Source organism: Pinus tabuliformis, chromosome 5_2, assembly GCF_031772625.1.
Source record: "Pinus tabuliformis cultivar Carrire ecotype Pingquan chromosome 5_2, CPIR1, whole genome shotgun sequence".
Classification (NCBI taxonomy): Eukaryota; Viridiplantae; Streptophyta; class Pinopsida; order Pinales; family Pinaceae; genus Pinus; species Pinus tabuliformis.
Window position 1 is genome coordinate 775,237,733 of NC_142306.1, and position 72,089 is coordinate 775,309,821.

A 72,089-nucleotide genomic window follows, 5' to 3' on the forward strand; every position below is an offset into this window, starting at 1 on the left:
CTTCATATTGAGCGACCCCCTGTCGAGACTATACCACGAATACCAAAAGGTTCTGCTAAACGTGCGACTATTAATCCTAATGCTAGGGCCGCCCAAAACTACTCCATTGTTGAGGATCTGGCTTAGAGTCTGTGCACCATGTTTGCTTTAGAGGTTCTCCAGTCGTGTCTAGCTCAACGAAGTGCTTTACTTTCCGCGATTAGGGCAGTTGATCTAACTAACTCTTTAGTGCTCACTTTCAACATGTTAAATGTCAAAAAGTGACTCCCTCATCATATGGATTTCCAAATAAAGTCTACATACTGGAAAATTAACATTTTTTGTACCATTATTGATGAAGGAGCTTCCACGTGCGTCATTTCGATGTCATGCTGGAAGGCTATTGGATCGCCTTCGGTTGTTCTCACCTACCATCCTGACTGCATTTGATGGTCATTCTCATAAGCCGCATGGGATTATCCCGGCCTTTCCTATATGTGTTGGGGGGAATGTCGTCAATATTGAAGTACAAGTCATTGATGCTAACCTAGACTACAATCTCCTCTTAGGAAGGAACTGGGTATACGAAATGGACGCCGTTGTTTCGACTCTGTTTCATGTCATTTGCTTTTCTCATGAAGGGAAAATCGTTAAGGTTGATCAATTGGATTATTGTCCAGTTGATACTCAAGAAAATTCTGACTCTATTGTTCCTTTAGTGGATAACCCTCACCTGCCTACTGAGAATCTAAGAGTTGGGATGTATTCCTCATTGATGGGTACCTTTGATTTTCCCTCTCCTATCGCTAGAATCAATGTCATTTCATCATCTAGGGAGTCTCCTCGAGAAGAGTTCTTCCAAACTCATTATTTTTCAGACCCTTGGACCTTGCCTTCATCTATGACCACATTAGCTGAAGGACAAGTAAATGGAACGGCATTCCCTATGTCTGCAGCTGATCTTAGATATCAATCTATCGTTAACTCTGCAGACAACCACTCTACTCCTTTTTCCGAAGGGGAGTTAGATGGTGCTGTGGCCCTGGCCTGGAGCCTTGATTCTACCTCTGCCTTAGGCTGCTTAGATTCGGTTTTACCTTCTGAAGAAGCAATCCTAGAAGCGATGACGGGTATAGATCAACCTTGGGAAGACTTACACCATCGTTCATACTTTCTTCCTCCATTGCAGGACGTAGAATCTAGATTCTCCGAGCTCTTTACTAGTGATGTTTGTATGGTATCAAATCCTTTGGCTCCAGCACACTTTCGTGCCGAGGTAATATGTCGGTGATTTCAAAAACGATATCTATAAACATATCTAGGTACCCTAACGTGATCGAGAATCTCTTCATTGGAATCGAATGTTCCCCTGAAGAAATTCAAATTTACACTGACCTTTTCAAGGAATTTTGAGATGTATTTGCTTGGTATTATGAAGAAATGCCTGGCATTGATCCTTCTATAGTTCAACATGAGATCAAGACGTATGAAAATGCCAAACTGGTCTGTCAAAGGCTTCGACCGGTTAATCCTAGGAAAGTAGTAGCAATTAAAGCTGAAGTTGAGAAGCTGCTCAAGGCGGGTTTTATATACCCTGTTCCTCTTACTAATTGGGTTTCTAATCCAGTTTCTGTGGATAAAAAGCAAGGAACAATCCGAGTATGCATCGATTTTAGGGACCTAAACAAGGCTTGTCCAAAATATAATTACCCCAGGCCATTCATTGATCAGATTATCGACGAGTGTATGGGTAATGAGATTTTTTCCTTCATGGACGGTTTTTCTGGTTATAATCAAATTTCTATCCATCTTGAAGATCAACATAAGACAACTTTTATATGTCCCTGGGGTACTTTTGCATACAGAAAGATGCCTTTTGGTCTTAAAAATGTTGGAGCCACTTTCCAGTGGGCCATGTCATATGCTTTCCACGACATTAAACATATCATCGAAGCATACTTGGACAATCTCGCTACTCGTTCTCGAAAGAGAACTGATCACCCTAGTCATCTTCGAATGGGTTTTGAGCAATGTCGTTTTTATAAAATCCGGTTGAATCCCAACAAGTGCATTTGCGTGGTTACGTCCGGTCGGTTGTTAGGGTTCATTGTGTCAAATGACGGGATTTGGGTTGATCCCTTCAAGGTTGAGGCAATAGTTCAGTTGCCTCCCCCATCCTCAGTTCAACAACTTCAAAGTCTTCAAGGGAAGGCTAATTTCCTAAGACGGTTTATAGAAAATTATGCCGAGACCACTAAAGGGTTTATGCGTTTTCTATGCAAAGGAGTTCCATTCGTGTGGGACAACTTTGCGCAGTGGTCGTTTGATGCTTTGGAAAAGGCATTAGTCTCTGCCTTGCTTTTGAGTCCACCGAATTATGGTAGGGACTTCCTTTTATATCTCGCTACAGCGGAATCAACCATTGGTATGGTTCTCATTCAGGAAGATGATGCTCTCACAGAGCATGTGATTTATTATTTGAGCTGAGGCTTGATAGGTCCTGAACTTCGCTATTCTCCGGTTGAGAAGTTGGCTTTGGCAACTATTCATGCTGTCCAACGGCTCCGTCATTATATTCTGCTACGCAAAACTTTTATCTTAGCGGCGGTCAATCCATTTCAATTTTCCCTCAGTAGGTGAGTAATAGGGGGCAAATATAATCGATGGATAGTCATTTTGCAAGAATTTGATCTTGAGTTCTTGTCTGCCATGTCTAAGAAATCCGTGGTTTTCGCCGAGCTAATTTCAGAGTTTCCTTGTGGAGAGGATACTATATATGAGGAAAGTTTTCCCGACGAACATTTATTCCTCATCTCTTCGCTCGACCCTTGGTATGGAGATATCATTGTCTATCTCCAGACTTTGAAGTTTCCCACTACTTTATCTAATGATGAACGTAAGAAATTACGTCACCTAGCCAAAAATTATGTTATCATTGGTGATACATTATATCGTCGAGGGGTTGATTCAATCCTTCAGCACTGTTTAACCTTAGAGGAAGCAGAGTCAGTGCTAAATGACTGCCACAGTGGAGCTTGTGGTGGTCATCTATCAGGGCTTGCTACAGCCCAGCGCATCTTGTGTGTCGGCTACTTTTGGCCTTAACTCTTTAAAGACTGTGTTGAAGCGGTCAAATGCTGTCACCCCTGTCAAATCTATACTCGAAATATGCGCGCACATCCAGCTCCTCTTTTTCCCATTGTCACTATCGGTCCCTTTACTAAGTGGGGTATCAATTTTACAACTTGTAATCCGTCTTCAGCGGTGAATCACAGGTACATTATCGTGGCTGTAGACTACTTTACGAAGTGGGCCGAGGCCATGCCCACTTATAAAAACGATAGTGACATGTCAGCATTGTTCCTTTTTAATTAGATTATCTCAAGATTTGATATCCCGAGAAAGATTGTCACTGATCATGGTAGTCATTTCCAGAATCAACTAATGTCTGAATTGGCTCTCAAATTGGGTTTCCGGTAGGAGCATTCGTCTCCTTATTATCCTCAGGCCAATGGACAGGTCGAGGCAGTTAACAAAACTCTTAAGATGATCCTACAATGGACAATCGACAAAAATCGGTCCAATTGGCATCTTATGTTATATTTGGCTCTTTGGGCATACGGGACCTCCGTGAAGACTGCTACTAGTTTTACACCTTTTCAGTTAGTTTATGGGATGGAATCTATCTTCCCTATTGAATGTGAAATTCCATCTCTTAAGTTAGCTGTTGAGTTCGTTTGAGAGACTTCGAGTCTCGAAGAGCGCCTCCTTCATTTGGAACATCTCGATGAGCAGCATCGGGATGCCGCCACGATGAATGAGGCTCATAAGAAAAGGGTTAAAATGCAGTATGATAAAGCTGTCCGTCCTTGAGTCTTTGCTGAAGGTGACCTTGTCTTGGTCTATGACCAAGATAAGGACACCTTGGGGGCAGGCAAGTTTAAGCCTATGTGGTACAGTCCCTTCATTATTAAACGAGTTTTAGAAAAAGGGTCGTATGAGTTAATCGATTTTGAGGGAAACAAGTTGGCGGAGCCCCGAAACAAGCTCTACCTAAAGAAGTACTTTGCTTAAGTAGGAGTTAGGCAATGGCTTCTTTGTACATTATGTATATTTGTACATATCTCATCGAGAGTTTTTGATATCAACACTTTTTGGTCTGCTATGGCAGGTGTTGATGGATGACTTGGTCTATTTTGGGTTCACCGATGGTGCTTGTCGGCACACTCGGAATCTCGCTTCCGCAGCTTGGGTACTCTACTATCCAACTGGTCAATTGATGGTATCAAGTGGCATATGCATTGGCCTCGCTTCAAACAACATGGTTGAGAATACTACCGTCATTAATTTACTATCCGAGGAAATTTCTTATGGAATCGACTCGTTGGTAGTTTATCTTGATTCACAATTGATAATGTCACAATTGAACAACATTTATCGAGTAAGGGATCCATGTTTACATCACCAGTATATAAGGGTGAGGTTGTTGCAAAGATCATTTACTTATATTAATTATTTTCACATTCCAAGATCTCATAATTGGTTAGCAGATTCTATCGCTAATCAAGCATTAGACTGACATATCAATCATTCATCACAATAAAATCAAGCATCAAAAAGTTGAACTGCATATATATATATATATATATATATATATATATATATATATATATATAAAGCATCTCGAGTGTACATAAGTCTATCCAAAAATATACAAAATTGGGACTCAAATGCCCATAATCATGTCCGGTATATCTAATGTCCCAGCTCAGGATGAGCGGCTAAGTAGGCAACTACTGCATTGGCCACAAGCTGAAAAGTGCGAACCCAGTCACGTGGCATGCCAACCACATGACGTTGCATATCCTCAGGAATGTCCTCTATGGCAGCCATCGGTACTTGGTGAGTTAGTCTCACCAAGTGTTGTTGAACAGTATGTAGAAGTCGTTCTGTATCAGCAGTCACCTCTTCGGCTCCTCAGCCGCGCCGTCCATGCCACGGGAACCCATCTGGTCGTATCGGCCCAATATCTGGAACATGATCATCATATTAGTCATTTGAATCCCATCAAAAAATATTTTTCAAAACTCATTATTATATTTGAAAAATCCAAATAAAATCATAAAATCAAAAAATACTTACCAATGTCACCCCATGCTGTGGTTGGTGGTAATGCTAGATCGGGATCTCCTCGGAAATCCAACCTAGCATAAGGGTACTCAACTATCGGGATGATCTGTTGATCCCACCATGTAAAGAAGTCATCGTCAAATGCAGTCACTGGGACATCCCCACCCCTAGACGTTTCATCACGTCGGCCCACCTGCCCATGCGTGGATCTCGTGGGGTGCCGATGGAAACTGCTACCCTAGGGCAGAGTGCTAGGACCCTCTCAAAAAAGAAAGAACACAGAATAGTCCCATATCCAAATTTTTTGGTCTGCCCCCTCTTGATAGAAGTGAGCTGGCTCTTCATGCTAGCTGGAATAGGAGTACACCAGTCAAATACAGTGGTGAGATAGTCAACAGCCACGCTCATGGTTAGCCGTGATTCCTGGTGCAGAGAAGATGATCCATTCACTCGAGCTATGGTGAACAGGATTATCCTCAGTGGTAAACTCGCCACATGTGTGATGGAAATTTGACTTCCAACCTTTTTTGGATGTCTCGGGCAATATATCTGTACGTAGTCCTCGATCGAGAGACTGCTCCGTGTCCTGCCCCGGGAATGTACTACCTCTCCGCTTCGGGAAAGGCTCGTGATGAAATAGATATCTTCCACTTCTATCCTGAGTGGCATCTGGTCAATCATAAAGGCATCCTCCTCGATATTCTAGTAATCGATGAGCATCTCCAGCAAACGTGTGTTTTCTTTCATATTCAGCAGTTTGAAGAATTTAAGCAAACCACATCCCCGTAGGGCATCCAAAGCATCAGGATCGTTCATGACCTCATCGTCCACTGTAGTATGCTCTCTTTCTCGCCAAGTGACCAGCATCCTGAAGAGAAAAGGATTTTCAACTGTTAGTTTTTTTGTTTAAAATGTTTGCGGCGTATACGCGGGTCCCTTTGCACACAGTCGCGTATAGGACCCGTGTGTACGCGGGTTTCATATTACCAACCCGCATATACCCGCGGTGAAATTTTTGGCAAAAAATTCAATGGTAAAACATTAATTAAGAATTCTAAAACTAGTCACAATCAATTGCAAGACAAGTATAAGAGTTACCTGGGGATTTTTGAAGAATCTGAACGGTTGAATTTGGGGTATGGAAAGTTTGCTCCTTTTGCTCCACTTCTTTGCTCTCAAACTCAAATGGTGAAAATGGTGAGTCCAAAAACTCTTTTATAGGTTTTGAAAATGTGAATTTTTTTCAAAATTTTATTCTGTTTGGCTTCATGTGACTTTTAACTTGGGAGCTTGGAATGTCGAGAATGGTTTGATTTTTAGGACATTTTGGATGTTTTTCGACAGTTTTGAGATGGTTCCATGACTGCTAACCCGTCATGGCAGGTATCGTTTTCTTACTGGCATATAGGTTAGGGAAGCCATTTTTCCATTGCATTATGCATACTAGCCTCCATTTGTCGATACATCTACCATAGGGTCGATCCCATCGTGTTATGGTTCATAAGCCATCTTCACTCACCAATTTTTTAAATCATGACACGATGGTAGAGCCATCCTTTACATGGGAATCGTAGTTAGCACCTCACTGACATTTGTTTCCCATGCTGCTCTGATTTGAGTAGGTTCGGGAGTCCTCTGTAGTCCCGCCATGATTTATGTGATGAAGACTCATTTCTGTTTGCTTCTTCGCTTCGTTCTGGCCTTATACCCTAGAGGCTCCTTTGTGTTGAGTTGTACTACTGCATTGCATGTTGACTACTTGCACCTTTTGGCCTAGAGCTGGCTTCACTTGGACTCGTGTTTAAGCCAACTTTTGACCATGACGACTGCAAAATCAACCTCGCATACCTTTGACTTCTACAGCTTGACACACCTTGACCCGTGTAAGGAACACACCTTTGAGTGTCACTAACCAGTTTTCAGCTCCCTGCATTGAGCATAGGAATCCCAGGAACTAGATCATCTGCTTCACCGACACTTGTTCTTTCCACTGTACTATAGCATTCTTTTATTCTTTTTACAGCTTAAAGAAAAAGACAAAAAAATTATATATTCCAAAAAAGAGCGAGAACGGGACAGTATTTTCATTTATTGTTGGCAGCTAGAGTCAGTCGTGTTGCCCTTGAACAAAGCACTCAAAGCAAAGTCTCCTTCGTCTGAGTGGGATTTACTTTGACTTAGGTATGCCTTAACCTTGTTATTGAGTCAGTTCTCCCCCGATTGGTTATCTCTTCCGATCATATGGAGGATTCGTTCGTGCCTCCTGCATGACGAACTTATACAGAGTCATCATATGCTGCCACATAGTCACATTGAGTCGTGCTTTTTGTTCAAGGGAAGTTAGCCTGAGTCGGCCTCTCTGCGGTATCTCTTGACTCATTTTTTCAGTCGGCCATCCCTGGTTGTCAGTATCATGTCTATCATCAAATTAGCTATATTGGTCCTTTACTCGTGCCGGTTTGAGAAGGTCTCCATTGACTTCTTGCTGGCGGGTCTTGTCCTTATCGACGACGACATCTTGCTCTGAGGACAGGCCTAGAGCTGCACCCTGGCCCTATTTTCATTATCGATAGGTCACCTTGTGCTCAGCATCGATCAGTATCATGGGTCTTTGACTGAGTGGTTTCCCTTGTGTTCGACATCAGCTTACATTATCACACATTGGGATTCGTGCAGTACCTTGGTTTCCATTTGACCGTATTGGTGGATACCTCGCCTCTGTGTCAGCTTCCATTATTGGTTGGTTCAGAGGGTTTCTGTCACGCCTAGCCACATCTTGTGTACGCCAGAAACGTACTTCGGTTGGATTACTACATCTCTTTTATCCAATTCCTTCCACATTATTGGCCTACGGGTTACACTCGCGCTAGATTGATGAAGGATGCCTTAATGCATTCCTTCTAGCAGATCTTTCCCTATCAACTCTGACTCATTACTCTGGGGCAAAGATCTAGAGTCCATTCAGCAGTACCTTGGGGTTTTCAGTCATTAGTGGCAGATCCTTCACTATCGATAGTGGGAAACCATCATTGTCTCCTGATCGATAAATTCTTATAGGCGTTCGACTCCAACTCATGTATTCACACTTGTTAGATTATATTAGGTACCTTGACGCTCATTATCATTATCGGTGAGTAGTCTCGTGTTTGTTAATGGTATACATCAATGACTGGTAATCAAACGATTTCTCACATGGTCGAATTCAGATCATTTATTCCCATGGTGTAGAAATGTACCACGGTGGTTGGTGAAGACCTCAGGTTGTATCAACATTCATTGGTTCACTTGACAGTTTCTCCTGTTGCTGCTAGTTGATACCATTGCACCTTATATGTTGCAGTCAGTCATGGCGACATTCTATATGCTGGCACCTGAGTTTGCAGTGTAGTACCATCCTATTCCATCATGTTCAGTTGGTACCTTTTGTGATCAATTTTTAATATCAGTGATCCTGTTCATCCTTCAGCATCATCGACATTCTTATATGTGATATTCAGACATGTACTTGTTCGATCATGATCAGATGATCCATTATGTTTTTCCAATTCTTTATACTTGTTTACTTAGTGGATCTGCTTGTACTTGATATGTGAACATGCTTTACTTTTTCTGAGCATGGGTATGCCCGCTTCAGACAGTGTTTTTTTATGATCTCCTTTTGTGGCTTGGCAGGCTTAACTCTGGTGAAGTCCTTCTCGGTTTTTGATAGATTTCCTTTCCATGTACTTGCTTAATACATTTCAGCCATCATGTACCCCTTTTGACCTCATATATTAGGGTGCATCTGTTATAGCTCCAAATCTCACTCTTTGGGTTTGTGATGTTGCACTCATGGCCTAGGGAAACCCCTCCTTCTAGACCTGGTCCAAAATTTAAAAAACATTGTTTTATTCCCTATACGCAACATTGCCTTGAGCTAAATGTGTGTATATGTGGGTCTGAGTATACCCAACCTGCGTATATGTCTTAAAACACTTAAAAAAAAATAAATCTCCTTAATTTCGGGCGGAGATCGCAGGTTTTACCTGCTGATCACCTGTTAGTGCCTGTGGCCCAACTGTTCCCAAAAAATTCCCGACTAAAAAACTAATTTGGGAGAAGTATAAAAAGGCTTCAATGGGAAGGCCTAAGGGAGGAGTGAAGAGAGAGAAAGGTTATTATGCTGAGATTTCCCTGACCAGGTCTGAAGATCCTTGTGCCTCCTGCACTTCCCCCATTTTTACAGGAAACCCTTGTTTCCTTGTGTGATGATGTCCATCTAGTACTTGTGATATCATGGAGTAAGTCATGGAAGGAGTTTGTTAAAGGCTTGAGACTGGACGAATCCGGAGGACGGTTGTGCTTGGAGCCTGCGAAAGGATGACTCAGGTGAAATTGTTCCTTTCTGTACTTTATTTGTCTATAATAAAAGGAACACATGTCTTTGTTCCTCATATAAATCTTCTTCATGTTTATGATATTCATGTTAGAATTCATATGTGAATGGTTGTTTAATTGCATAAATAACTACCTTTCTTTATAATATGAAGATGGTTTCTTTATAATGTTTAGTCCATATACTGCTGTACTTTCTTGAATTGGTTGTTTTGTAGGTCAAAGGAGCAAAAGGAGCTCCAAGAAGGGTTTGGACCCTGGAAGGACCTTCTCAAGCATAGGACCTCAGGTATGTCCCTTATCGTAGAGTTTGCTTATATTAGCATTATGGCTATATGGAATGTGTGTTTCTCTATATAGACAACTTTCAGTCTGCTAGGGTATCAGCCCAAGACCCTAGGGGAACTTTTCCCTTAACAATGGGTAAGCCCAATGGTGGTACAGGAGAAGAAGAAGAAGGATGAAATAAGGATATGCATGGATCTCAAAATGTTGAATGATGCTTGCCAACATGATCCTTTCCCGACTTCGTTCATGGATGAAGTGTTGGAAAATGTAGGTGGCCAGGAAGCATATTCCTTCACTGATGGGTTCTCTAGGTACCACCAAATCAAAATCAAGCTAGAGGATAGGAGCAAGATGACCTTTGCGACTGAGTGGGGTTGTTTCTAGTACACTATAATGTCATTTAGATTGAAGAATGTGCTTGCGATGTTTTCGCGCATAGTCATTGATGTGTTCAAGGAATTTATTATTGAGTTACTGGAAGTATACTTTGATGATTGGACTGTGTTTGGGCTGGTGAAACACCATGTCACCAATTTACGCCTGATGCTAGATACTTGCTGAAGATACCATATCACACTCAATCTGAAGAAGTGCCTATTTTGTGTTCCTTTCAGGACCCTGCTGGGTCATGTGGTTTGCAGACAAGGATTAATGGTAGATCCTATGAAGATCACGGTGATACTAAACTTGGAAGCACCAAGGAGTGTGAAACAGCTATGCGCTACCCTAGGACATACAGGATATTATAGAAAGTTCATCAAAGGCTATGCCTAGATCACTGCGCTTATGGAGAAGTTGTTGAAGAAGGATGTCACATTCTGCTGGAATGAGGACAGTAAGAAGAGCTTGGATGTATTGAAAGAAAAGATGGTCACCGTGCAGATTTTAGTCTTCCCAGATTGGAAGAAGGAGTTTCATGTACATGTCAATGCATCGTGTATAGCACTAGGAGTAGTACTAATGCAGGCTGGCAGAGGAGACTTGGACCATCCTATAGTGTTCGCAAGTAGGAGGTTATCCAAGGTGGAGAAGAACTATTCCACCATCGAGAGTGAAGGGTTAGCTATGGTATATGTGCTCCAGAAGTTTAGAAACTACTTCCTGGGTGGCCATTTTAAGGTGTATACAGATCACTCCACACTGAAATACATGGTAAATAAGCCTCTGTTGGGGGGGAGAATCTGTAGGTGGCTGTTATTGTTCCAGGAATATTATTTTGAAGTCATTGTGAAGCCTAGACGATTGAACGTGAGATCAGACCATCTGTCATGCATCAAAATAGGGGAAGAGCCCACTAACTTAGAGGAGGGATTGCCTGACATGTAACTATTTGCAGTACGTGTCGTGGATGGTCATTTTGAGGATATAATACACTTCCTGATGATAGGAACTTCCCTAGAAGGATACACCGTCCAGCAGAATAATGAGTTAGTGGTACGCGCGGAAGATTTCTCCGTCATTGTTGGGTGTCATTACAAAATGGGGTCTGATGAGACATTGTGACGGTATGTACCTAAGTTTGAAAGAAGCAGGATCCTCGTGAACACTCATGGGGGCACCGCGGGAGGAAATTACGTAGGGAGAGAGACCGCGCAGAAGATTATATGCACAGGATTGTGGTGGCCAACCCTCCATCAGGACTCAAAAGCATATTGCAAGGCATGTGATGTGTGTCAAAGGACTGGCAAGCCATTGTGGAGGGATGAGATGCCTTTGAATCCACAGATGATTTTGCAACCCTTTGACAAATGGGCGATAGATTTTGTGGGACCAATTCAGCCCCAAGGAAAGGGCGAGGTACATTATCACCACGACAGAATATTTGACTTGTTGGGCAGAGGCACAGCCTATGAAGGATTGCACAGGCATGTCTACTACAAAGTTCCTCTTTGAGTATGCACTGATGCAATTTGGTTGTCCAAAGATCTTGATGAGTGATCGCGTTACGCACTTTCAGAATGAGACGATCAACACACTAACAGAGGAATTTTAGGTATATCACCAGAAGAGCACGTCTTATCACCCGCAGGCTAACGGGATGGTGGAAGCAATCAATAAAGTGCTGGAGAACATGCTGACGAAGGTTTGCAATGCTCATCGAAGTGATTGGGACCTATGCATACCTGCAGTACTATGGGCTTATCGAACAACATGCAAGAAGTTGACCAGAGAAACTCCCTTTAGGCTTGTCTATGGTGTTGAAGTGGTAATGCCTATGGAATATATTGTGCCTAGTCTGTGCATAGTGGCGCTCAAGGGTATGATGGATCGTGGAGCCTTGGAGGAAAGGCTTGCATAGCTGGATGAGCTTGAGAAAGAAATATTTCTAGCTAGATTTCACCAACAGGTCCAAAAGTAGCGTGAAAAAGCATGGCATGATCAGAACATTAAGCTACACACCTTTAAGGTAAACGACCTAGTTTTGTTATATGACAGCAAGTTTGATAAATTTCCAGGGAAGCTCAGAATGCACTGGTTAGGGCCCTATGTCATTAAGGAAATTACCGACAAAGGAGTAGTACAACTGGTCAAATTGAATGGAGAAACCTTCCCAGGAAAGATGAATGGCAGTCAATTGAAGCCATACACCGGTGGTCCGACCATGTGACTAGATGAAGGCAACACAGTCTTAGTGATCCAAGTAGCTGAAAGGAGGCGCGAGACTATAAACTACACTGCCTGGGTTGGGGAGCTACGCGATTTGAGGACCATGCGAAGCAAGGAAGTGTCATAGGGTTCACGGCAGCACGAAGGGAGTTGTGCTACCTAGGGGTAAATTGAACAGGTTGGCTGAAAAGTGACTGTTAAAGTCACTATTCATGATTTGATGGTAGAAATGCAGCCAAATGGAGAGGGCAGCTGGCATTTAAGATGAAATTTATGGGTCTATACTTGAATATATGCCGCTAATCTATCATAAATGAACTAGATTTGGGGGGAATGGTCGGATTTGAATTCAAAATGCCCTATAAATTACAAGTGGCTATCCAGCGAAAAACACTTTCCATTTTGAGAATTGAGTTGTTGAGCTCTCAGGCACTCATGAACTGAGAATTCTTTGAGGCTTTGAAAGAGACTCCAGCATTTGCAAACATACCAGAGACGTAGCAACCACTATTCGAAAGCGTTATGTCAGCACCAACAGAAGCTATAGATACTGAAGTCGAGGAGTCGGTGCCAGAAGTTGAGATGGAGGCAGAAGTGGCTTCTCCAGAGGTTTCCGAAGTACTAGTTGAAGTCCCTAAATCACCAAGGACACCGAGACCAAAGCCGACCCCAACCAAGGAAACCACGAAGGATAAGAAGGGCAAGTAGCCTGCCATATCGATGTGCACATCACCATGAAGAAACCCACCAAAGCCCACTGCACAAGAGAAAGGAAAAGCCATAAATTTGGAGTTGGAGGATGAAGAAATCGAAGACATCCCGATGGATGATGAAGATGTGGGAGTTGAAGTGGAGGAGGTTGAAGCCCAGGGTGCTGACCCCATTACTCGATTTCCTAATTATGTCCCACCACGCAATCCCAAGACAAAGGTGTTGAAAGACATTGATGAGAGCAAGACCCCCTTGCAAACCCCTCTGCTTCTGGATGAGATTGTTTTCGAGGGACTGCGCTTGGCATAGATGTCATTACTAAAACTTGAGGACTAGGACTTGGCTGATCACGAGAAGTTCCCACACCTAGCGACTAAGCAGTTGATGTGTCGGATCATTAATATAAACACTGGAATGACCGCATTGGAGCCGCGAAGGTGGCTTAGAGGAGTAGACAAGGCAGGGTTGCTCAACTTGCTTTGGGTGCCACATTACAATCGCACCCTGGTGACAGTATTGGTCATCAAGCAGCTGTTGTGCTTGGTGCATGATGGGTGGCTGTGGCTGGAGGAGCCAATACCCATCACGAATAGATTAATTCACAGGATAACGTGATTTCCGTATATAGGAGAGAATTCAGCCATGATATTTGGTGGAAAAGGTGGTGAGAAGGCCCTCGCAGAGTTTATGAAAGAAAAGTTTAAACTGGTGAAGAAGTCGCACGAATATGCTATATCTAGCATCTGCAACCCTACTATAACGGTAGCTACACAGATTCTAGCAGGGAAAAAGTTGAGAAAGTGTCATGCCGATGAGGTGCTAGCACCTTTCATCACGCTAGTAGCCTAGTGTGCTGAAGGAGTCCAGTTCAACTGGTTGGAATACCTTTGCAGTGAGTTCCTTGCGAACTGCCACGAAGCATAGGAGCTCAGCAAGACATTCCACTATGTGTGGATCTTGCTATCAATTGTGCTGGTAGTGTGGGAGCTGCCAAAGGACAGCCAGTTCCCTTCGGTCGTGCCAGACCTCCCAGAAGTAGCGAAGTACGCTTCGCTATGGATGACCAAGGACACGCAGTGATTCAAGGACAGCAAGATCTTCTGGATCTTGATGGACATGAACATTCGCATGGCCATCAATCGCAAACCACAATTTTCGACTACAGTGTATGCCAACCTACAGGGCTATGCAGAATTTAAAACAAACTTCCATCATGTATACATCAGGGCGCGAAAGGATCCTGTGCATAAATGGTATGACTTGCCTTATCTAGCAATGGATGATGCAATTGATGCTGTAATTGATCAATGGCTAGCAGAGTGGCACGCTACAATAGACTTGGTGGTGGGAGGGAGTAAGTCCACCACACAAAGAAAGAAGGAGGTGTCCAAACTTAAGATGACTCAACTCGCTGAAAAGAGGAAAAAGGAGGCCACTGGTAAGGCCCAGGTGGAGCGCGGGTCTACGTAGTAGACAGGTGGGATAGAGCGAGGCTCTGACAAAGGCGCGAGGTCGCCTTCACTTGAGACAGAGGAGGAGACAAAACAGCATGACACGGACCCATAGGAGATGTCCGCCTGCATCAAGCACCCAAGGGGGTAGGAGGAAGGAGGGTCCAGGAAGAAATCAAAGGCTACCAAGACATCACTAGACCCTGTCACGCTAACAGAGGGTGATCTACATGACATTGGTGACATGGTAAGGGATGTCACCGTGGAGGCCCTACAACAATTTGAGCAGTGATGAGCCTCATCAATGGGTAATTATATGGGACTTAATTCACCTCCTAACTTAGTCAAACCAACTATTATCACAACTTATTGCATACTTTTGATCATAGTTTGATTATTAGATGAATTAGAGTTGGATATTTTCCTTTGTGGTCTAATGTGCACTTAATGCAGGATTAAAGGATAAAAAAAAGGAATTTTAGCAAAAACCTTGGTCAAAACGCGAATGGGACAAGGGAGAGGAACTATAGGAGGGAAATCCTCCTCATTTACTACCCCTCCATTTTAGTATTCCTTCATCAGCTTGGAGTGCAACTAGCCAAATCATGAGGACTAGAAGGCAGCCAAGCAAGTGAAAGTCAAAGCACCAGTTATCTCGAGTTTGGGAGCCGAGCCTCCCTAATTTTAAGTAAGTTGTTGCAGCCTTCAGTCGTATAAGTAGAGAGGCATAGGACCTAAATAGGATTCGGACTTTTAATTGTAAAACTCTACTTTATTTTCAAGCTGCAAGACTTGTGACAGTTTTTGATGCATTCCATTGTTTCGATAATAAGAATGAGTTTTGTTTCGATCTGACACTGAGTTAACTAAGATGGATGAAGCTCTTGGGTTAGGGCCCAACCCTAGCAGCTAAGGCTCCTCTTTATTGTACACGTATTTTAGCATATATTCATGGTTTAATCATTCATTTTCTTAAGTAGTTTCATTTCCATTACAGCAGGGTAGCGCATAGATTCATGGTTTAATCATTCATTTGCTTAAGTAGCTGCATTTCCATTATAGCAATGTAGTGTAGATTGGTTGTGTTTTAGTTTGCTTGGGTTTGTGCCTTTTTCTTCAGTTAGCAGGTTAGCAAGGATTATACCTGTAGATTTCCTTTCACAACAACCCTAACCAACCACCGTCAACTGCGTGTCGCATAGCTTCTTCGTATTCATTTCAGCGTTTGACTTTATGCACTCCAAATCTCCATCGTCAATATGTCTAGCTTGATCCAACAGATATCGTGTTGTCTCAATACTTTATGCACCCCAAATCTCCACCATCGATCTGTCTAGCCTGATCCAACGGCTATCGTGTCATCTCAATACTTTATGTGCTTCAAATCTCCACCATCGATCTATCTAGCTTGATCACAGCTATCACGCAATCTCATGGAGATTCTTGCATGGTCGATATCCACCCGAGAGCACATGAGAAAAGTGTTTTTCTCATGCTACGTGTCACCCAGTTCGGCTAATCGCGCAAAATTTTGGAATTCAACTTACAGCCTTGAGGGCGTGCGAGAAACTGCTTACCGCCTATGGAAGCCTACTCCATCATTCCACACATTTTTTACCCTTCTGTCACCACATGACTTGATGTGATCCATCCATCTCTTGAATTAACCAACTGCGATAAGATCTCCGCCATTCATCTTCCGATTAGTCCTGTTCATCCATCTATTGGCTTAACCTCTCGCGATAAGATCTCCACCATTCGTCTTCTGATTACTCTTGTTCGTCCATCTATTGGCTTAAACTCTCATGGTAATATCTCCATCATTCATCTCCTGTTAGTCCTGTTCATCCATCTATTCACTTCACCTCCCGCGATAAGATCTCCGCCATTCATATTTTGTTAGTCCTGTTCGTCCATCTATTCACGTAATCTCCTACGATAAGATCTTCGCCACTTATCTTCCATTTTTATTGTTCATTGATTGATCCAATGGTTCCCATGCACTGTTGCTTCGTTACGTCCTCCTTTAACTGATTTCGATCTTCGCTTTCTCTTCTGTTTGACTCCTTACATGCCTGATTTTACCAAAACACCAAAAACACAAAAAACAGACTTAGTTTAGTTTCTTTGCTTACACATTAGTTTGGTTTGATGCTCTTTACTTCTGTAACTTAGATAGCAGCATTAGGTTAGTGTTGATTTAGAAATTTTGCTTAGTTTGGTTGTTTAAATGGTTAGTTAGGATATGGTGTGATTTAGCATTACATGTTGTTTTCTTCATTACTATAGTAGAGTAGCTCTCTTAGAATAAATTTTCTCTTCTTCCATCAAAGAATCAAGCTTCTTTTGACTCTATAGAAGTCTGTCTTGGAACCCTTGGGGTCTCTTTCCAGATGAACAAGTGATAATAGGTAGGACCTTCACTTCTACTTGTGCATATAGCACTGTCACCTCCATGTTTGTACGAACCTTGAGTTGATAAGTAAAGTTGGTAGCCTAGGAGTTGCAAAATCCTTGCTGCAATACTAGCACTCATCACATTTTGGCGCCGTTGTTGGGGAGGTGTTAGAGTAGAATGTGATTACTACTTTCTTTTCTTCTATATCTAGTCTTCAACTTTCTTCCATTAGTTTATTTCTGCAAAAGTAGTCTAGTATCTTCCTTTCTTTCAGTTGTCATTATCTGCTTTCCTTTCCATTCTGCAAGTAGAATTTCAATTCAGCAAGTAGTTTCTTTCTGTCAGTAGTTTTAATTCAATAAGAAATTTCATTTCTTAAAAGTACTTTCTCACTAAAAATATTCCAAAAACCAACCCAAAAACATTTCCTTTCATGCCTCATAGGAGTAGGGACAATTTAGGAAAATTCTTGCCAAATACCTCCACTGCATCCAACAACCAATCTTCTCTCTTCCTCGGTGGTTGTGAATTGAAGGAACCCTTATGTGAGCAACCTAACATATTTGAAGAACCTACAGGGGAAGAAGAAGAAGAAGAGGAACCCATTCCTACTGAACCAATGGATGAAAACCGAAATGACAGAGGAAATAGGGAGAGAATTGAGGGTGCCTACCCCATCAGGGAAACCAATGGGGACACTAAGATGAAGAATATAAGCCCCTCTATTCTACCTCATTTCCATGGCCTGACCACTAAGGACTCTTGACACTTTCCTATTTGAGTTTGTTGTTATATGCCGAACCTATTACTATATAGATGATGAGCAAAATTTAAAACTGTTTCCATCTACCCTTGAGGATGCAGCATTGCGCTTGTTCATGGGGTTACCTGGAGAGAGCATCACAACTTGGGTTCAGATGCAACAGGATTTTAACAACAAATATAGGGACTATTGTAGGTCAAAGGATACTAAAGAAGAGATTTTGAGGATGACCATGGGCCAGGATGAATCCTTAGAAGACTACGAAGAAAGATTCCAGCTCAGTTACAAAAGGGCTAGGTGCACACTTGACACCGAGTCACTAAAGTTGGTCCTGCTTAGAGGAGTAAGGGAAGAACTTCTTGATACCTTACACTTGTTAGCAGGAGGGGATATATACCAATTTCCATATGAGGATATCAAGACTGTCTTTAGAAACCATTCTAGAGCAGTAAGGAAAAAGGGTAGGAGTAGTCAACCTATGGCCAGTACATCATCTTCCAGCTCATCCATCAAGGGTAAAATTGGAAATATGCTGGAAGATTTCAAAAGTGAGATGTTGCAAACCCTTGCCTTGCAATTGGACACCACGAACATTAAAAGGAAGCAAGAGGAAGTAGAGAGATCCTTGGCAATCTTTTGTTCTAGATGCACTAGGAGGCATCCTAGGAATGCATGTCCATTGAACTGCATTGAGATTTGCTCGGTTTGTGAAGAAAACCACTCCACAGGCAAGTGCCCTTCCTTACTTAGACTCAAAGATGTATATCAAGGAGTTGAAGGGGTCACTGAGAAACTTTGTTACATCAACCAAAGGAGACCTCCTGGGCCTAGACCATACCAACAAGGATTGCAAGGGTCATCCCATGCACATTACAACCCTGAACAAACCACAACTATACCTTCTTGGGGACCCCTTGCTCATCCTTCCTGGTCTGCACCCCCTCCTTAGTCCTATGCATCTCAGTATCATTCCCAGCCAGCCAGCTAGTCATTTGAACCTTATGTTTAGCCACAACCTCAGTGGAATACCTCACACGAGGGGTGGAGGAGCCAATACAACAATGCTCCAGCTCTATTGCCCCCACCACCTACCCAACCATAACTCCTACACTCTTCTCCACTCAAGCAAACCCAGATGCCTGCCCAACCAAATCTGAGCCCAAACAATAGGCAGGCTTAACAAGTATAAAGTGGAGAGACATCATACCCAGCTTATGTTGTATAAATCAAGGAGATTAACCTAAGATCTGGGAGAATTATCCCAGATAACCAACCTCCCTTTCCACATAGGGAGGTTGAGGAAGAAAGAGAGGAAAGCAACCTTAAAATAAATCCACCGTTTCCTGAGAGATCAGCCCAACCCCTCTAGCCTACCCCAAAAGAAACTGAACTTTCGGGAGAATTGAAAAATCTATGTGTAAAGATTCCCCTTCTCCAGGCAATAAAAGATGTTCCCATTTACAATAAGTTGATTAAGGAGAAGTGCTTCAAACATCTAGGAAGAAGAAAAATGGATGCCCCTACCATTAATGTCATTGGGAAACTATCTAACTTAATGTTGGGGCAGGTAATATGTTCGAAATATTTGGACCCTAGAAGCCCTATAGTAGATATGCACATCAATGGCACTATTGTCCCACACACTCTGATCTATCTTGGGGCAACCATTAATGTGATGACCAAGGACACCATGCTCAAGATCAACCTCCAAGGGGCATTGAGGAAGACCACAATAGTTCTGCAACTTGGAGACCGTTCCACAATCACCCTTGAGGGAATCGTGGAGGATGTGATGGTCTCCATTGACTCCTGGGAGTACCTTGCAGATTTCCTAGTTCTCTAGACTAAGGCTAAGCTTATTGGTTACCCTCTTATCCTTGGGAGGCCATGGTTGACCACAGCTAATGCTTACATTAGTTGCAGAGCTGGGAATATGACCATCAAGAATGGACATATGTCCAAGTAGTTAGTCCTATACCCTTCTCCTCAGACTTCTCTAGAGCATGATTTACCTTTATGGTTGGAAGAAGAGGAAGAAGATGAGGCTTATTCAGCCCAACCTTATGCTTTAGAAGAAACCATAGGAGGAGGACGACAAGATGAGGATGACTTAATTGAAAACCTACTCCAAAGTCCAACTCCTAGTTTGTTACCATTAGAAGAAGAATTAAGGGAAACCCAGAAAAATAATCTAATTGACTTATGCTTGGCCAATTCCAACCCACTCCGTGTCAAAACCATAGAATTTTGCTGAGAGAAAACTTTGAGAATTAATCCATCTCTTTCTTCTCTTGAAGAGGAAAAGCTATGCAACATGTTGAGAGAAAACCTAGAAGCCTTCGCTTGGAGTTACAAGGAAATGAAGGGAGTACACCCCTCAGTGTGTACTCACCACATATACATCAAAGAAGGCTGCAAGCTAGTCAGGCAACCACAACGGAGGATGAATCCATCGCTTAAAGATATAGTCAAAGAGGAGCTACAAAAATTGCTAGATGCAGGATTCATTTACCCTATCTCTGATAGTGAGTGGGTCTCTCCTTTAGTGTTAGTTCCCAAGAAAAATGGTAAGTGGAGGATTTGTGTCGATTACAGGGAGTTGAACAAAGCCACAAAGAAGGATCATTTTCCCCTACCCTTCATTGGCCAAGTGCTAGATGGCCTGGGAGGGAAGAAGTTCTTTTCTTTCCTAGAAGGATTCAGTGGGTAGAACCAAATCCAAATCTACCCAAAAGACCAGGATAGGACCACATTCACCTATCCTTGGGGTGCTTTTTCCTATAAGGTCCTTCGTTTTGGCCTATGCAATGATCCTACCACTTTCCAGAGAGCAGTCTTGAGTATTTTTCCAAATTAGTATATGATGCAGTGGAAATCTATATGGATGATTTTACACCTTATGGCTGTGATTTTCAAGAAGCCCTGACTAACCTAGGAAAATTATTGCACAAATGCATTGAAATGAACCTTTCTCTCAGTCCAAAAAAATGTGAATTCTTAATGATTGAAGGGACTATGCTAGGTTATTCAATATCTTAGCAAGGAATGCAGGTGGACCCAAACAAAATAGCAATCATCCAAAGGGTCCCACCGCCTCAAAAGAAAAGGGATGTCAAGAGTTTCTTTGGGTTAGCTGGATACTACTGAAGGTTCATAAAGGACTTCAGCAAGTTGGCCTCTCCTTTATTTGGGTTGTTGGCCAAATATTCAGAGTTTATATGGTCAAAAAGATGTCAAGAGGGCTTAGACATTTTAAAGGGTATGTTAACTACTGCACCAATTATTCGAGTCCCAAACTATGCCCTCCCTTTTCATATTGATGTTGATGCCTCACACAAAGGCATAGGGGCAGCCTTAGGGAAGGTAGAGGAGAAATTTCCCTATGTCATCTATCTTATCAGTAAGAACCTGTCAAAGGCTTAGCTAAATTATACTCTGACCGAAAAGGAACTCCTCGTTGTTGTGCATCCATTAGACAAATTTAGGCATTACATTACAGGCTATCAAACATTTGTGCATACTAACCATGTTGCAATCAAATATTTAATGAACAAACCAGATGTGAATCCTATAATTATAAGATGGTTTCTTTTATTATAGCAATTTAATCTAACTATTGTTGATAAGCCTGGTAAGGAAAATGTTGTTGCAGACTTTCTATCTAGGATGAATCTTCCTGCAGGTGAAGAAGGAATGGTGGATGACCAATTACCAGACGAGAATTTGTTTTCTATTTCAGTTCTCTCCCCATGGTTTGCTGATATAGCAACTATTTGGTATTAGCACAGTTCCCACCAAACTTTCCATCCAAAGAAAAGAGCAAGATAGCCAGGAAAAGCGCCCCCTTCACCCGGATTGGGGGTAATCTTTTGAAACTTGGCTCAGATCAAATCTTGAGAAGGTGTGTAAGGGAAGAGGAATTTTTTGACATCCTTCTGACCTGTCATGATGGAACTTGTGGAGGTCACTTTGTAAGAAAGATGATAGCATTCAAAGTGTTACAAGTGGACTATTATTGGTCCACTCTTCATCAGTATGTGAAAATGTACATTAGTCAGTGTGATCGGTGCTAGAGGATGGGAAAGCCTACTCCAAGAGATGAAATTCCCCTACAACCTCAATTGACTTTCGAGCCATTTGACAAGTGGGGCATGGACTTCATTGGGCCTATCAACCCTCCTTCAAATCAAAAACAGTACATTATTGTGTGCACTGATTATTTGACTAAGTGGGCTAAAACCAAGGCAACTAAGGAAACAACAGAAGAGAAGGTGGATGAGTTCCTAAGGGATAATGTATTCTACAAATTTGGGTACCCTAGAGAGCTATTCATAGACCAAGGTAGTTAGTTTACCTCCAACATGTTTGAAGAACGCTCAGCCATCACAAAATCAAGAACATGACCTCAACTCCTTATCATCCACAAGCTAATGGGAAAGTCGATGTGACCAGCAGGGCACTGGAGAGCATCTTAACCAAGGTAGTGAGCAGCAGTACGAAGGATTGGGTAGAGAGACTAGTTGAACCACCTGGGCCTATAATACAACATGGAAGACCACCACTAGATTTACACCTTATGAGTCGGTCTATGGGAAAAAGGCTTTGTTGTCCATTGAGTTTGAATATAACACATTGAGGATGGCAGCACAACTAGATTTGGATCTCAGTCATGCACAGAAAGAAAGATTGTTAAAATTGGATGGCTTGGATGAATTCAAAATGCAGACCCTCCTACATACAGAGATAGTTCAGCTTTAGAGGAAGATCTGGCATGATAGACATATTAAGGAGAAGCAATTTCAACAGGGCGATTAGGCATTGTTATATGATTCTAGGTATGAAGACTTCAAGGGCATGCTAAGGACAAGATGGCTCAGACCTTATGTGGTGGAAAGATGCAATGATAATGGTTCAGTGCAAATCAGAACTATAGATGACGAAGCCATTCCATTGATTGTTAAAGGACGTTAATTGAAAATGTACAAGAGGCCTTTAACAAAGCAAGAGCTCATTGAAAATATCAATAGAACAGTGATGATGGTGGAGCAAGTTCCAGCTCCTCCCTCATCAGGTCACTGAAAAAGAAAAAAGAAAAAAAAGAGTAAGGATTCAGGTGAAAACCTCCATGAGGCACCTGAGTCCCATCTTTGGGTTGAAAACCTCATGAGGTGGCCCAATGATGAAAAAAAAATGAAAAAAGAATAAGAAGATCCCTGGGTGAAAACCTTCCTTGAGGTGCCCAGGGAAAACATCTAGGGTGAAAACCTCTCTGAGGCAGCCTAGGTGTTTTTCAAAAAAAAAAAGAAAAAAGAAAGAAAAAGAGATAAAAAGATGTAATTATTATTTGTAGGTGGACGAGAAAGACAGTCAAGGAGAAAAAATAGGATCTAAAGGGAACCCTGCCTCACACATATCCATCTCCTCCACTCCTTACCATGCATCACTCCATCATTTCTATCGTTTTCCACTCCATTGCTTCTATTCAGGCGAAGACCATGTTTTCTACAGGATCCCCTCTATTCCTGTAAGCAGCCTATCCCATAGAATATCAATCATCAGCTACAGGTCTTCACTAAGATGATCCAGACAACATACAATAGACATCAAACAATAGACTTCAGTCATAGACAGCAGAGGAGGAAGAAGAATTACCATGCAACAAATAAACAACGCAGCACATCTGATCTTCGACAACTACAACATGGCATCGAGACCACAAGTAAGTATCCCGCTCACTCACTCATATGCATAATTTGATCAAAATTTGTAAAGGTTACGAGGTAGTTGGTTTATAAGTGAAAAGGTGGCCAGTTAACTTGGCCACCTTCGTTCAGTCATCACATACAAAACCAAGTTTCCTCTCACACATGGCCGTAGTCAACTCAAAGACAGAGGAGAAGTAGGACAAGAAGTGGTTAACTATGGATCTACGAGGTGGGAGTTGATTATGAGGAGTGGGAAACAAAACATCATTTTCATGCATTCATGCATTCCACCTCCTCGAAACTCCCTCACTCAAGTCGCACTTATAACTCTGGCCACCCACCGGAAGTAAGGATCCATCGTTCTACAAGAGAATTTCTGCAGGAGCATGCACAGGAATTCCTACAGGAACAGTATATAGGAGCAGTCTACAAGATACACAGAGGTAGTATACAAGATAGGCAGAGAGGGGTTCAAGAGGGAATATCATGAGAACTATCCACTTCCACCATTCTAAAGAGGTAGGATCTGAAAATCTATCCCCATTTACAAGCAAATGAACTAGAAATGCTCTAAAAGATAGTGGATATAACAACTGTGAGAGGTGAATTACATACACAGGAAACTTTGTTTTCTCCTGAATTTAAAATTCTTGTGTCAAACCTCTCATTTCCTCCTCAAGCCTCACAAGCAAGATGATATTAGGGTTTAATAGGAGAGAAGCCTCAAATACTGTGAGGATACAACAACACCCCCAAGTGCTTGAAATCTTTATAAGACACCAATGGATGGGGTTTTTCAAAAAATTCACAGGGTATGATGATGAGGTGGCTCAATAATTTGCTCATTCCCTCACTCCACACAGAAAAATCCATGCCACTGTTATAGTTAGAGGGCTCACTATAGATCTCACCTCGGAGCTCATAAGTAGGGTCACCACACTTCCCCTAGGAATTCCATGGAGAAAAGAAGACAAAGTGGATAGTCAGGTGGAAAAAAGGAAATTCTTTTTAGAAGTTGAAGAACCCACAGAGGATAAAAATGAAGGAGAGACAGTCTGCCATACCCATGGAGTGAGGTACGTTACCAACTCATCAAATATATCTCATGTGAGGGTAGATACAATGTTGTTTATGGCTACCATTTTTGAATGCTTGAAGAATTAAGATTTGGGGTAGAAACACCAGTTCACTAAAGACTCAGAATACCCTATTTCTTGATGTAATCACTCATAGACTCTAGCAAAAAAGTAAAGGAACGAAATTCCCAACAATTAGCTCACCATGGGTTGACCAAGATCCTCATTGAGGATACCCTCCAAAACCTAAGGATCCCTATAACATGGTCAGTCTTTAGAGACTTACCAGCAGACAATGACATCAAAACCCTCACCTATGATGTTAGTCCTTCTGTCAGTGAGGAGGAGGCAAAACAAAAAGAAGAAGATACAGAGCTAGATGGGGATGAGATGGATGAAGAAGAAATTAATGTAGAGGAACATGATGAAGGAGAAGAGAAGGAGGATGATGCTAAAAAGGAGGAGGAAACGGAGGACGAAACTAATGGAGATGAGAAAGAACAGCAAGAGGAAGAAGATTAGAAAAACAAAGAGCTAAGTGGCTTAAGGGACAGAAAAGAAATAATGAGAGATCAACTTGAGAAGGAAAATGCATGGTTGGGAGGAGAGCTGCAGGAAGGGAAAACCAACTAGCATGTATGGCCAGCCTCTCCTTGGAGGCCATCTAGTGTTAGATGCCAACTAAATCCTATGCTCTTTACCTTAGAGAACAATGGCTGAAATTTTAGATTAAAACATTAGCACAAAGGGGCACCATGCCATTTTAGGACTACAGGAAGTTTATTGATCTTTGTAACCAAAGTACACTAGAGGATAGGGCCAAAATGGCTGAGTTTTACTTGCACAACACGACCCTCACAGACATCAATGTTAGGGATCCTAATGCCGAGCTAGGAGATCTACAATTAATGGCTTTGGCATCATGGATGAACCATGAAGAGTCAAGGGCTGCAAAGATGAAAAGAATATTGGCCAGAGAGAAAAATGAACCTCTTTTCATCAAAGCTGAACAATAAAATCCCATGGCCCTAATCAGCACCCATAATCTAATTGCAAATGATCCTTAGCTGGTACCTAGATATCTTGCTGCCCAAGAGAAAGAAATTTCACATTTTGAGGATATGTTTAGGCTACTAGGAGAAGATAGTATACATGCCTACTTAAGGATATGGAACACACTACCACACAGCTTGAAGATCAAAGAATATCATTCCCCTTAAAGGTTGAGAGAGGCACTCAACAAGACACCAATGTATAAGCAATCAATGCAAAGGTTGAAGGTCAATTGGATAGGCCTAAAACTCAGTCCACCACTACTCCTAGGGATGCTATAAGGGAGAAAAGAAGAAGAGGAGAAGAGGCAGTGGGAAGAAGTAGAAAGGAAAGCATGCTTCTATGAACAAGAAGAAGAGACCACAACAAAGGCATGGGATATCAGAGAGGATACGAAAGCCATGAAGGACATGGACATTGACTAAGTTGCTTAGAGGATGAGAAACAATTTCAGTAGGGGGTGATGATGAGCCTCATCATTGGGTAATTGTATAGGCCTTAATTCACCTCCTAACTTATTCAAACCAACTATTCTCAGAACTTATTTCATACTTTTGATCATATTTTGTTTATGATGAGTTAGAGTTGGATATTTTGCTTTGTGGTCTAATGTGCACTTAATGGAGGATTAAAGGATAAAAGAAAGGAATTTTAGCAAAAACCTTGGTCAAACCTCGAATGGGACAAGGAAGAGGAATTATATGAGGAAAATCCTCCTCATTTACTACCCCTCCATTCGAATATTCCTTCATCAACTCTGATTGAAACCAACCAAATCATGAGGACTAGAAGGCAGCCGAGAAAGTGAAAGTCAAAGCACCAGTTATCTAAATTTTGGGAGCCGAGCCTCCCTAATTTTAAGGAAGTCGTTGGAGACTTTAGTTGCATAAGTAGAGAGGCCTAGGATCTCAGTAGGATTCGGACTTTTAATTATAAAATGCTACTTTATTTTCGAGCTGCAAGACTTGTCATAGTTTTTGATGTAATCCATTGTTTTGATAATAAGAATGAGTTTTTCTTCGAGCTAGCACTGAGTTAACTCAAAGGGCTGAAGCTCTTGGGTTAGGGCCCAACCCTAGCAACTAAGGCTCCTCTTTATTGTACATGTATGTTAGCATAGATTCATGGTTTAATCGTTCATTTTCTTAAGTAGTTGCATTTCCATTATAGCAGGGTAGCGCATAGATTCATGGTTTAATTGTTCATTTTCTTAAGTAGCTACATTTCCATTATAGCAGTGTAGTGTAGATTGGTTGTGTTTTAGTTTTCTTCCGTTTGTTCCTTTTTCTTTAGTTTGCAGGTTAGCAAGGATTATACCGGTAGATTTCCTTTCACAACAACCCTAACCAACCACTGTCAACTGCGTGTCACATAGCTTCTATGTATTCATTTCAACGTTTGACTTTATGCGCTCCAAATCTCCACCGTCGATCTATCTAGCTTTATCCAATTGCTATCGCGTCATCTCAATACTTTATGTGCTCCAGATCGCCACCATCAATCTGTCTAGCTTGATCCAATGACTATCGTGTCGTCTCAATACTTTATGCACTCCAATTCTCCACCGTTGATCTCTCTAGCTTGATCCAATGGCTATCGCACAATCTCATGCAGATTCTTGCACCACCGATATTCACCTGAGAGCATGCGAGAAAAGTGGTTTTCTTGTGCTACGTGTCACCCAGTTAGGCTAATCATGTAAAATTTTGGAATTCATCTTATAGCCTTGAGGGCACACGAGAAACTGCTTAGTGCCTACGGAAACCCGCTCCATCATTCTGTATGTTTTTTACCCTTCTGTCTCCACGTGACTTGATGTGATCCATCCATCTCTTGACTTAACCTCCTGCGAGAAGATCTCTGCCATTCATCTTCCGATTAGTCTTGTTCGTCCATCTATTGGCTTAACCTCTCCCGATAAGATCTCTGCCATTCATCTTCCGATTAGTCCTATTCATCCATCTATTGGCTTAACCTCTCACGATAAGATCTCCGCCATTCATCTCCCATTAGTCCTGTTCATCCATTTATTGACTTAACCTACCGCAATAAGATCTCTGCCAGTCATCTTCCATTAGTCTTGTTCGTCCATCTATTCACGTAATCTCCTGTGATAAGATCTTCGCCACTCATATTCCATTTTTATTGTTCACTGAACGATCCAACAGTTCCCATGCACTGATGCTTCATTACATCCTCCTTTCACTGATTTCAATCTTCGCTTGCTCTTTTGCTTGACTCCTTGCATGCTTGATTTTACCAAAACACCAAAAACGTGAAAATAGACTTAGTTTAGTTTCTTCGCTTACACATTAGTTTGGTTTGATGCTCTTTACTTCTGTAACTTAGATAGCAGCATTAGGTTAGTGCTGATTTAGCAATTTTGCTTATGTTAGTTGTTTAAATGGTTAATTAGGATATCGTGTGATTTAGCATTACATGTCGTTTTCTTCATTACTGCAGTAGAGTAGCTCTTTTAGAATAGATTTTCTCTTCTTCCATCAAAGAATCAAGCTTCTTTTGACTCTATAGAAGTCTAGCTTGGAACCCCTGGTGTCTCTTGCCAAATGAACTAGTGACAATAGGCAGGACCTTCGCTTCTACTTGTGCATATAGCATTGTCACCTCCAAGTTTGAATGAACCCCGTGTTGATAAGTAAAGCTGGTAGCCTAGGAGTTGCAGCATCCTTGCTGCAATACTAGCACTCATCAAGTAGCAATAGCGGATAATCTTGGGGGCTATCTAGATAAGGTTGCAGGAGCTACAGACCCACACATCGCAGGCTGGCACGGTGTCTACCAGCATGGCTATCGGCACTTCAGAAGCTACTAAGATGATGCGCACAAAGGCCTCTAGTGCGATAGTGCTGCTTGATGGATCACTGACCATGAAGAACGAAGTTGATAGGCCCATTGTCAACACCCTAAAGGGAGTAGGGTTGAATCTGGCAGTGCTCCCGCGTGAAGCACTCCACCTCTTGCAGGCTGGATTCATGCAGAACTGAGGGCCCATGAGCACCGTGCCCTCCAGGTGATCAGTGAACAGCGGATCAACAATGAGCAGATGGCACTACAGAGAGATTCTTCCATCACCGCTGAGACCAAGGCGACCAATCAGAGTAAGCACATTATGCAAGTCATTGAGGAGGCATGCCGAATGGTCCCAGAGTTGGCCATTCCTGAGGAGGAGCCAGTCGAGGTGGGCATCCGCAAGCTGGCCGTTGGGGTGCGCAACACTTGTACTGATATGGAGAGGGTTCATTTGGAGATGAACCTGCAAATCACGGAGTTACAGTTCAAGGCCCAACCTTCAACTCCACCATAATTCAAGGAGTAACGGGCGACCACTGTCACAGAAGTAGTAACGGTGGTGGATAGTGCAGTAGCAGACTGCACACAACTTTTTGAGCAGTCGTTTGAGGTCTTGACAAGTTTGAAGGAGGACCCCAATGTACAACAAGTAGAGATGGAAGCGCGTGAGCTACAACAGTGCTATGATGAGATTAAGGGCATAGCACAAACCGTCGCGCTGACAAAAATACTAGCCAAGCTACAAGAGGCCAAGCAGCTCAAGGAACAGGTGGATGCAGCACTGCACAAGGAAGCAGTTCTCAAGGAATGACTAAAGCCCTTGCTAGATGAGGCTTACACAGTGACGAGATCTATTGAAGGAAAGCTTGCGACTTTGCAAGTGACTCAGCAAAAGCTTCAGGCCGACAGTTGAGGTGTAGTGACCGAGTATATGGTCGAAGACGCGAAGCAGGCAATAGCTTAGTGCACTACCGAGGTTGTGGTCATACGTGTCGAACTGGAAGGTATTCACGCAAAGATATCTGCACCTACTGAGTGACTTGAGGGTGAGTCACAATGTTTGTGTTGGGGGTCTGTTGGGAATGAGATCCCCTGAGGATAGTTTTGGGGCTAAAAGCCCATGTTTTGGGTTGATTTTTGTAATAAAATAGTAAAGTCTCTGCATTTTTTGGTCGTGGATCGCGAAGGTGACATGAGTCATAAAGGGTTGTTCACCCTTATTTTTGTAAAGTAAAGTCAGCTGTAAAATATCTACCCATGTTCCGTGGACCATGGGATTGTATAAAAAGAGCTAAGCTCTAAGTAGTTTTAGAGTCTTGGATCGGAGTCAGATAGTCATAGCCCTGAAGTAAGAAGTCTAAGTTTTAGGTCATAGCGTAGGTAGAGGCTCTGCAGCTGAGTGCACAAAGGCATAGGGTGGAAATCTGCAGTTGAGTGTGCGAACCCCTGTAGCTATGTTCGTAGGGAAAATAGAGTTTGTAATTACTTGAAAATATCAATAAAGAGAAGTATTCTGCAATTCTGTGTCTTTGTTTCTGGTTACTGCATCTTGACATGTTATGCATGAATTTCATTTATAATGCTTATGTGATGTGAGAAAACATGTAATTACGTTGGTTAAGTGAACGCAAGTAAGAACATCTGTTTACGTGGTGCTAACTATGATTGTTTAAGAAGATAAGTAAGACACTTAGACTAGTTTGGGAATCTGCATGGTATGTTGCCCTAACAGCACGAAAGTACTGAGGTACTGACGGTTAGAATAAAGGGCTAGTCTGGCAAGCCCTAGAACTAAGTGACTTGCGAGAAGGCAGGAATAGAAGGAATAAACCAGCATCACAACCATCTTAGGGTGCGGAAAATTGGTTCCAACATCCCCCCATACTACTTGGGTGAGACTTTGGTCCATGCTCTATGGGCTGATGCCGAAAGGGCCAATAGTGTAGGGATTTGTTCAGCTAACTAAGGTTGAACTTGGGTCAGGCCCCAACAAGCCAACAATGATCTAGCTAGTAAATTGAAAGGAAATTATGAAGACACTATTGATAACCTTTTTGGTGTCGAGATAATTAAGATTTGTAGTTCCCAAGACTTGATTATTTTTAATGGGATTAATAAGTGGCCTTCCTTTGGCCAGATAAATTGTATTCATGGGTGTGACAGTAGTGTTTTGGACTATGCAATATTTGATACCAAGGTTCTCAACCGTATTGTTAATTTTAACATCCTAAATAACCATTAGTCTGGCTCTGATTACATACCTCTATAATTAACCCTTAACCTTGATATGTACACCAACCACATGCATAAGAATAGTGAGAGCCAAAGATATTCGCTTCGAAAAAAGAAAAAAGGATTTCTCCTTAACATATTTAATAAGGGAATTAGGTTTATTAACATATAATGAAAACATTGATCACATCTACCATTATTTTACTACTATCCTTTCCACTACCATTAAAAATTTCTCTACAGAGCTATTATATGAAAAGAATAATAGAACTTCCAACCGGTGGTAAGATAATGATTATAAGTATGACAGGAAAATGATTAGAGATGCTTTGAATGAAACTGTTAAGTGTGAAAAAATTAGGGTGTAAAAAATTCTTATCAAAAGAAAGAAAGGGACTATATAAACAAGAGGCACGATCATCTTCTTAACCTCTCTAAAGTTGAGCCTAGAAATTTTTAGAGGAACATTCTCTTCTGTAAATTGAAAGAAAAGGAGATGATCCCCTTAAAGGAATCATATATCTATCTTAAGAAACTTTATTACTACTTGGACACCATGGGAAACATCAAAAGCACTCTTATAGAGGAAGATACCTTTTCTTTGGAAGGCATAGAGTTCGGGATTAAAAATCCCACCAATAATAAAGATGGGGATATTGAAGGATCCATCCTCATCATGCACATACACAATCTCCTCAACTTGGCAGTAACACATGGCATCCCTAAGTTGTGGACGCAAAGACTTATTGTGCCTATCTTTAAAAGTGGGGATAAAAATGTTCCCTCCAACTATAGGACTATTATGATCAGCCACATTTTAGTCAAATTATATGGGATGATTTTGGAAAATAATATTAGCACATGGCTTGAAATCCATGGTAAAAGAGCCAAAGGGAAACTTTGTTTTATAAGGAACCACTCTACTATTGACTACCTTGTCACTCTTAGGACCATTGTCGAGGATTGTCATAATAGTAAAGCTGATCTCTTCTATTATTTTGTTGATTCTAGAAAATAATTTGACACTACTGCTCGAGAGAAGTTATGGAAAAGGCTCAATGAGATAATGGTTCCTCTTGAGTTGAGGGTTGATGTTACTATATTATATGAGAATGTTATTTTTAGGCTTAAGACCATCAAGGGTTTGTCTACAGAAATTAAATCCAATATTGGTGCTAAGAAAAGTTGTCCTCTATCTCCTACCATTTTCGGCATTTACATTGACCAGCTTCAAGAGTGATTAGACATTGCTGGATGTGAAGGACGCAAGATCGCTGGGATAGTCATTACTCTTCTCCTTTATGATGATGATATCATTCTTCTTTCAGGGAGCCCTAACGATCTCGACAAGCATCTTAAAACTGTTGGGAAACCAGCTCACAAAAAGATAGAAAAGATAGATCAATGCCTTAGAATTCAGCTTCTTTGAGGGGGCAACCTCGTTTGCATTACATAAATGAACAATTCTTGGATGATACAAATGACTAAACCTCCCTTCTATATATAGGAGTCTAAGGGGTCACAATATAATCAAGCCGACATAACAGTAATAACATAAGGGCACAAAAATAACAATATTGGGTTTCTATGGGGCATACTAATAACAATATGGCGACAATAGGGGCACAATAATAACAATAAGGGATACAATGACAATAGTAATGGGGGAATCACTAGTATTATAGGGGCCTAACATGCCCCTCTCCTTCCAAAAAGAGGTGTCCTCAACGCTTGAGTAGTTATGGATTCTTTTGTATGAAATTCTCATCCTCCCATGTGGAATCTTTAGTGGATACATTCTTCCACTTGATGAGATACTCCGAAATTGATCGATTTCATAGCTATCAAGTTCTTGTTTATGCGACTGCTTCTAGTTCCAATATGATTTTTCATTCCTCATCAAGTTCTGCCAAAATTGTTTGAACTGGGAGATTTTCACCTATAACCTTCTTTAAACATGAAGCATGGAAAACTAGGTACACTCGAAAAGCTGAAACAAGCTCCAATTTGTGTGCCATAGTACCAATCTTTTGCAACACCTTGTATGGACCATAATACTTTGGTGATAATTTATTATCCTTCTTAGCTTGCTTGAGGAACATTTGTTTATATGGTTGTAGCTGTAGGAATACCCAATCACCTACATCAAAACTTCTTTCGCTGCAATGTTGATCTGCCTGTTGTTTCATTCTATTCTACGCCAATGTGAGGTTATCCTTTAAGAGTTTGAGAACTTGTTGTTGATGCTCGATGTGATTTTCCACTGCTTGAACCTTAGAATTTTGTCTTAAATATGATGTGATGAATGGTGGATGATATCCATAAAGTGCCATAAATGGGGTCATTTTTGCTGTAGTATGGAAGGAAGTGTTATACCACCATTCAGCCATAGGCAACCATTTGACCCATTGTGTCTGTTTATTATATACAAAGCAACAAAGGTATCCTTCCAAACATTTGTTTACTATCTCAGTTTTCCCATTAGATTGAGGATGATAAGATGAGTTATGAGCTAACTGAGTACCGAGACAAGAAAATAATTATGTCCAAAATTTTCCAATGAAAATGGGATCTCTGTTGCTTACAATAGTCTTTGGGTTTCCATGTAGCTTTTGAATTGTTTCCATAAATGCAGTAGAAATTGTACTGGCTTTAAATGGATGTGATAATGCAGAAAATTGTGCATACTTGGTAAGTCTGTCAACTACCACCATAATGACGCTCTTTCCTTCGAACTCGGGTAAATCTGTGATAAAATCCATTGAAACCTCCTCCCAATGTTGGCTTGGAATGGATAAAGGTTGTAATAGACCAGGGGTCTTAATTGTTTCAACTTTAATTTGTTGGAAAACTAAACATTCCGCCACAAAATTTTGAATATCCGATTTAAGGCCATCCCAAAAAAATTCCTTCTTAACCCTATGGTAAGTTTTTAAAAATCATGAGTTCCCTCCTAAGCGAGAAATGTGCAATTCCATAAGAATATTTTGTTTGAGTTGGGAATTATTACATAGGTATAAGTGATCTTTGTACCATAACGAATCATTTTTCCAACTAAATGTATCAGATGTACTAGGATCTTGTTGTCACTTTCGAATGAGTGCCCACACTTCTTCATCATTCTTCCATTCCTCGCTTGCTTCGTTTATCCAATCTGGTTGGATAATAGAAATGGCGCACAACAATGCTTCCACGTCCTCATCCTTTATTGAGAGTGCATCTGCCACAACATTTTGATTCCCTTTTTGTAGATGATTTCAAAGTCATAACCAAACATCTTTGTGACCAATTTTTGCTACTCTTCAGATGATAATCTTTGTTCTAAAAAGCATTTTAGACTATCATGATCTGTTTTTACCTTGAACTGTCTTCCCATTAGGTGGGGTCGCCATTTCTTAAGTGCATGTAGTATTGCCAACATTTCCTTCTCATAAATAGCTTTGTGTAAATACTTTCCCTTGATTGGACGACTTTCGAAAGCAATGGGTCTTTCATCTTGCATTAGCATCACATTCCACAATAAAGGTTTTTGTGAAGTCCAGCATAACAAAGATTGGTGCTTGGCATATTGCCCCTTTAAGATGTTTGAAGGCCTTTGTTGCTTCTGGAGTCCATGAAAATGCATATTTCTTTAATAATGTTGTTAGAGGTGCTGCTATTCTCCCATAATTCTTAACAAACTTGCGATAATATCCTGTCAACCCGAGAAATACTTGCAGATGCTTTATGGATGTGGGGATTTTCCATTCCTTAATGGCTTTAATTTTGCTTTAATTTTTCTAGGGTCTACCTTAACACCTTCATGAGATACAATATGACCCAGATATTCGACCTCTTATACTCCAAAGAAACATTTGGAGCTTTTTGCATATAATTGTTTCTCCTCCAATAGTTTGAGCACCCTATCAACATGTTCAACATGATCCTTCAAAGCCTTGTTGTAGATTAGTATATCATCAAAAAATACTAACACAAATTTTCTAAGGAATGGTTTGAAAATGGAATTCATCAAACCTTGAAATGTAGAAGGTGCATTGGTAAGGCCAAAAGGCATGACCAAAAATTCATAATGACCCTCATGAGTTCCAAATGTTGTTTTTGGAATGTCTTCAATATTCATTCTGATTTGATGATATCCTGAATGGAGACCAAACTTGGTGAAGTAAACTGATCCATGCAAGTCATCCAATAATTCACCAATGTCAGGAACGGGAAATTTATCTTTAATAGTGAGCTTGTTGAGCTCCCTATAATCCAGACACATGCACCATGATCCATCCTTCTTGTGCACCAAGATTATTGGAGTAGAGAAAGAACTTTGACTAGGTTGAATTATACCAACCTCTAGCATTTCTGCAACCATATGTTCAATTTCACTCTTTTGGGCATAGGGATATATATATACAGCCTGATATTTGGAGGAACACTTCCTGGAATCAAATGAATAGCATGATCATGATCATGAATAGGTGGGAGACCTTTGGAAGTCTCAAATACCTTGGAATGATTGTCCAAGACCTTTTGGATATCTTGAGAAATAGATGATTTCGATGTGGGAACCTCTAGCGAACATAATTGTGCAATTACACCTTGTTGTTCCTTCTTTAGAAGCTTTGTCATATCGTTAGAGCTGATTATGTTTCCCGGTTTCCTTGCGATACCCCTTAACTCAACTTCCTTTCCTTCTGCACAAAATTTCATGAAAAGTTCTTGAAAATTAAAAGTTATTGTACCCAAGGATTGTAGCCATTGGACTTCTAGTACAACATTAGCACCACCCATTGGAATGGAAAGCATTGGGCTATTCAATACATATTCTCCCATGGATAGCTTGATATTATGGAACCTTCTAGAGCAATTTATGGTTTCTCCACTTGCAACCATCACTTGACACTCTAGTGCTGGATATAGGAAGCAATTCAATTCCTTCGCTATCTTACAATGAATAAAATTATGGGTACTTCCTGAATCAATCAACACTATTACCTTTTTCTTCTTGATATGTCCTTCTATCTTGGTAGTTTGAGGAGTGGTAATTCCAGTCAATGCATTACAAGATATGGTCGGGTTCCTTTCTTCTTTATCTAGGGTTTTTTCCTAGAGTATATCCTCTTCTTTTGACATATCTTGTTCCTTTTCCTCCTCTTCATATTCTATGTAGAATAATTTCTTCTCAGCACACTTATGACCTTTAGTGTATTTGCTCTCAAATCCCTTTTGATCTTTTTTATTCCAATTGTTGTGGTGTCAACCTTGTAGGTTGTGGAAGGCTAAGGGCAACAACACTTCCATCTTTATAGTTGTGAGTGGTAGGCTTCCTGGTTGCCATAATTTTGGTTTCCATTTTCCTTGCTAACCTGAATGCCTTCTCAAATGAATCAGGTTCCCAAAGGCAAACGTCATGTTGTATATTACCATTTAAAGTCCCTATCAACACATGAATCCTATGCTCCTCTGGAATATATTTTACCCTTATGTTCAATTTTTGGAAGTCCTCAATGTGCTCCATCATTGAACCCTTTTGTTTCAGATTTATCAATTGGCTAAAAAAGCTGTTGTTTTTTGTATCCTCATAATGTGCTATCATTTCTTCCGTAAAAATTGCCCAAGTGACAATTTTTTTATGAGAGCAAAGCCATCAATACCATACAAACTGATTTAGTTCCAAATATAAAGTTGCAATATGTACCTTTTGTGTGTTTTTCACATTATGGAGACCGAAAAATTGCTCCATCTGTAATGTCCATGTTCCGGGATCCTTGCCATCAAACTTCCTCATATCGATTTTTGGAACATGGTGGGTCTTCAATCCAACACTAGAGTCTATGAAATCATGATCAACATTTCTTTTGTTTTCATCATGAGTTTCCTTTACTCCACTTTCACCATTAGTGACCATTTCTTGTAGCAACGTATTCAAATTTATCTTCAATTCTTCCATCTTATCATCCATGCCATTCATCTTAGCTTCCATGCCATCCATCTTAGCTTCCACGCCATCCATCTTAACTTGCATTCAATTCATATTAGCTTCCATGCCATTCATCTTGGCTTCATTTACCTTTAGTGAGAGTGAAATCTGTTGTACTTGGTCTTGTAATTTTGATATATCATGTTGCATTTCTCCCTCTTCTTCACAAGTCATGCTAGAGCTTTTAGGTTGCTTACTAGGTGTTTCCATTTTCTTTTTTCGGGGCATTAATTAATGCTAATAATTATTCACTACTCACATTTAATTCCTTCAAAATAATTTTTCAAACCAATCTTATGCAAAATTTTAAAAAAACTACACACCTTTTTTTCACTTTGTAAGAGCTCGATATTAAATCTATTGTATCTCTGTAACTGCAGATCTCGAATATCTCAAATCTCATTTTGCAATATCCCTTTGAGTCCTCTTTCAAACCCCACACGTCTAATCAGGATTAGATTCTCCAAGGAAGAGCTATGCCAAATATCCCATGATGACCTGATTATAAACTAGTTCAGTAGAGCGAACTTGTACGTCATGCCACGTGTCACTCTTTCGAGATTAGTACCTGAAATTGATACACATAAATTAATAGGTCGTCCTCTCTTTGAAACTTCTTATGAACTTTTAATCTGATTCTCAAAACAAAAGTTATGATGATTTTCCCTAGGTCACCTGTTTGGAATGTAATTTGGGAGTCTGCAAAAACCTTAACTTCCTCAGATCATATCTCCACAAATATAGAGAGACAAGCTCCGAAATTTGGACCCGCAGGTCAGAACCATTTTGGCTCAAATGGGTTTTTTTTGTAGCTTCTGAAACATCGCAGAAAAAAAGCTATAGCGAAAATTCCACGATGGCCTGTTTGGAGTAGCGAAACCCTAGAATCCAAAGCTCTTATACCAAATGTTAGGAAACCAGCTCACAAAAATATAGAAAAGATAGATCAATGCCTTATAATTCAGCCTCTTCGAGGGGGAAACCTCCTTTACATTACACAAATGATAAATTCTTGGATGATAAAAATGACTAAACCTCCCTTCTATAGATAGGAGTCTAAGGGGTCACAATATAATCAAGCCGACATAACAGTAATAACATAAGGGCACAAAAATAACAATAGTGGGTTTCTATGGGGCATACTAATAACAATTTGGGGACAATGGGGGAACAATAATAAAAATAATGGATACAATGACAATAGTAATGGGGGAATCACTAGCATTATAGGGGCCTAAAAAAACCCTCCATGAATACTTCTCTAAGATGGGTATCACTGTTAATACTAACAAGAATATAGTCCTCAATATTAAATACAAAAAGATCACCTATGGTAATTTCATTTATGATAATAATTACTTAGAGAAAGTTTCTTCATACAAATATTTAAGTATTAACATTCACCATTAGCTTGGATGGAACTATAAAATTGAGAAAAGGATTCTAGGAGGTTGGAAAGCATACTATGAGCTTGAAAATATTTGTAAGATGGTTGATCCTTGCATTTGGTTTAAAAAAAGTTCCTCTTCTAGACTCTCGTCACCCCTGTTATTTTATATGGGTGTTAAATGTGAGGTTGCCTTATATGTAGATATTCTTGGAGAAATATTGAAATGATCCAAAAGAAATTTATATCCAACAACCTCAATATTACATGTAGTATTCCCTACACTATTCTCTTGATTGAAGCTAGCATTTGTCCCATTGAAAGCACCACTATATTTAGGTATCTGATGTATAAGAAGAAGTCGTACAACTTGAAAGCTGAGAGGCTCCCCAAAATTGCTTCTAGCTCTATTCAAAACTACCTTCACCTCAAGCAAGGTTGGCATAAGGATGCAAATCTCAGGCTCGACCATTGGGGGAGAATGTTGGAGATCATCTTGGGGAATAATGATAATATTAAAAAAACTATTACTTCCAAATTTAAGGATAAGTTGTGGAGTGATAAGGAGTTAGAGGGGGAAAGTAAGTTAAGGTATTCTAAGGAGGTAATCAACGCACACTTGCTAACCAAAATTAATTTTCTGTCTTAACCAATGCTAAGACAAAAATGAACATAACAAAAATTAGATCAAATTCATATGAGATTCGAAGTGAAACCAGGCATTGGTGTATTCCCAAGACACCTTGGGATGAAAGAATATGCCTACTCTACGATACTATAAAAGTCGAAGATGAAAAACACTTTCTCTTTGGATTTCCCAACCCTTACTCACATCATTTCTCATTTTCAAAACATTTTCCCCACTACCAACCTCCTTGACTTGTTGAGTCAGCAAAACTACAATGACTAAGAACACTTCTCTCCCTTTTTTTTTATAACAGAAATAAAATTTTAAATAATCTCAATTAATCGCTTCATTCTTAAGGTCCGGTAAACCATATTGATCTTAGTAGACATTAATCATCATCGTCATCTATCATATAATTGTATAAGGAATATGTGTGTGTGTATTTTTATTAAATTTTATTTATTTATTCATTCATTCTTTCATAAATATGGATCTTATGGAAAGAAAATGTTCTTTGTTTTGTTTAAATTCAATTACTTTTGCATGTAATTATTAATAAATTATAATAAAAATAAATTAATATATAGAAATATATTATTTTTTTAATATGCATATATATTAGTAAATATAAATAAATATTATTAACACTTGGATATATTAATATTTTATTCATTTTAGTCTTTTTATTTTATGATTTATTAATTTTTAATGTAATTCATTCATTATTTTATTATTTTTGAACTTTTTAATTTCATTATTTTTTAAAGTATTTTTTAATTTAGATGTTTTATGTTAAAATAACATATTAATTATTTTTTAGCATTACAATTTGATCGTCATAATTATTTTCCCTTATTTGCATGTCTATTATGGTTAATTGTTTTCTTACATCACACTCACCATCCTAGTCTGATGTGAACCACATTGGGTAGCTCGAAATGCATTGACTAAAGATTTATGAATAAAATTTTAAAGCAAGGATAAAATTTGTTGGTCTATGAATAAACAAGGTGGAACTATTACAGTTAGGAAGGCTTACAAGGTCATAAAGGGTGATCTGTAGTGTTTTATTAAATGGTGGCAGCATTATAAATGGAAAGCTCAAGGTTCACTACTTGTTGTTGTCATAAGGGATAGTTCTCACATGGAAAAATTGTAACAAAAGAGGTTGAGAGAGCCTCAATCTTTCTCTTCTTTACTATGAAAATTTTAATTCAAAGTTCTCTCCTTTTGTAGATTGCCCATTTTGAAGAAGTATTCGAAATTTAGTTTTTCTTTTTTCAACATTTTTGGGTGATGGTTTAGGCAATGTGTAGAAGAGTTTCTTTAGATGTGGGTTCAAAGCATTTAGTCCTCTTGTTAAAAAATTATTCCTATGTTTGTGGTTTGGGGAATATGGTTGGGAAGAAACAAAGTGTTGTTTGAAGATTTTGTGGTAAATGTTGTTGATATAGCTCATAAAATTAGAGACTCTTTCATTGAATAGGTGAGACCTCTTAAGGATAAAATAAAGTGGGTTATCTAATTTCTGTGGGTTTTTTGATTTTATTATAATGGAGCACGTCAAAAGGAAAGATGTGGTGTTAGTGTTGTTATCTTTCATCCACAAAATCGAGTTCTAAAGTGTAAGGTGGGGTCAAGGAACAAATTTTGTTGCTTAATTGCTTGTAATGTGATGCGCTTTAAGGATGGTAGTTTTTAGTTAGATTAAAGTTTTTAGGTTGGTCAAAGACTCCAAACCATTGGTGGATTAGTTGCATAGGAATAATAATTTTATGACTTGCAAATTTTATCTTCAATAAAATAATGTTTTAGCTAACTTATTGTCCAAAAAACTTTAGTGTTAGATGTTGCTCAATTTTTGGAGTTTTTTTTTATAGTGCTTTGATAGCATGTATAGTGCTTAGACTTTTGGAGAAGGAATTCAATTTTGCCCTTGTTCCCAAGAAAATTACGGTAGTAGATATTATGTGTGATGTTGAATATGTGATAAAGGGCTTACCTAATAATATTAAAGACACTATTCAGCAAGACTGTGCGGTTATACTTAGGAAAGCAAAGCCCGCTAAGAATAACATTAGCAACGATGAGTTCGAAGCCCTAAAATCCCTGAATAGGAACCCAGACATCGTCATTTTAAAAGAAGACAAAGGTGGGGTTGTTTTCATCCTTGATAAGGAAGATTATTGTAAGAAGATGCTGGATCACTTGATCAACAGTGGTAGCTATAGGAAAATTGACAAGAATCCCTTGAAAAAGATTTCTAGGACGATTGCTCTTTCCATTAAATCCAGTAGCACTGTTGGCTCCTTTAGCCATAAGCTTATTGAAAGTAACCCCATCACTCATAGGATCTATGGGCTCCCTAAAATTCACAAAGAAGGGGTCCCCCTTAGACCCATTTTCAATACCATAGGTGGGCCTACCTATCTTCTAGCTAAATATTTAGCCACGAAGTAGGTCAAACAGAGTCCTTTGTTAAAGACTCCACTTCATTTGTTAGTGAATTACAGGGTATGAAATTTGATCCGAGAGATTTCATTGTCAATTTTGATGTTGTTCCCCTGTACACTAACATCCCCATCAAGGAGGCCCTTGATGTCCTATTTCACCTTATTGATCCCAATACTACTAGATTAGTTGAGATTTGCCTCACTTCTACTTTTTCTGTTTTGAAGGTGAGTTCTATGAAGAAACCTGTGGGGTGGCCATGGGTTCCCCCCTATCCCCTATAGTTGCAAACATGTTCATGGAAGACTTTGAATCCAAAGCCTTATCCACAGCTGTTTTTAAACCTAAGATTTGGAAAAGATTTGTTGATGACACCTGCTCCATATGGCAGCATGGGCCTAGTAAGTTAGATAGCTTTTTCGAGTATCTTAATAATCAATCTAACTCCATAAAGTTCACCATGGAGCGAGAAGTTGAGGGTTGCCTTCCTTTCCCCGATGTCCTCATTTCAAGAAAAGCTGATGGATCTTTCTCCCATTAGGTATTTCATAAAAAGACTCATATTGAGCAGTATCTTCATGCGAGTTCCCATCATTTTCCTACACAGAAGATAGGTGTTCTTAGCACGTTAGCCACTCATTCTTTTAGGATTTCTGATGAAGACCACGTTTCTAAAGAAAAGTCCCATCCCCTTAATGTCTTTGTCCAGAATGGTTATAGTAGGCAGTAAGGTGTTAAAGCTTTCCTCAAAGCTTGTAAGGGTCCTAAGGTCAAGTCTGACACTATTGATCATCGTTCAGGAGTTCACCTCCCCTTCATCTAAGGGATGATTGACAATATTGTGAGCAACCTAAAGAAACATGATGTTCCCTCAACCTTTAGACCCCTCAACACCAATAGAAGTTCCCTAAAGTCTGTTAAAGACCTAGTGAACCCTACGGATTTGAAAGGTGTTTATGTCATCCTATGTTCGTGTGGGACCTCATACATTGGCGAAATGGGTCGGTCTATTAACCAAAGGATTAAGGAACACGCTGCTGATATCAAGCATGGGAGGACCAAATCTTCTTCTTTGGCGAAGCATGTGGTGAAGACCAAGCATCATATGTGCATTGAGGAGCCTAAGGTCGTCGGTAAGATTTCTCAATTTCATCACTGCAAGTTTAGAGAAGCCATCGAAATCGAGAGATCCTCTAATAATATTAATAGGGATGATGGCTGGAAAATTAGTAGATGGTGGATTCTCGCCCTCTCTTCTTAGTTTTTCTCCTCTCCTCTTTGTCTGGCCTTTTCTTCCCCTTTATTCTTCCTTTTATTGATTTTCATTAGAGAGGAATACCCTCTCTTTTTATTCATGTCATTAATTTTTTAATAATATTATTCATGTATTCATTATTAGTTTTTGTCATCAATATTATTAATTCTTATATTATTATTATTATTATTATTATTATGATTATTATTATTAATTTTTTTTTTAAGATCCCCTCTTATTATTGTCTTATATTTTTTAGTATATATTTTTTGGTATGATTATATATTCACTTTTAATATTTTTAGGTTTTTTTTTTTCATTCACTATCATTGTTTATATCTTAAAAAAAAATAAAAATTAATTAATTAATTATTTTTAGTTTTATCAATTAATTATTGATCGATTTCTATTAATTTATTATTATTACTATAATTTTTCTTTTCAATTGGGTTAATCAAGTAAATAATTAAATAATAATAATAATAAGTAAATAAATAAGGGAAGGAATAGATAAATAATTTTGATAAATAATCAAATAAATAAATTATTATTAATTATTAATTATTTAGACAATTTAAGTCAAATATAGCCGTTTAATTATATTATAATAATAATATTTTATAAACAAATTAATAAATATATGAATAAACAATATAATTCTCCCTCCCTAGTAAAAAATAGTCGTTTTCATCTAACCCTTAAGTTGACCATTTTTCTTATTTAGCCTGCTTGTGAGATCTCTCTCTTCATCTTATCCTGAAGATGAACCAAACTAGCTGGTTCAAAACGTGTGGACCAAATATTTTTAATGTAATTTCTTCTGAAAATCTTCATATATCAACATATATATCTTTTAATATTTGATGCTAAAGATGATTACTTAGTATTCTAATATACTCTAGATCTAACATAAGTTATTACAGTTTTTGTGAACATAGGGTGAATAAGATTTTGAAAATGAATTATTTTTAACCATCAGAAAATTGTATTTTTGATTTTGTAATAAAACATAAAAATATATATTTTTTACCATTTTTTATTATTAAATCTAATAATGAATAAACTTACCTTTAAAATCAATCAAAGAGGAATTCCCTCCCAACTACTTACAACTCTAGATCTGACTTAAGTTATTACTGTTTTTGTAAATATATAGTGAACAAGATCAGAGAGAAATGAGCTGTTTTTAACCACCATAAGCTTGCACTTTTTAATTTCATAATTAAATGTAAAAGTCTATATAATAAAAAATAATCGACCATTTGTTATTCATTAAATACAATAATGAATAAACATACATTTATACTTCAACCAAAGAGAATATCCCGCCCCCAATACTTACGATCGTATCAGAATAATCTATAAAGGAAATACAGAATTATTAAAAAAAATAAAATCACCACTGTCGAGAGTGTTGGCCTCAATTGCCCGCACCGCGGATTGGTAAAGTTGTTGCCGTTGTTCCTGTTCCTCGGTTTCGATACCCTCATTTTCCAAAGGATCGGAGAACACCCTCCCTTCTACGCCTCTGTTTAATATTATCTTCGGTGAATGGAGTGCAGTTTTTGAGGCGTACGATCCACTGGACAAGCACGCAAGTTTTTCGCTCGAGAAGTTTTCAGACCTCCCCGGCATATTCATGGCGGTTTCCGGCAGACCTCCCCGGCATATTGACGGTGGGTCGTCCTGCGGTTGAGAGCTTGTACGGATGGATGCCGAATTCTCTATTAGGAGTCCGGACGGATGCCGAATTCTCTATTACCTGAAGAAACTAATTCTACATTAATAGAAATTTCATCATCAATTCTGATCCCTGGCACTTTGGTATTTGAAATTGATTTGCACATAGTCCCACCAGAAATTAACTAGCAACGTTTTCGGCTGAACGCCCGTTCTGAAAACTGGGCAAGTCGAATGCGAAACAAACCACATGTCGATACATTCTACGTGAAAGCTGTGGTTGCAATTGGGTAGAAACCGACCTCTCTCGTTCTCCTCGAATTCGGACAGACAGGCGGCGCATTGGAGCTCGTCTTTGAAGCTCTCCGCTTTATACTCAAAAACGGGCAGAGTATCTAAGACGCGCGCGTCCAAACCCATACTGCGGAGGTTCAAGGGCTCCACGGGCGCAAAGGAAAATCTGCGGTGTAAACTGGTATAGACTAAAGTGAGGGCGAAGTAAAACATGAAAATCGCTAAGATGATTATCACTCTGCTGGCTATATATAACACATCGTCCCCGGCGGTTAGTGGCCCCGAGGGGGAATAGAAATTCTCGCCGTAAGGGGGCTCGCTGTAATTAGACAAGAGCTCATTGTAATTCATGTCTTTGAAGGCCATGGCGGATACTGAATCTATCTCCGAGGGCATTGGCTATAAATATGGATGAAGACGGTGAACACGAATGTGAAACTATTGGATTGTGATGTGTGCATAGCAACTCAAAAAAAATGGATTATACATTAACATATCAAAAAGTGAATAATATAATTAACATATCAAAAAGTGAATAATATAATGCTTAACACGTTTAAAACATGAAACAAAACTCCTATTGATTATACATTAACATATCAAAAAGTGAATAATATAATGCAGAACACGTTTAAAACATGAAACAAAACTCCTATATACGGTTCGAAGGCTGAAAAAACCTTACTTCTAACAACAGCCTAGCGAATTCATGGTCGTTGATGTCGAATTTCTGCATGCTATTTCATCTCAATGGAAGGATGAATTTGTTTTAAAAAAATTTCAAGTAAATTCCTTAACCACGCCAAATAATGTCCATCTACAACCTAGGGTTAGCATGTAGAAACAAACATAGTGCTGTAGCCTTGAATTTATGGTGATGATACGTGGTGCTACTATGTAAAAAGATAGTAATCTAAACGTTTTTGGTAAAGATTATGGTGTTGGAGGAGGGCGTGGATAATGAAATGGTGTTATTATATAGTGATGATGTATAATGGTTATAATATAAATTTATGTAATAGGGATCATTTTAATAAATGTAATGAAATTAATATATAATAATTGTGGATAATTTTTAGAGAATATGAAAGATTATATTTGAATAGACTAAATAATATTGTGTATAGAAATATATAATATTTAAGTGTTTTTAGTGAATGCGATGTATTTTAGTAGACAAATGGAAAGAAGGGGTTATTTTTGAATTGATGATTTTTGAGAATTCTCAACGTTGTGGTGAATCTCAATGAACAATATTGGGTGGATGTATTCAGTGCAACTCATGTCAACAAATGATCTTTTCGGATCTAAATGGAGAATATTTGGTGAATATGGCATGTTATATTTCAATATATAATTTTGGAGGGTTTATATGAATTTAATAAAATATATATACCTCATAACCCTTTAATTTAATCTTTTGAAGATGGGTTAGGCAATCAGGTGGACAATTATGGATGATATTGGATGAAATTGATAGAATTTAGATGCAGTAAATACTCATCAATCTTTCAATTTAGGCCTATCACATTGTCTTCATAACCTGGAATGTCAATATGATAGAGAAACCTTTCAAATTAGGTTGTTTAAATAATCATGTGGACATACTTGGTTGATATTGGATGAATTTGCCGAATCAAAGAATACTCCATCCTTTAACCTAGACCTATTACACTGGGTGGACAATCATGGATCTTGATTTAACAAAATAGACCCTAGGTACATTTTTACATAGCTACCCCTCAATGCTTCAACATAGACAATTGAGAATTGAATATGATCCTCGATGACTATATCACCCAAAAATGTGGTGTCCTACCTTTACACCTAGGTTATAGTATCATTACCTTCAGAAGTCATGAATGTGATGCAATTGAGTAACCTTAATAACCCTCAAATTTAATGTAATACATCGATTACTATGCTAGAGAAATCTCGACAAGCTTAACAACCCCCAAACCTAGTGTTACAAAGTGACCTCAACACCCTATAAATATGGTGCCACCCAACCACCTTAATAAGTCTCAAATGTAGTATATGTTAATATATAATCCTAGATGAACTTCATAGAATAAATACTTCTTGGTCTTTTCTTACTTACAAAACTAGGTAAAAGTGGCAGCAATCTTAACAATTCACAAACATGATAAATTCAAACATTTGATCATTTTTTATGAAAGAAATATCATCAATAATGACATTTAAATAAAAAATAACTATCTATTTATAAGTAAAGATAAATTTACCTCTTGAAGTAGACAAAATAAAACTATTAATTTTAACCTCTAACAAAGTTAGTTGTGAAAGTTCAATGCTAGCTAACAATTAGAAATGTACTAAATCTGTTTCCATCCTACCCTCAATTATCCTCTCAATAAATAATGTGATGATAATTATACTTACCTCTTTAATAAAGTCAAGTTACTTACTGAACAACATACAATAATTTTAAAGAAGTAGAATAACCATTATCTATAATTAACATTTATGAATTTTATTATAATTATTTTTATTTTAATAATGATTAAATATATTATTAATTTTATATCAATTTTTATATTTAAAAAGTATTTTTATAATATAATTTTTTTTATAAATGTTTATTTAGGTTAGTACTTGGTTTTGGGAAGAATGGTTGTTATCTTCTCCAAGAAGGTTAACATAATATACTATAATGTCTTGATAAATATTGTTGTAATGGCTTCATTCCTACGAATATTGTTGTATTGACTTCAAGCCTTCTGAACTTTTAAGTGAGTATACATGTGAGCTATTGTTATCTTCCCCAAGAAGGTTAACATTATAAACTATAATGCCTTGATAAATATTTTTGTAATAGCTTCATACCTACGAATATTGTTGTATTCACTTCAAACCTTCTAAACTTTTAAGTAAGTATACATGTGAGCTAGCCTAGTACTAGCAACTTCACTGTAATCCTTGCTGGTACTAACTTTACTCTAACTCTCATGTATAAAAAAAATTGACCTCTTTCTTAGAAAACAAAATAAAAAATCCTTTATAATTATTTATTTAAATCCAGAAGCCCAGAAGAACAAGAAGCCTTAAAAAAACCCAAATCTATGGGCATGCAACCATCAGGCGGCAATCTCAGACGGGCACAAATCTGAAGCAGCCTCCTCTCTTGAACCAGCCAGATCTGCTTGAAGAAACACATGCATTTCAGATCCAAGTCAATCTCTCAAGCAAAACGACAATGCAATGGGTACGCGCAACAAATCTCGTGCAAGATCTTCTGCAAAAACTCGAACGCCGGCTGGGGATCCCCTCCTCTTACCTCAGACTGCTATATAAGGGTAAGCAACTTATGAATCCCCTTCCTCTCTCCTTTTACAACATTCAAAAGGACGCTTCTATTGGGGCTTCTTTCCGTTTAAGAGGTGGTTCCTTTGGGCAGACCTCCTCTGCCCCTTCTTTCTCTTACAAAGATGCAGCTCACAAAGACTCTGCCCAACCTCAGTGCTCTTCGAAGGCAGCCCAGCTAAATGGCGCTCCAAAGTCGTTTCTAGTAGACAAATCAGAGGAAATTCCCTCCATTAACTTCCATAATCCTGAGATTGAAAATCGCTACCAGATACTTGCAGAATCAACGCTCATATGCAGATTTAATGGGTTGTGGCCTCGCACAGCAGATCTTTACCAATGGGTCCATTCCTCTTGGACTAAAAAATGCAAGATCTACTTATGTTCAAAAGGTTTCTTCCTGGTGGTTTTTGACTTAAATGAAGACTACTAGAAGGCCTTAACGGGAGGCCCTTGGTTTTGGGGTTCGGCTGGGCTTTTTCTCACCCCTTGGTTTCCAGACTTCGACCCTTCTACAGTTGTCATCTCCAAGCTTCCCATTTGGGTCAGGCTCCCGAATCTTCCGGCTCATTTTTGGGATTTCTCTATCTTCTTAGCCATTGGAAATACTTTAGGATGCTACCTGGCTACAGATACCTCAAGAAAGGTAAATGGTCTCTACACTTACGGCAGACTGTGTGCAGAAATAGATATCAGCAAAGGACTGCCAGATCAGATTAATCTCAAGTTTGGAGATTTCCACTGGACTCAGCCATTGGATTACGAGAACACAGCCTTCCATTGTCGCCATTGTCATCAAACGGGGCACCTCCAGAGCACTTGCTCCCAGTTCATCGATAAAAAGAAGAATCTGAATCGCAAGCCCAAATCCAAGAGATGGAATCCTTTTGAGCCTCCCCGTCCTTTGGACGATTTAGATTTCTCTAGTTCGGAGGAGGAGGAATCTGAAGCAGATGTGCAGAATGATGAGGAAATTGAAGCTGATATGCAGAATGATGAGATTCCGATGGATGCTCCCTCGGTCGGTCCGGAGGTTCCCTCTAACCCTCAGATTTCTCAGAAACGTTCTCATTTATCTTCGTCCTCAGACTCTGATAAGGATACTCAGCCGCCAGTGCAGAATAATCTACAACTTGTTATGGCTCAGCCAAACTCCACTGGGTGGGTCAAAGTGAGCAAGAAAAAAGGCAAAAAATGCCGTATTGCAGGAACTAACCCCTCGGGGTAGCTTTCTCTGCTCAGTGCTATCCTTTTGTATTCCTGTGCTTTCTATGGCCCTTTCCTTGACTGTCTCTAAGGAGCGAGGTTGATAGCCTATCACCTCCGGCTCCCTTGCTTCTCTGCTTGGCTTGTATGCAAGCTTGATTGTACTATACTTTTCTTCTCTTAATAGAATTAGTCTTTATTCAGAAAAATAAAAATAAAAAATAAATAAATAAAATAAAAATTATTTAAACCTATTTAATTTTTAAGATATATAATAAAATCTTATTTAGTAAATTAAAAACAATAAATTCTAAAAGATCAAACCTCAATTATTTAAAAATTATAGATTATGTAAATTATTTATATAATAATATTATTTTTATTATTAAATTATATAAAATGGGTATATTTTTATAGTTTTGAGTTATTAAAGTTATGTGAATATAAATTTCTTATCTTACCAAATTTATATACTAATTTGATATCTAATTTATCATAATTTTAAAATTTAAATTATTATTATAACATAAATAATTATATTAAAAATTTAAATATTAAATATTAAAAAAAAAACTTTAAAATAAAAATGTTTTTTATATTTAATTTATTGAATGTATAAACGTTACACAACCATTATGAATTTGAATATTGAATTTATGAATCTTGAACAATGTTGACCACTTAAATTTAAGATAGTCATCCGAAGAAATGTGACGCAACTTAACTTTAATACGGTCGTGGAAAGAAATGTGTAATGTTAAAGCAATTAATGGTTACCACGACAACAATTTAAGGTCCACAAAAATGGAGTTGTCTATAATGTGATTTTTTGGAGATTCCGGTGATGGAATTCGACAGAAGAAATTGAGGTTAAATCTTGATTTGTTGCAGTTAAAATGGTTTTTTACTGCATATTTGGATTCAACACCCTGAAAAACCCTGGGACGCTTTGATTGCGCAGAAACTAGCTATCAAACTTGCGATTCCAATAAATTGCTGCTGAATTTTGACCGGAAAAACCAACCGGAAAAGCTTCCAAAAAGTTGCATTATAGACAACTGCCACAAAAATTATAAAATTCGTATTTCAAATAGGGTCTCACAATCCGTATTTAAAGTCTGTTGTTATATTAAAAATATATATATATGATTTTTAAATGTTTTTAATTATAAAAAACATGCTAGATTGTCTATTCCTATTTATTATTAGTCCCTGCCTGGGACTATTAGCGATCGATCGATCACTGATCGAGTAGTTTGACCGTTATATTTTTGGTATATTGGCATTTTAACCTAAGTTTATGCAAAGTTTTGGTGCGGAAAATAATTGGGGTCTTATTATCGGCTTCAAGTTGTTCGATGCAAAGGACGGTTGATATGCCGTGCAAGTTGGTTTGTCGTAGGACTCGCCGTACACGCTCTGGTCTGCTCCACAGTCCACCCGCTTAGCAGTCCTGAATATGGCAGTATCCCCCCACTCAACCCCAAAATCATAAGCTTGTGGATGAAGGTGAAGAATCTCGATGCTCATTACCGAAGGATCACCGTGGCCGGTGCTGTGAAAGCAGACAGTGGCAGCAGTGTCCAAGACAAAAACTGAAGCTTCGACATATGCCTGGTCGTCGTTCATGCTCCAGCCCGGCTTTAAAGAATAAACCTGTGTTCCTTCAATGGAGACGTCAAAGAGCGGCTCACGGTCGGCCAAAATGTCCTCGTTGAGGCCAAAGAACATTCTAACGGAATAATGGTCGTTCGGTAGACGAGTGACATTGTAGCAGTTCTCGAGACCATCCGAGAGCTTAAAGAAACGGAGTTTCTTGAGCTGAGGAGCGATGTAGCTCGTGGTGGTGGCATTTGCGGACAAGCCGCTTGTGTAACCATAGTCTTTTACCCAGAGCATATTCGTCTGGGGGGTGTGTGTTCTCCCATGAACCGCAGCTGATCTGGATGGCCAACGGCTCTACAAAACCAAAAATGCCATTATACTCTTCTTTCGACTACTTTGAGAAGTAGAATTTAATCAAAATATGATTTGAATTGTCGAATCTTGAAGCTATCGGCTTCTGAAGTTGAAATTTGAAAACCTTCAAAATATTCTGGAATTTTAACTTAACTGAGATCATGTGGCTTTGAGCTTACCTACATTATGTGAAAATGCTATGTAAATTCTCGTCCACACACAAATACACGCCACTGCGCTCAATCTAAAGCCAACCTTGACTGTTTCCTTCGCCATTTTTCAGTAACGGAACTCGATCGTGAAGCCTCTTACGCATGATTAGGATATGGTTCCTTAACAGAGAGCCTAAACTTCATCAGAAATGGAGACATAACGTCAATGAGAACTGCAAAACTCCAAGACGATATCCATGATCTCCATAGGCTGGAATCATGAGGCGTCTTCAGGGGCTCCACAGTAGTCCAAGAACCGCAAGATATTGCAATGATGGCGTTTTCCTGCCTTTTTACAGTCATACAGCGGTAATGTTTGTTGTTTCCCATGGATCTGTGTTCCAAGCCGATCACGCGTTCGAATCTCATCGCTTGATGTAGTCAACGCCCAAACATTTATGAGAGCTGAAGTGATCGATCTTTAAATGCGAACAATTCGGACGAGAAAATTATTTAGTAGTCCAAAAAGCCCAAAGAAATCTTCAACTCGATAAATTAAGGGCGAAATCATGGCGGGATGTAAGGGAATTAGATTTAATCGTTGCAAGCACGTCTCCATTTCTGTCAACGCTTGCGTAAGTCGGCCTGTTCTATTCTTGTTTATATAATATATTGTTAAATTTATTTATTTATTTAATAACAATATCTTTTTATTTTCTAAGAGATTTATATTGGTACAGGCATATGGATTACTCTTCTGGGATTTTAATCTTAAAAGAGAGAACTTAAATCTAGTTTTTAGTTCTGAATCCAAAGAAGAGTTCTTTGCCTCTGACTAAATCTTTAGATCCAGTTCAAGTGCAGATCAAGCAAATGTCAGAGACTACATGCAGCAAAGTCAAAAGTAAATGGTCCTCATGTTGAATAGGACATCTAAGCAAGCAGCCAAGTCAACGGTAAATAGTCCTTCCCCTTCTTGGCAGGGACTTCCGCCACTGTTGTAGCTCATGTTAATAAATAAAAATGTCATAATAATATTTTTTTTATAAGGCCTTAATATAGTGTGCACGGGAAGAAAAAGAAAATCCACTCCAACTTTTTTCTTAATATAAAAGAAAATAAATATAATGCTAATTATATGTATGGATAATGACGATGATCACTAATTACTAATAAGATTATTATCAATGGATAATGACAATGATCACTAATTACTAATGAGATTTTTTTTTGGTAATAAAGTAAATAATTATGTTAATTTATTTAAATATATATATTTTTAGTATAAGATGTCTTTCAATATCATTATAATTTAGATTTCTTAAAATATTAAGAAAGTTGGTTTTGTGATAAATTTTTTAAAATTGAAATTTAATTATAATATATGTAAATTATTTTAACAAGAAATGCTTTTCTATGTTTAATTTTTTTAGTGTGATAAAGGTGATACATTTTTTCATTTCAATATATTTTTCAAATATACCAACATAAATTTTCATTATAAATTTCACGAAAAGTAATTCTTATATTTGTGATTGTTTTTTTTGGAAATAAGCTAGGTGGAGATTTCAAAAATCTCTACATAGTTTATCTCTAAACACAAACACATTTTTTTTTATTAATGTGTATTTGCTTCTTTACTTTCATCAAAACAAACAGATAGGTAGATTTTTTAAATAAGGGAGATCAATTCCTTATAATATCTTAATTTGTTCCATTCTAACTTTCTATAGCACCACAATTTTTTCTTAAATTTCAACACACTAATATTTTTATTATTGTCCTTATTTTGCAAAATGTTCATTGATTCCCCCAATGTTTTAGCTAAGACTACACATCCTTATGCCATCTCCATTTGAGATGAAGGTGGTTTTAACTTGAGTTCGAAGCAAATTTAGGACTTTATTCTTGTATTTTATGTTGTTTAATTTGATCTTGTACATTAGGTGTCTAGTCATAATTGTGCTCTCAACAAGGGAAATACTTGCTTCTTTGAGGAGGATAGGATATGGTGTATTTCCTTTCATATTGCGATGATAGGACATAAAATTATTTCCAATCTACTTTATATTTCTTTCTCCATGACTCTCTAGTGATACTACATCCCTAAGCTTTGCATCCATATAAAATAATGTGAGTAATGTGCATGTCAAGGAGGAGGTTTCTCTTATGATATATCCAAATTTCTATTGAGTTATAATTATTTTGAAGCCCATAATAAACCTTACACCCTCCATTTATCCTTTTCTCAATGATATAATAATCTCGCTATCAATTATGAATATTTGTATGAACAAACATCCTCCAAATTAGTGTTGTTATATAAGAAAGTATTGTAAATAATTTGATTGAATTTAGCTATCATAACGTTCATTTTCTCACTCTAAATAGTCATACCTACATTGAAACCTAAATCATTAAACATTCTTAATTCCTTATAAATATCATAAAAATTATAATTATATGTATATGTATATGTATATATATATATATATATGTGTGTGTGTGTGTGTGTGTGTGTGTGTGAAAAAAACATAAAAACCTTTTGAGAATAAAATAAATTTTCTTTTGTAAGTTTTATTAAAAAAAAATTGTAAGTAAGAAAGATTTTATTAATTCAAAAAATAATGTTTACATTTGGAGTGGGCTGTCTCGAGCATGAGGCTCTTATTCCAGTTACAAATATTCCTTTTACAATAGTTACACAAGAGCCCCTTCTTATGGGATTAAAGGGGAGATGGAAGTTCTAATTGCCAATTTTATAAAATTTACAAAAATTGCCCAATATCCTGAGAGGGTGAGAACTCTAAGTGTCTGGGAAAACCAAACCGCAAAGAGTATCATTATTGCAAGGAGTGCCATAGACATGTGGAGAGGTCCAAAGACATGCAAAAAGCATCATAAACAAAGTCATTAAGTAATTTCGTCTAAGGGATCGTCCTCTAACCTGATAAGATTCTATGGAAAGCTACAAACTAGGGCATCTGTAGTGGCTTGGTGACTGGTGGATGCACCCGTTGTCTCTTTCTTGATGCTCGGAGAGCCTCCCCCACTAGATTGCATGGTGGTGATGTGACACTTGAGAAAGGCGTAGTTGGGCGAGTCCCACGTAACGAAGTGCCTGTGGTGAATTGATTATACATAGAAAATGAATATATCATTCAACATGTCTAACTTGCCCTCCAACGCTTTGGAATTTTCATACTATTCTTGCAGTGCGAGGTCGAGCATGTATTTTAGCTACCAAGAGAGCTCGATGGTGCGAATGTATAAATTCTCCCTAGCCCGAGTGAGGGATGGGTCGGGTATCCACTCAAATTGACCATCCACCTGTTCTGTGGTCACCCGCATTCTTTTGTTGTCTCCTAGAGCTCCAAATTATGAATGAGATCTTGAGTTTCAGGGTCAACAGAGACAATGTAATTAAGGGATTCTCTTCTCACCGATGTCTTAGATCTTGTGCGGGGTTGTGATATGAAATTGGATTAGGCAATTTATTTCTCTTTCCCAAAATCAAATAAAACAAAACTTAGGACCATGTCAACGCTTTGCAAGATTAAAAATGGGCGTTGAGGCAACATGTTTATTCAATGTCTCTTCAAACATGAATTAGTCTTCATATGTAACTTAACATAATGAAAAATAACACACGGAATCCATGAAGGCATAAAGAAGAGCAAGAAAAAGGTTTTTTGATGGAGTGCACACCTCCTGGGCTACATCTCTGGACCTGTCAACATGACTATACCAGTCATATATTCAGTATCAAAATGAAGTACATAAACATTTGTTGCTGGTAAATAAGTGGTTATTACCTCTACAGGGTAATGTTCTGCTACAAATAAATCTCACAAAATCAACAACTCCAAATATCTCCTTCAAAGATGACATACTTCAACTGAAATGAGCTAAAAACATCATGTGCATGCTTTAATTCCACATTGAAATATATATCAAAACCATAAAAAAAATTAGGGGTGAATTTTCGCCCTTAGGTGAAATTAAGGGGTTTTAAATTTTTAGTGGGCGAATATTTTGTATCATAGTACATTTTTACAAATCGCCTCAAATTTATTTTATAAAGAAATTAGGTGTGGAGGTTAGCCCACCTTATTTTAAGGGAGAGGGTATAAAAGGTAAATTTAGCCCTTGAAATTAGGAGTTACAACCTTCCATTCGCCCTAATTTTCAAGAATAGGTTTTATTAAAGTGAATCCTATGGGCCAAATACCATATTTATAAAGGAGGTATGGTAGATTAATAAAAATATAAATACATGAGAGGTATGGTAAATAAATAAAACATTTTTTATATTTACTCCATAAGTCACCTTATGTACATGCAAGGGTGTAAGCAAATAAAAATATAAATAAAGTGGAGGTATGGTAAATAAATAAAACTCTTTTTATACTTACTCAAAAGGTATGGTAAATAAATAAAAATATAAATAAAATAGAGGTATGGTAAATAAATAAAACCTCTTCTTATATTTAGTCCATAACCCTCTTTCTATTTATGAAGGTTCAAAAAAGAGCTTTTATTTAAGTGAATCCTATGGGCCAAATACCATATTTGTAAAAGAGGTATGGTAAATTAATAAAAATATAAATAAACGAGAGGTATGGTAAATAAATAAAATATTTTTTTATATTTACTCCATAAGTCACCTTATATTTACCAACACTCAAAAAATGCATTATATTTAGGTGAAACCTATGGGCAAAATACTATGGGCCAAATACCATGGGCTAGATTATTATTAATACCATGCAAAAAAACATTATTAACCCTAATATTAGTATTAATAAAAATAAAAATGGCACATGGTATTCATGTGGAATGTAGCCTATTTAAAGGGGGGAATTAAACCAGCATAGATCCACCTTTACTCTCGATCTACTAAGCCTCGAGAGGGATCAAATATCGTGATATGCAAACTAGCATAGAGTGAAAAAATATTTGACCCCTCTCAGGGCTTGGTGGATCAAGAGTAAAAATGGATGTTGTAATTTAATGTATGTTAAACATTTTAACTTGGTTAAAATAAAAAATAAAATAAAAATCAATTATTAATTTTATTAATTTTTATAAATTACTAATAGTAATTTTTAAGCTCCAGGTTTATGATAACCCATGGTAATACCATGGCATTCATGTGAGCATAGACTATTTAAAGGGGAAATTCTATCATCTTAGATCCATCTTAATTCATTCATGTGAGCATAGACTATTTAAAGGGGAAATTCTATCATCTTAGAGCCATCTTAATTCTCGGTCTAGCAGGTGCTCAGAGGGATAAATAGATTTCATCCCTCTAAGAGTGGTAGATGTGGAGTTAAATGGATATAGGTTGGTTTTTATGATAATGAAGATATTAAATAGAATTAGGAAATTATATTGTAAAAACATCTTAAGGTGAATGGTTAAAGCTACATTTAGTCACTTCAAAAAATTTAGTAAAAAATACCAATATAGATCCATTAATATTGGTTTCTCTGATTTAACAAAAAAATTCAAAATAGTGAAAACTTATCACTCTTTCCGCATCACCCTGGCAGAAGATTTCCCACCATTTTCAAACATTCTCAATATGACATCTTCATGAAAAATTTTAGGTACTGATGTTGGATTAGTTGTTTGAAAAATAAGTTGGTTTGTACAACCTTTCATCTTCTGTGATATTCTTAGTTTGTCCTAATGATTTGTGGGGGTTGGAGCCACTGCACCATATTTTCCTAAAAGGCGGAGATTGTTCACCAAAAAGGAAATTAATCTACATATTACAACGCTATTAAAAAATGTGAGACGTATGACAGTAGTGAATTATGCTAATAAGAAATTTAGATTGGGAGAGACGTAATTAAATTTTATTATTTAATTGAAGGTTTCCAATTAAAATAATAATAAATCTACATTTATATATTCATATATTGATTGGAAGGTTTCTCACAATGGTCACTTCTTTCAATTAGATCCCCTTCAAGCCTTTTGGATACCTAGTACTTTCTTATATAATATAGTTAGGGCTTGCTACTTGTTGGCGTGTTGGGGTAAACAAACTTGATGTGTTTTTTTTTATCTCGCAGTTTGAGTCTATGGAATAAGAAAGAAATTTCATAACTTGAAAAAGGTGGTAGCTTGAAAAAAGTTGTAGAGAAAAGATTAATCTCTCCTACCTTGACAGAACTCGTGGTCAATATCAACACCTACAAGAACTTTTTTGTGGAATATTATCAAAACTAATAGAAGGATATGAAAGAATGTATTATAAGAACCTTGACTAACACGGCCACTGAAACTTGGAACTTTGTTTGTAGGAAGAGAAAATTATGTTTCTTTTTTCCAAACATCTATGTTAGTATATTACAGTTTAATGAATATGTTTTCTTATTATCATATATGGTTTCATACTTTAAAAAGCATTCACCAAGACTTCACAATGTTTTATTATTCAGTAAAAGATTTGCCAAGATCTTACAAGATTTTATAATTCAGTAAAAGATTCTCTATCGTTGTACAAGATAATATAATCTAGTGAGAGATTCGCCAAAAAAATTATATATACATATTATATTATTGATAAAATCACCTCCCATTTTTCCTGTGTATCATGGGGATTAGCCCATTTATTATACATATAAATATATGGTGGTTCTTAAAATTTTCCCTGATCAAAACTTCATGATAAAATAAGTTGAATGTTGCTAGTTACAGCTACTGCAGTAGCCTTCTGGAAGTGAGAATAACCCTATAAGGTCTTCTCCATGCCAAAAAACCTCTTAGAAGTGCTTCCAAACCCTGATTGATTAATACACATTTAGTCTCAAACCTGAAAAAATTCCCTATAGATGTGCTCAAATTAGAAATTAGAGGTTACCAATGGATTCAAAATATCCAAAAACCCCTAAACAACTGCTTTCTGAGCTCAATTTGGATAAAAACTTTGAAGGTTATGAGCTTCCAAGCTCTCTCATAAACGTTTTTGTTAACCATCCTACAATTCAAATTAAACCTCACATGAGCACCCCAAACCCAGAAACGAGGCACAAAACTTGCCTGCAATCACCCCCGATGGGAGAAATTGTTGAACACTTTAAATTTCCTCTTACCCCCGAAATTTCAAAAATTGTGGTCATATGGGGGACATTCCCAAGGGCTGGGGATAACCACTTGTCGATCTTGTGTTGTGGGTTATGGTCGGGGCCTAGGGCTTAGCCCTGCCCCCTTCCCCCATATGCGCACAACATAACCTTTATATGCACCCTTTTCACTATACATAATAAGTAACATAGCGCGGCATAGTGGTAGGTCATCAGACTTGTGGGCATGAGGTCTCGTGCTCGAATCTTGTGGGGGTTTCTTGACCTATACATATAAGTTTAGACCAGTGTGGGGTGGCCACATGGAAACCACCTATTGAACCACGTGGCTCCCAATCATTGGAGCCATAAAAACCTAGTCAACCCATTAATATAATCATAAAAATTTGAACCAATCAGAATCCAATATTTTTTAACCAATCTAGGGTGGCCAAGTGGTAACATGCCATTGGCACAAAAATCCACAGTCACCCTGTCACCTGAAATTTTTGTACCTCTTTGGAATTATGGTTAGCAGACAATAACGTGAGCATCCAATGTCAAATTTAGGTGAAACCAACGTCGTTGGATTTAAAACGATGGGAAATTTGATTTGCCACTGGTTTCAACAAGTTCTTGGCACTTTCATTTTTTAGCATAAATTTGATCACCTGATCACAGCTCCCCAATAACAACTTTTGGCTTCCAAAATTTTACTTCCTTAATCAATATAAAGAGGCTCAAACTCAAAAACACCTAAAATCTCAATCCAAACTACAGAATTTTGAATTGGTTCCCTTCAAGCCCCAATCAAGGCACTTCACTTATGATCGTCATGAAGACTTGTTGTCCTATTAAGAATTTAACCAACATTCTTATCATTGTTGCAGGAACAAAATACCGATGAGTGGAATATGAACATTATCTTTAATCTCATATTTGCACGGCTCCAAAGACACTTCATCTTGAAGTTTAAACAATTTAAGACAAACTTGATTCCATCTTTGAAATCCCAACCAAAATAAATTTGCTTTAACGTCTTCAAGCTGAGCTTGTACATGAAAAGTACACTGCTGCAAAAATTTCCAAGATATGATTGACCTTGACTACAATGCATAGTCATCATATAAAATATTAAAAACAAAGATTCAATTCACACAAGTTTCAAACCGAATACTTGTATCAGTGAACATATGACAATTTGTAGACAACTTTGTATGACAATCTTGTACAAACACAAAATTCCTTGAACATGTGGACTTATAACAAGTAAATACATACATCATTGAAAACATATACTTGTCGAACATAGTGAGAATAATGTTCACTTTAAAAAAGCACCTAAGCAAGTAATGACAACAAGTATATACAAAATTTTACAAAACAACTTTACAATAAGTGTACCCAAACTTTGGCTCTCCTTGGCTTATGGGTTCTCTTCTTGCATATTCTTGTCTTGAAGGTCACTTAGGATTTTGTAGAGTCCTATTTTCCACCTTTTGTTTCCCTTGCATTATGCAACATAATATCTTTAGCTTTCTTTGGACGAAGTTCCGGATGCAATTTCCAACATTGTTCTCAATTCTATGTTCCCCATCCGAAGAGCCAAATTCTACTCCTCTAGCTCTTGGAGATTCTTTTTCCTACCCATAATGCAACATGGTCAACTGGTTCTCTGACACCAAACTAATATGAAATTGGATTAGGTGATTTCTTCCTCTTTCCCAAAATCAAATAAAACAAAACTTAGCACTATGTCAATGCTTTGCAAGGTTAAAAGTTGGTCTTGAAACAATAGGTTTATTCAATGTATCTTCAAACATGAATTAGTCTTCATATGTAACTGAATATAATGAACATAACACACATAATCCATGAAGGCATAAAGAAGAGCAAGAAAAAGGTTTGTTGATGGAGTTCACCCCTCATGGGCTACATCTTTGGGCCTTTCAACATGACTAGACCACTCATATAGTCAGTATCAAAATAAAGTACATAAACATTTGATGCAGTTAAATAAGTGGTTATTACCACTAAAAGGTAATGTTCTCCTACAAAGAGCTCTCACAATAGAAACAACTCAAAAGATATCCTTCAAAGATGACATACTTCAACTGAAATGAGCTAAATACATCATGTGCATGCTTCAATTCCTCACTGAAACATATAATCAAAACTTCATGTTAAAAGAAGTTGAACCTAAGCTAATCCCTCTTGGTTACAGCTACTACAATAGCTTCTAGAAGTGATAATACCCCTACAAGGTGTTCTCCATGCCCAAATACCTCCCAGAACTGCTTCCAAACCTTGACATGTCCATACACCTTTAGTCTCAAAAATAAAAATAAAAATACCATGTAGATATGCTCAAATTAGAAATAAGAGGTTATTAATGGATTCAGAACATCCAAAAACCCTAAGCAACCTATTTCTACACTGAATTTGGATAAAAATTCCAAAATTTATGAGCTTCTAAGTTGTCTCATAAATGTTTTTGTTTATCATCCTATAATTCGAATCAAACCTGGCTTGAGTGTCACAAACCCAAAACCGACGTGCAAAACTCGACTACAATCATGCCCGAGGGGTGAAATTGTCAAACGCTTTAAATGTCCTCTAACCCCCAAAATTCCGAAAATTGTGGTCATATGGGGGCATGTGCCAAGGGGTTGGGGGTAACCACCCGCCGATCATGTGGTGTGTGGTTTGGTCGGGGGCTTGGGTTTAGCCCTGAACCCTTCCCCCATATGCACATAACATAACCTTTATATGCACCTTTTTCACTATACATAATAAGTAACATAGGATGGAATAGTGGTAGGTTGTTGGGCTTGAGGGCAAGAGGTCTCATGTTCGAATCCTATGGGGTTGCTTGACCAATACTAAAAAAATTTAGACCACTATGGGAGGCCATGTGGCAGCCACCTATTGGGTATCGTGGCTCCAAGTCATTGGTTCCATAAAAATAGGGTCAACCCATTAAAATAATCAGAAATAATCAAACCAATTAGAATCTAGTATTTTTGGCCCAATCTAGAGTGACCAAGTGGCAGCATGATATTAACCCAAAAATACACAGTGAGCCTGTCACCTGCAATTTTTTTACTTGTTTGGAAAAATGGTTAGTGGATGATAAATTGACCATATGGTGTCATATTGAGGTGAAACGAATGTTGACAGATTCAAATCGAAAAGAACTTTGATTTGGAACTAGTTTCAACAAGTTCTGGTCACTTTCACTTTCGAGAATAAATTTGATCATTGGATCACACCTCCCTGCCTAGTCAATTTAACGTCTTAAATTGCTCTACATAAATTATCAATCCGGGTATCGTAAACTGATGAAGTGTGGTGCACCATATGTGCTTAGTTAACCTTTCTCTTACTTCGTCGTTTTATAGTTTATGTTGTTTTTGGGGTTTTGTTCTTGTTGCTTTTCTAAAGTGTTTAATGCAACTTAAAACATGTTATTGATGGAGTTAGTATTTTAAAAAAAGTGTAAATATACAACTAATTCAATCGAAATAAAATGCAATAATCAAATAATGAGAGAATGACTATGAGACCCAGTATCCTTGCTGCTTCAGCAAAAGGACAAGATGATTCTATCATGTCATTAGTTCATTAAAAGGCTATGTGCATCACTAATCTACAATCAACTTGAAAGCAATTTATGTATAGCTAATATACATGGTGAAATAAAATGCAAAAATAAAATGACAACTATACAAGGCAGGGGCCCTCTACCACCTATGAAATCAAATGCTTAAAGGAAAATAAAGAAATCAAATAAAGGACTAATGACATCGGCCCAGTATCTCTGCTGCTGATTTAAAATGAAAATGAAATCTATATTAAATTCAATTAAAAGTGAGAACAACTATCTCACACTATTTTAACTCTTCAACTTAATCTAAGCAATGTGAAATCTAAGTGACACTACATAAAGGAGACAAATCACACTACTTTAACCTTTTCTTAACCTTTTTGCCTTTCAGCTAGATTTATCATGTGAGAACAATTATGAACAAGTCAGCAATGTGAGTCTTAAAGCAAACTAAACCAAGCTGTACTAAGTGATATTTTGGCTCCAATAAAGTTATTTGATTATGGAAAAAGAACCATCAATAGATGAACAACTTGATATCTAAGAGCAGAAAGTAAAGTGCAAGTTAAAGAAATGATACTAATGAAAATCAAACTGCAGAAAAATAAAGGTCAGCAACATAGACCAGATGATCACACATGCCACTAGTTATGAAATCAAAGCAAAATTGAACACACTTGCGTGAATTAAAATTGCATGAATGAAAAATATAATCTACCTTACATTCTACAAAACAATATTTACAAAATGAAATCTACTCTACCTTACATCCTAATATGCTCCATGACATCTACTTCACATCTCCTTCCATGTTGAGAACATCAAAGCTTTATTCAATTTCTTCAAAAGTACAAAGTACAACAAAGTTCTCCAAAGCTTTCAAAAGCCATCAAGGAAGAACTACAAAACAAGCTTAAGCTAAAATAGACTAAAAAGACTAACTAATGAAGGAGAGAGATCTCCTATTTATACAAAAAGATGAGAGCCATCTCATTAATGAGAGTCCATGAATCTCTCCCTCTACCTCTAGAGTCCTAATCAAAATAGGAACTGATAAGACACATGTCTTCTTAGAGTTACAATACAATTAGGAGATGTGACACATATCCTCATGATCCCATGATTCTTTCCAACCAAATTCGAATTTGGCCTTAGAGTGCCACATAAGGGTCTTCTAGAAGTCTCCTTTCAACCTACACATGTCAACAACCTCAACCCATTTGTTAGGTATAAGCATATGCACATTATTTTCTAATTTTTAACCACAAATTCACTTAAAAGACTTAGAATTAATAAAGATTGGAAAAACATAAATGTGGCCCAATGATAATGAAAGTGGGATGAATGTGGTGACATAGTAGTGAAATGGAGGTGATATAATGGACATAATAGTGAAAGTGTAATGGAAATGAATGACATTTTCAAGGCTCAACATACCCCCCAACTGAAGCTATTGCATGTCCTTATGCAATATATATTACATTAACTCTTTTGATCCTTGAGCTTTGGCTTAACTTTGCATGATATCATTTGATAACTTCATATTTCTGCAAAGTGTTTTACTTGAATTGCAACATGGTTGGTTCTTGTGTTACAACCATTTTTTTTCTTTGTTGTTGCCTTCTACTTTGATCTTTGAACTTTGCATAATGATATTTTGATTATTGTTGCAAAGTATATCTTTATTGGATTGCATGATGGTTGGTTCTTGTGTGGCAACCATGATTTTGTTTGTATCCAATTTATCCTTTAAGCACTTTTTCAAAAGCCATTGTATGCTCATAATAGCAATGTAATAATTAATATATGTTGGAAGTATGTGGGCTCTTGAATATGATATGGACATGGCAATATATGAATATGAATGTATTCCCCCCCCCCCAACTGATGGTATTGGCAATTTTTATGAAATGAGGAAGAGAAATGTTTTTCCAACAATTATCATTCTAGCTTTTTATGGAATTTTATGGTCAAAAGTTAGAAAAATGATGTACCTTCACTTACCCTTTGGAATGGATGAGTTGTATGTGTGGTGGCTGAAAACTTCTGATCATTTTCTTCTTCAAGTGGCTGATCAAGAGGAGTCATGGATAGAGAGATAAGATGACTTTTTATTGCTTCTACTAAAACTTGTTGAATCTGCTCCAAAATGCTGAAAATAATAGTCTTCATGTCTTCAAAACTCATTGGCACAATTCCTACTATGTGAAAATATGTTCTGATGTCGAACATAGTAGGAAATTGTTGGCTTAGTGGCCATTAATGGATGCCACTAGTCAACACGAGAACTCTCACCATTGATGACAATGAGAGTCAAGATGCCCAAACACATCTTGCTAGGTACGAATGAATTTGCTAAAGTCGAGTCACCTAGAAGATCTGACGAACAAGGGACATTAATGTATTCCCATTGTTTGTTAGCATGGGGACTTGCCATTAAGGCATGCAAGCCTCAAGGTGTTTTTACAAAGAACTTAGACTCAAAGGACTATGGAATCAATAATTTGCATTGAAGCAGGGCTTATTTGCGGAATGAAAATGACAAGGAATGGAAGATGAAAATGGAAAATGGCAATGGAGAACAGAAATGGCAATGGCAATAAGCATGTGAATGAGCCTCTTGCTTTTATTTGTGGGTTATGAATGGACAAAAAGAGATGGAAAGTGTATGTGAATGAAAATGGAAAATATGGAGGAAAATGAGATGAGGTATGGATGTGATGGATGGATATGATGGAGACAATAGTATCTGAAAGTTTTTCAAGTGTTTGGATCTGATTTTGCATCAACATATTTCCTCTTTGTTGTTGATCATCCTCTTATGAAACAAATTGGTCTCTTAGAGAGACACCATTCTCTTGTAGTCATTTGTCCTTCCTCCTGAAACCTGCAAAAAAAACTAATACTTCTTCTACAATGGAATGTAAGATTATCAAAGGAGAGAGGTGATCAATCTCTCTAGTTATGATATTTACACACAAAACTAAGAATTTGTATTAATGAAACAAGTTCTCAAAGGAAAAATCAAAAGAATTTATACCTGCTTTGGAATTGGTGCCCAAGTTGAATGTTGCTTCTTTTCAGCAATTTATTTCATTGTTTGCCATTTCAAACTCTAACGATGGATTTCTCATTGTGTAGATCTTGTTGAGATCTTTCCAACGATACTTAAATCATCAAAATCTGATTTTGTATAAGAAAGATAAGCTGATTTGAACAATGAGGTTTTTCTGGCTGCGGAATCAGAGAACAGCTGCGGAATTGGACTTTAGCTGCGGAATGTGCATGGTGTTGTAGCTAAAAATCTTGGATACAAAGTTAGCCATTCATCTTTCATTATCAGTCCAAAATTAATCAATACCTTCAGAAAAGTGAGCAAATAACTTATTCATTTCATTGATTCAAAATTATTATTTTTTCTTGACATGCAGTGACTCAGTGTGGCGACTTAGTGATAACACACAATTTGACTTCTCTTTGACCGGGGTCTTTTTCATCAAATTTGATCGAATGAATAGGACACCATCCATGTACCAACATTCCCCCAGCTACCCATGTGACTTGTTTTGCTTGATGACACCTGCAACCTAGAGTTTAACAAAACAGCTGCGGAAAGTTGGGCTAGCTGCGGAAATGTGGGCTAGCTGCGGAAAGTGGCTACAACAGTCGATCATCAATTTTGAAAAAAAAAAAAAAAAATTCATTGTCTGTATGTAGGAACACTGCGAATGGAGAAAAACAGTTTTATTGATGAATTTATAGTTGATGAACAGTCTATAACCATGATCATAACTATTTGGCCCTTTCATAGACTTAAGCCCTTCCGGTTCTGCCTTTAGTAATCGACCCATCCTTTACTCTGTTTAAAATTTGTCTGCCTGTGAGGGTTTAACAGAGGTAAGACAGCTGGGTTATGTTGTAAGGTTTATGGAATAACATTGGCTGAAAATGGAAGATGGATACGGGGGTGTTCAAGAACTATAAGCGAAAACAGAGCATGAGCAGCCAAGATGAATTCACAAGAAGATACAAATGCATGCGAATATGGTATGAGTAGAGTAACGGCTGAGTCTTGTTGGATCGGATGACTTGCACACATCTCAGCAGATGGATGGTGAAGGAGAGCCGTATTTGATTGGGTTACTGTTAAATGGGCAGACGGGTGGCGGAAAACGTATGACTTCAAACACCCAAAACGTGCCGTGTTTGAATTGTCCTCTGTTCAATCAATAAAAATATATTTTTTTTTCCCTCATATACAGTGACACGGTGGATGATCTGGCCTCCAAGGAGATAGGACCTGAGCAGATTTCTCTTCCTCAGGCACGCGGAATTGAATCACGCATTCAAACTACCAGTTAATTAACTCAATTTCTGTTTTTCTTCACGCGGCGGCAAAAAAGAGGCTCCAAAGAACCGAAGATTTCTCCCAGACCGCCACAAATTTCTTCCAACGGTTTCTGGGTTATCTAATTAACCCACCTGGAAAAAAAACCCATGTTTTAGTTTTTTAAAATTTGTCTCCATTTCAGAAAATCGAACGTTTGACGTTAGACGTTTTTTAGCTGTTTACGCATTTTTCCTGAGTTAATTTTTCTTTCTATACTGTTCTGCGTTCGACCTGTGAAATTTTGGAATTATCATGGTGGTGCAGGATACTTTGATGTAAGAGATAGTAATGACAGATGGATTCGAGTTTGGTTAAAGAAAGGAGACTTTATTGTTTTACCCGCAGGCATCTATCATCGTTTCACCCTGGATACATCCAACTACATCAAGGTCTACTGTGCAGATTCACCCTAGTGTCATATATGTTGCATATTTTTAGGACAGTGGTTTTTAACTGCAGAAAATGAAGTGCTTATCTATTCCATTGTTGCAATGGTTATGAGCACATTTTAGTGAAACCTCTTCTCTTATTTGCTGAAGGTGAATTATTTGATTAATCTGACGCTAAATATCATCTTCCTCACTGTCGGCTTCCTACAATAATCTCATGACCAGGACTACAAGGGATGTGTTAAACACTATATCAATACCATAAATAAGACAGTACGTCATTGTTTAATGGTGGTAGTTTCACACTGTTGATCCTTATCAGAGATCTATGTGGGAGACAAGAAATTCCAATCCAACCACAGGAAAGACACACCAATAAAGAGCACACTATTTGAAGAGTCACGAAGCCACAGCAAAAACTAGGAATGGAGATAGCCATAGATTGTTTTTCTTCTCTTTTTTTCTCTGAATTTTTGAATTTTTATATTGCTTAGTCATACTTGCATTTTCATTTTATTGCACTAACATCTTTGACTGTAAATTTGAAAAACAGAGTGGTGGCTGTGGAAACTGATTACAGCTGCGGAAACTGATTACAACTGTGGAAAATTGGCACAACAACCACTTAGTTAAATAGAGATAGTTAGGCAATCCTAATGGAAATGATCATGGGGAAATAACTTTTATTGATGAAATGAAATGGATGGCATGGTGTGAAAATGGAAATGAAGTTTATTTGTCTCTTCTTCTTTTTTTTTTTTTTTTTTTTCTTGAATCAATTGAAGTGATGAAGTTTATTTTGTCTCCTATTTTTTCTTAACAATTCTTTTTCTGATCCTCCAGATCACACAAAGAGCAAGAGGAGAGCATACTCAAGAATTATTAACCTTTTTTTTCAGATGTAAGAAATAAGGTCTCCTAATTACACTTCCCCGGCAATGGCGCCAAAATGTCTAGTCAATTTAACGTCTTAAATTGCTCTACATAAATTATCAATCCGGGTATTGTAAACTGATGAAGTGTGGTGCACCATATGTGCTTAGTTAACCTTTCTCTTACTTCGTCGTTTTATAGTTTATGTTGTTTTTGGGGTTTTGTTCTTGTTGCTTTTCTAAAGTGTTTAATGCAACTTAAAACATGTTATTGATGGAGTTAGTGTTTAAACAAAAGTGTAAATATACAACTAGTTCAATCGAAATAAAATGCAATAATCAAATAATGAGAGAATGACTATGAGACCCAGTATCCTTGCTGTTTCAGCAAAAGCACAAGATGATTCTATCACGTCATTAGTTCATTAAAAGGCTATGTGCATCACTAATCTACAATCAACTTGAAAGCAATTTATGTACAGCTAATATACACGGTGAAATAAAATGCAAAAATAAAATGACAACTATACAAGGCAGGGGCCCTCTACCACCTATGAAATCAAATGCTTAAAGGAAAATAAAGACATCAAATAAAGGACTAATGACATCGGCCCAGTATCTCTGCTGCTGATTTAAAATGAAAATGAAATCTATATTAAATTCAATTAAAAGTGAGAACAACTATCTCACACTATTTTAACTCTTCAACTTAATCTAAGCAATGTGAAATCTAAGTGACACTACATAAAGGAGACAAATCACACTACTTTAACCTTTTCTTAACCTTTTTGCCTTTCAGCTAGATTTATCATGTGAGAACAGTTATGAACAAGTAAGCAATGTGAGTCTTAAAGCAAACTAAACCATGTTGTACTAAGTGATATTTTGGCTCCAATAAAGTTATTTGATTATGGAAAAAGAACCATCAATAGATGAACAACTTGATATCTAAGAGCAGAAAGTAAAGTGCAAGTTAAAGAAATGATACTAATGAAAATCAAACTGCAGAAAAATAAAGGTCAGCAACATAGACAAGATGATCACACATGCCACTAGTTATGAAATCAAAGCAAAATTGAACACACTTGCATGAATTAAAATTGCATGAATGAAAAATCTAATCTACCTTACATTCTACAAAGCAATATTTACAAAATGAAATCTACTCTACCTTACATCCTAATATGCTCGATGACATCTACTTCACATCTCCTTCCATGTTGAGAACATCAAAGCTTTATTCAATTTCTTCAAAAGTACAAAGTACAACAAAGTTCTCCAAAGCTTTCAAAAGCCATCAAGGAAGAACTACAAAACAAGCTTAAGCTAAAATAGACTAAAAAGACTAACTAATGAAGGAGAGAGATCTCCTATTTATACAAAAAGATGAGAACCATCTCATTAATGAGAGTCCATGAATCTCTCCCTCTACCTCTAGAGTCCTAATCAAAATAGGAACTGATAAGACACATGTCTTCTTAGAGTTACAATACAATTAGGAGATGTGACACATATCCTCATGATCCCATGATTCTTTCCAACCAAATTCGAATTTGGCCTTAGAGTGCCACACAAGGGTCTTCTAGAAGTCTCCTTTCAACCTACACATGTCAACAACCTCAACCCATTTGTTAGGTATAAGCATATGCACATTATTTTCTAATTTCTAACCACAAATTCACTTAAAAGACTTAGAATTAATAAAGATTGGAAAAACATAAATGTGGCCCAATGATAATGAAAGTGGGATGAATGTGGTGACATAGTAGTGAAATGGAGGTGATATAATGGACATAATAGTGAAAGTGTAATGGAAATGAATGACATTTTCAAGGCTCAACACTCCCCATCAGGAACTTCTAGACTCGAAAAGTTTACTTCCCTAGTTAATATAAAGAGGCTAGAACTCAGAAACACCCAAAAAATTATCAATCCAAACTACAAATTTTTCAAATGGTGCCCTTCAAGCACCAATCAAGGCACTTCACTTTTCATCCTCATCAAGACCTATTGTCTTCTCAAAAATTGAGCCAAAATTGTTATCGTTGTTGTAGGAACAAAATACTGATGAGTGGAATCTGAACATTCTCTTTGAGCTCATATTTTCATGACTCCAAAGGCACTTGATCTTGAAGTTTTACATAGTTTAAGACAAACTTGACTCCATCTTGGAAATCAGAAACAAAATAAATTTTATTTGATGTCTTCAAGCTGAGCTTGTACATGAAAGGTACATTGCTGCAAAAAATTTCATGATTGACCTTGCGTACAATACATAGTCATCTTATACAAACTTAAAAACAAGGATTCAATTCACACAAGTTTCAAATCGAATACTTGTATCAGTGAACATATGACAATTTGTAGACAAATTTGAATGACAATCTTGTACATTCAAAAAAGTCCTTGAACATGTGGACTTATAACAAGTAAATACATACATCAATTAAAACATCTACTTGTTGAACACAGTGACAATAATGTTCAGTTTACAAAAGTACCTAATCCGGTAATGAGAACAAGTATTTACAAAAATTTACAAAACAAATTTACAACAAGTGTACCCAAACTTTGAATCTCCTTGGCTTATGGGTTCTTTGTTTGCATATTCTTCTCTTGAAGGTCACTTAGGATTGTGCAGAGTCCTCTTTGCACCATTTCTTTCCCTTGCATTATGCAGCATAATCTCTTTACCTTTCTCTGAACGAAGTTCTAGATGCAACTTGCAACATCATTTTCAATTCTATGTGAATCTCCATCCGAAGAGCCAAATTATGCTCCTATAGCTCTTGGTGATTATTTTTGTTTCCAATCTTGCAACTTGGTAAATTTGTGCTATGATACCAAAATGATTTGAAATTTTAGCAGGTGATTTCTTCCTCTTTCCCAAAATCAAATAAAACAAAACTTTGGACCCTGTCAACACTTTACAACATTAAAAATGGGCCTTGAAACAACATGTTTATTCAATCTCTCTTCAAACATGAATTAGTATTCATATGTAACTAAACATAATGAACATAACACACATAATCCATGAAGGCATAAGAAAGAGCAAGACAAAGGTTTGTTGATGGGGTTCACCCCTCATGGGCTACATCTCTCGGCTTGTCAACAGACTAGACCACTCATATATTCAGTATCAAAATGATGTACATAAACATTTGTTGCAGGTAAATAAGTGGCTATTACCCCTACAAGGTAATTTTATCCTATAAAGCACTCTCACAACTACAACAACTCAAAACATCTCCTTCAAAGATGACATGCTTCAACTGAAATGACGTAAAAACATCATGTGCATGCTTCAATTCCACATTGAAACATATAATCAAAACTTCATGATAAAATAAGTTGAACCAAAGATGAACCCTACTAGTTATAGCTACTGCAGTAGCCTTCTGGAAGTGAGAATACCCCTATAAGGTCTTCCCCATGCCTAAATACCTCCCATAACTACTTTCAAACCCTCACTGATCTGTACACCTTTAGTATCAAACATGAAAAAAGACCCTATAGATGTGCTCAAATCAGAAACTAGAGGTTACCAATGGATTCAAAACATCAAAAAACCCCTTAGCAACCTCTTTCTAAGCTCAATTTGGATAAAATTTAAACACTTATGAGATTCCAAGCTCTCTCATACACGTTTCTATTAACCATCCTACAATTCGACCAAAACTTGGCTTGAGTGCCCCAAACCCAAAATCGGCACGCGAAATTGGCGTACAATCATGCCCAACGGGTGAAATTGTTGGACACTTTAAATGTCCTCTAACCTCCAAAATTCTAAAAATTGCGGTCGTATGGAGCCATGTGCCCAGGGGTTGGGGCTAACCACCAACCGATCCCATGGTGTGGGGTGTCGCCAAGGGCTAGGGCTTAGTCCTGACCCCTTCCTGCATATGCACACAACATCATATTTATATGTTCCATTTTCACTATACATAATAAGCAGCATAGCACGACATAGTGGCAGGTCATTGAACTTGTGGGCACGAGGTCTCATGTTCAAATCCTGTGGGGGTTGCTTGGCCCATACATAAAATTTTAGACCACTGTGGGGAGGCCATGTGGCAGTCACCTATTGGCCCATGTGTATCCTATTCATTGGAGCCATAAAAACATAGTCAACCCATTAAAATAATAAAAAAAGGTTGAACCAATCAAAAACTAGTATTCTTGGGCCAATCTGGAGTGGCCAAGTGGTAGCATGCCATGGTCCCAAAAATACACATTCAGCCTATCACCTACAATTTTTTTCCTGTTTGGAAAAATGGTTAGTGGATGATAACTTGAGCATATGATGTTGGATTTAGGTGAAACAAATGTCATTGGATTCAGAATGAAGGGAAGTTCCATTTGGCACCACTTTCAACAAGTTTGAGGAACTTTCATTTTCGAGAATAAATTTGATTACCTGATCAGGTTGCATGCTTGGATTGTCCCACCTTTCATTGTTGTGGCCATGACCATGGCGAGGGAAAGGGATTGAGCCACAAAAAGGATCCATGATAAAGATGGGAGGGGAATAGGGAGGAAAAACTAGGGGAGAGGTAATGAATGTGAAGGCCTCAGGGAGAAAAGCATATTGGGGAAAGGCAAGTGGGTAAGGGTAATCATAGGAGGATTGAGTGGATGAGGTAGGAGAGAAAGAGGTAACCATGAATGAGCCATTAATTTTGGCGAATGTGAGGTATAGAGAATTCATGAGAGAGAAATAAATGATATTGGTCGGGGGATCAAGTAGGCGGTGATTCTGAAAGATCGTTGCGATCTAGGATTTTCCTACCTCTTACAGAGAATTAGGAAAGTTTTTGTATGGGAAATTCATCATAAGGGGATTTGGGTATTGTACCAATCCTTT

The 72,089-nt window shown here is 37.9% G+C and overlaps 1 protein-coding gene and 1 pseudogene across 1 annotated transcript; both read right to left on the bottom strand.

Annotated features, from left to right (window-relative positions):
• Positions 1 to 44,070: 44,070 nt before the first annotated feature.
• LOC149161572 (RING-H2 finger protein ATL17-like) lies at positions 44,071 to 44,610 on the bottom strand. Its single transcript, XM_089434925.1, has one exon. The coding sequence runs from the start codon at positions 44,608 to 44,610 to the stop codon at positions 44,071 to 44,073; it is 540 nt and encodes a 179-aa protein (XP_089291051.1).
• A 5,451-nt stretch (positions 44,611 to 50,061) lies between these two features.
• Positions 50,062 to 51,009, bottom strand: LOC149161573 (receptor-like protein 4 pseudogene; annotated as a pseudogene).
• Positions 51,010 to 72,089: the final 21,080 nt, after the last annotated feature.

Excerpts from the sequence above, each read along its gene's own strand:
- LOC149161572 (XM_089434925.1), bottom strand. The coding sequence starts at position 44,610 with ATGGCCTTCAAAGACATGAATTACAATGAGCTCTTGTCTAATTACAGC.